Source organism: Triturus cristatus, chromosome 5_1 (genome assembly GCF_964204655.1).
Source record: "Triturus cristatus chromosome 5_1, aTriCri1.1, whole genome shotgun sequence".
NCBI lineage: Eukaryota > Metazoa > Chordata > Amphibia > Caudata > Salamandridae > Triturus > Triturus cristatus.
In genome coordinates, this window is record NC_140587.1 from 186,300,476 (window position 1) to 186,372,564 (window position 72,089).

General features: G+C 41.6%; 1 protein-coding gene across 1 annotated transcript; it reads left to right on the forward strand.

The window, feature by feature from the left end:
- Window positions 1-10,122: 10,122 nt before the first annotated feature.
- Window positions 10,123-43,681, forward strand: LOC146830621 (uncharacterized). The gene is made up of 3 exons (XM_085603765.1): window positions 10,123-10,232; window positions 15,078-21,193; window positions 42,642-43,681. The coding sequence occupies exons 2-3, from the start codon at window positions 15,121-15,123 to the stop codon at window positions 43,679-43,681; spliced, it is 7,113 nt and encodes a 2,370-aa protein (XP_085459891.1). The 5' UTR covers window positions 10,123-10,232; window positions 15,078-15,120.
- Window positions 43,682-72,089: the final 28,408 nt, after the last annotated feature.

The following is a 72,089-nucleotide window of genomic DNA, read 5'->3' on the forward strand; positions in this document are numbered from 1 at the left end:
GGTTGCAGCTCCACACTGGACCCCTTACCGCTCCTTTTTACGCAGACGATATCATGCTGTTTCTTCGTCGTCCTGCGGAGAACTTGCTGCTGCTTTTGAGGGAGGTGGCCCACTTCGGGGGGCATTCGGGACTGGTAATTAACTGGGAGAAGTCGGAGATGTTCCCACTTACTCCGGCCACTGCCCAAGTGGACGTTGAGTTCCCACTGAGGTGCTCTGACCCCCCAAGTATCTGGACATCTTCTTGCATTGTAGCGCCACGGAGGTCATTCGCCTTAACTCTGGGCCGGTGGTGGATCGACTGACTGAACAAGTCAATAGATGGATCAAGCTCCCCCTTTCTATTGCAGGGAGGACTGCCATTATTAAAATGGTGGTTTTGCCATGCTTTTTATACTTGTTTCTCAACATCCCAATAGCCCTGACGCGTAATTTTTTAAACCCTGCGCTCGTTGCTGATTCGGTTGATATGGGCGGGCAAGCAATCGCGGATAAGCTTTGACGCCTTGACATTGCCGTTTGAACGGGGAGGCTTCGATGTTCCCAACTTTTACTTGTACTACCTTGTTGCGCAGATACATTTCATGTATTTCTAGTATCATCCAGATGCCTGAATATTATATCTCCGGCCTGAGCGTTCTCAAATACTCCCTCGCCCTCTGCACACGATTCTGCCGCTAGGCCTTCCACGCCAGCCCATTGAGATCGAAACGCTGGCAATGACGTGCTGGGCCTGGACCAAACTCCGAAAGTACCTGTGCAGCGATGTCCTCTATTCCTCCCACATACCCCTAGTGGACAACCCATGGCTACCTCCCACCACTGAGGCCCTAACTAAGAACACACTAGTAAAGCACAGACTACACGTGGCAGGGGACTTGTTCAGGGACTCATGCATCCGCACGGTTACTGAACTCACGGCCGCTGTGGGAGCGACCTAAATGGACAATTTCATACTGCATAGAGTGAGACGAGCCTTGTTAAGCATTTTACTGGTTACAGATACTGAGCCGGAGGATTTCCCCCCTCTCAGTCTGCTCATTAACTCTTCGGATTGCAGTCACTTGGTCTCTCGATTATACCGTCACTCGCGCACTATGTGCCCTGTTACAGATCCCAAAGCTAGGGCAGCCTGGGCACAGGATTTGGGGAACACACTAACGGATGAGGTTTGGGCATATTGCTGTTCGCAAACGCGGCATGTATCCCCCAACTACAGACACAAACTCCTGCATTACAAATATCTCCATAGAATGTATCTTACCCCTCAGCTGATATCCAGAATGCATCCGGAGGCCTCTGATGCGTGCGCCAAGTGTGCAGCGCCAGATGCCGACTTCTGTCACTTAGCGTGGAACTGCAGACTCATGCAGGCTTACTGGGATGGGGTCTACCATCATCTAACACTTATGACTGGGCAGCTCCTGTCGCCCACACCTCTCCTGGCGCTACTAGGATATGTTAAGCCTCTCAAAAAGGGTATTAGGTGGTTAACTGCCATTGCACTACTGTTGGCTAGACGTCAGGTCTCTCTTCATTGGGGCAGAGCTCGTGGCTGTGTGATCTACTGCAATACAACAAGTGATGACTATGCTGCACTGCTTCCACCAACCAACAGGCCCCTGGACATATGGCAACCACTCAAGGACTACTTGCTGGTGCACCCTTTGGTTGAGAATTCAGAATGATCAAGTTGTCTCTTTGTAACGTTTGGAAGGCCGAGCTATCTGGTCCTCCTCTTTTCTGCTTTCCCTTTTCTTTATTGCCCCCCCCTCCCCTGGCCTGCCTGACTGATAATGCTGGACGATCTCCACGGATCAGATGCTGTGCATCTTTTGGACTCTTGCCTCAGCTACACCGTTATTTGAACGAATGCATCATACATGCACTGTGATTTACTACTGATTATGTATATTGTATTGCTCCGCAGTTGTTGTAGTTTAATTTTTGATATATGCAATGTTTTTGCTTTTGTGGCCAATTGGACTGTATTCGAACACCACACCGTTTAAGATCTGTATGTAACGTTGGCTGTCCTTGTAAGCAATAATAAAAATAAATTGGAAAAAAAAGCACCAGGTGTAGATTTACAGTTCCTAGCATCCAATCTATACTCTGTATAATTCTTTCAGATTTGTCATATTTTACGGGCACTGCTCATAATCAGATTCCAGGCCTTTATTCCCGCTACTGGGCGAAGTTAATATTTTTAACCCAAGCGGAGGGATAAAAGACCTCCTAACACAATAAAGGAATTAATAATATTTAAGCCTGTTTTGGGGAAAGTAAGTGGTGGGAGGAAATTTGTATCTGTTAATTAGCTTGTCACACTGGACCTGGACTGGGAAGTCCAGGCCCACTGGAACAAAGGAGGAGAGCTAGACATCTGGAGCCAACCCAAGAGGGGCTTCCCTTTGAAGTTTTTATGGAAAGGGATCAGGCAGCTGTGTCAGCCTGTTCCGGAGCTGAGAATCATAAGGGAGCTCTTTCTATTGAAAACTTGAAGCCACCATATTCGATAGCCCCAGGGTTGAGACAGGTGCGGAGTGATGATGTGTCACCCTAGGAGTGGCCGAGGGTGCCTGGTTTCTAAAACTTTCCACCTCCACTTAAAAACCCCTCCACAAGGGAGAGATGTATGAAAAAACACCATACCTGGAAGGAGCTATGGCAAAAGATGCCCAGCTGTCAGGAGAAGTTCCCTGATGCCCTACACGGATTGACTTTGGGACTTTGACTGCAGCCTTCCCCCAGGACTAGGATGTGTCTCTACAGGGCCAGTGGCATTGGCCACCCATCATTCCCTCAAAGGAACAATTGGCGTAAAGGACCTGCTGGGGGACCCTGGATGGTTCACCTGGACATTGTGTAGACTGGCCCTCGACTTCACTGCTGACACACAAGTATCCTGCAGGATGACGTGAATGCCATGGCTCCTGAGGAGTGTGGCAAGGAAAGTACTTCCCGGATTTGGAGGATGTCTCCAAGCAGGAGAGCACCGATGACCCCAGCGCCGGGACACCTCTCTGGAGGTAGCTGTGTGCTTTAATAATTTCATTTCATTTATATCAGGGTGTCACTAATGGTATTTCCATTTACCTGATGGATAGTATTTAGGAGTGTGTGTATAATAAAAGTACTTTTCCTTTTTTTTTATAAAAAAAAGGCACTCACTGGACAATGCTTTGTTGTGTGTTGTTGGTGTGTGTCAGTAGACCGGGGTTACGAGACCACAATACCTCCACTCAGTAGGCCTTGGACTGATCTGCTTCACTACCTTGAGAGAGTCAAGGCCTACAATAGGGTGCTCGGTTCCCAGTAAAATGGCAATTGCTGATTTATTGTTTTGTGAAGGACTCACACTTTGCAAAAATAATCAGTTTCTTACGCGGCCTCTCAATATCCACACATCAAAGTAGAGTGTGGAGACTCAGATATAGACCCTGACCTATTGATGAGTCAGGAGGCCCTCCTGCACTGGAAGCCTAATTGGAGGGCAATGATCAAGCTCACAGGTTCTGTGTATCATACTCTGCTGGCCCAATCCAGGGTGAAGATAATAATTTGAGCCCACCTCAGAACTCCAGGCAAGAGATGTGGTGGGTGAAATGTTTACAGGGGTCCTTCCTTTCATTCTAGTATGTCTCCTAATGTATTTCTTAGCTGAATCTGCAGAACACAGAATTATTCACACCACATATTCTAGACAGTGGTGACTAGATGTAGCCACGACATACCGCATTGTTTGAAGAAGCCCTGTGCCACCTCTGCATGAAGACATCACTCGTTGTCCGCCAGATGATCTGCTCAGTACATCTGCTCTGGTAAGACAGCCTGGCAGGTTTTTGATGGGTAGAAAGAAGGCCCTAGTCCAGCCACCTCCATAGGCATAGCGCCTCCTAATCCAGGATCCAGTAGTTTAATCCACCCTGCTTGTTTAAGTACCATATGGTGTTCATGTTGTCTGTGAAGCTCTACATCCCTCTCCCCTTAATAGATGGCAGGAAGCTTCTAGTGCCAAACACATTGTCTGGGATCGATATGGAGCTGGCTGTCTGCCAGAGGAATCAGCTCTCCACCTCTTGCAAATGACTAATGCTCAATCCAACAGTAACGCATGTGTCACTACTTTGGGGGAAGGGAACGTGTCCGTCCACATGTCATGGCAGCAACCATCAGCCACCATTTCAGATAACGTGCCTTTTCATCTCAAATCTGAACTGAGCCGGGGCGGCAGCTATGATGCCTGTCCCATTGGGAGCTGAGGTTCCAATGCATGGCCTGCATGTGCCACCTTGCATTTGGGATGAGGAAAATGCATGAGGCCAGAAGATCAAGAGACCTCAGAGCCATCCTCACTGAACCCAGTACTAATCCTGAAACACCAGGAACATATGCTGAATGTCCCAGACTCGCTAAGGCCATAGAATGGACTTGAATGTCACTGTGTCCTGAATTGTCTCAATAAACAGCAATGTCTGCTCTACGCTTAGGTGGAACTTTGGCTTATTGATGATGAAACCCAATGATATCGCTTCATCCATAGGAAGTCAATGATTGACTGCAGTGAGCCCTCTTTTGGCAGCCAGTCAGCAAGGTATGGGAATATGTGCACTCCTGACCTCTGAACATGCAACCACAACTATCATTTTTGTGATCACCCGATGGGCTGAGGTAAGGTCAAATGTGATCACAGTGAAATTAAAATGTTCCTGTTCAACTTTTAATGGCAGTGAAGGCCTGTGGAACTGCAGACTGGGAATATGGAAATGGGCATCCTGCATGTCCAGGAATGCCATCCAGTTTCCTTGGTCCAGTGCTAACAGGATCTGAGCCAGAGTGAGCATTTAGAACCGACCATTCTCAGAAGGTCATTCAGTGGATGGAGGTCCAAATTAAGCTAGATGAGTCTTACATCCTTCTTCGGAATGAAGAAACAACACAAGTAATATCCTTCCTTATTCAAGTACAGAATCCATTTGATGACAACTTTGGACAAGACAAGGTGAATTTCCTACATCAGAATCGTGGAACACCCCTCCCACCAGGTTGAATGACTGGAGGTCATGAGAATGGCCCTGACCCTGCTGCCAAAAGGATACCAGCAATAGCTTCAATAAATTGGCAATAATGACTTTTACCCTGGTTAAGGAAACTCTTTCAATATATTTGTTTTGTCTCCATATAGGTAACTGCAATTCTAGTGCTTTAGTGCCCTCTGAACCACCACTGTAAATGGAGAGCTTTCTTCTGTTGATGGACCAGGTGCCCTAGCCAACTGGAATGTGGGAGGAGCAACCAGTTCCCTTCCTCATCATTCTGTGTTGAAGATCGTCAGATGCTTCTTGCATTGGGTCTGAGTCAGAACCAAATAAAGTCTGAATTCTCTGCTGATACCAACATTGGGACAGATTTATTGGATGGGAACATGGCTGTAGAGCCACTGGTTGTTCATTTGAGTTTTCATAGGGTGCAGTAGGTCCGGATTGGGCTGACATCAGTTGGGAGGTCAGAGATTGGTTACAGGATCACATGATAAATCAATGCCAGTGAAATTAGAGTCAGCACTGGTACAGAATAAGCAGGCATGGACCTTTGCCCCAGGGTAGAATTCAATGCAATAGATGGCAAGCAACCGGCATAGTGCCTCATAGGTGCAGATGGCATTGGGGGAGACATGTTGTCAGAAGACTGACTGAAGACACATGCATTTCTGTCAGGTTGGAAGGCATGCCAGAGGAAGCTCTAATTGCACCAAAGATCTACAGTATGGCATTTTTGAAGGCCTCTATTTTATGCAGCATCAACGACAATCAGGGGAACTCAGGCCATGAAGGGATCTATTCAAATTCAGGAAACATTGGAGGAGTGCGACCTTTGTGTTGACGCCCTTCTGCCTTCTTACTAGTCCTAATTTAGCTTTCATGTGCTTGTAGCTACTCTTTAACTTGGACTTACTCGAAGAGTTCGACCTGGAAGTGGAGTTTTCAAGTGAGCATCCTTGAGACTCGGAATTGGCCTTCTCCTTCCACCATGATCTGTTTTTGTGTTTGGTGATGTAGAGTTTTGCCTCCTGGTCCTGAATTGCCATTGAGTGTATGAGGGCACACTTGAGGCACAGTTGTTAAGTTGTGCCTGGAGTTCAAGCACCACAAACATACCTTGTGCAGGTTTACGACCAACCTCCGCTTTCTACAGTCTTGTCATGACTTGAATCCTATTATGTTCATTGGGGACATCATTTCCTAGCACACTGTGAAAGGTTGTAGGAGTTGTCCGAAGACCAATAAAGTTGGGAGTGGAACTCTGGATCTATGCTCTAGGTCATGTAAAGAAAAGAAACGATGTTAGACCGTAGGGTTGGCTCCTATATATCTGTAACTTGCAGGGTGAAATTGAGTCATGCCACAACCACACATATCAGTTACTGGCGAACAGGACTATTGCTGTGGAATTCTCCAGATTCAAACTAATGCACAAGGATAGTCTGAAGGGGGAGAATTGGCGGTCAGAAGTAGCCATCAGAAAGCCCTTATACAAGTCTGAAACCAAGTGATTTTGCGAATTGCATGATTTTCATCCGTGGAAGGACTTTGGGCCCTTTATTGCTTGACTAACCATAATTTGCAGTGGAAATTAGTTATTGCATCTGAACTATAACCTATAACCAACTATAAGCTTTATCAAACTTACTAATGCTTACACATCATAAAAATGCATTTTGCACAGCGCATAAAGACAATGCTTACATGAGGCATACACAAAGGCATGTTTGTGATTGTGGTCCCTGGCCTTTCTTCTGACTGTCCACATCCACACCTAATTCCTGACAGTTTCTTGTGAAGTGCCTCTGGGGCTCTGGGAACAGCTGTCAGTATTTTCACAAAATTTTTGCAATTCGATGTAAGATTCTTTAACATTTTAACTAAATAATGGTTTGTTGTTCCTAAATGTTTAACAAGTGAGCATATAGTGTGCCCTCATGTTATCTGTCAATATCATCCAGACAATCTTATTTCAAGTTGTAAAGTAGCTGTTAAGTGCTCTCATTTGGGAACTATTAGACACTTGTTTTACATTAAAGATAAGTGTGCTTATTCATGGTGATCAATGGAGTACTTTGCCTAACCCTACTATTTAGCTTTCAGCACAGCACCACAGTTGTCAATAAGCTTTAGAGATATATTCCCCATCACATTTTAATATGCTATACAATTTTTAAAATATTCTCCTTGTTTCTTGACATCTTTTATGAAACTAGAAAGAAGCCAAATGTCAGGTAGAACAGGTAGATTGTATGGTAGAACTGTGACCAAGGTGGTGAGGGTCGAAATGCATCAGTGGTGTGGTGTTGCGGTTATCATAATGAAATAGTGATTTATGACTCCTGGAGGGCGGCGTTATTGTTCTGGAAGAAATAAATATATGGAGGTTGATCCACCCAACACACCAGCGCCAACTGTTGAGCACGTCGCTTTTGAGATCACATTGATCGAAAATATGTCATAAGAACATATATACACGTGTGTGTTTATGCCATTGCAGTCAAAATAAACGGGGCTGATTTACACATTATTGAGAATATTGTAGTAGTAAACTTGCATTCACACATTTATTACTACAGTGCAAAGCTCACATTTGAGTTTATTACTAGAGTACAGCAACATTAACATGAGAAAACACTGTTTCCTACCTCACAGACTCCACAAAACAATTACTTTACACAGGAAGACAACTCGCATAATAGTCAAGAAGTCTCTTCAATATGATTTCACCTTGCTGCCTAAATGTAACCTCTTTCATCCTAGTTTTGGTTGAATAACTTCTGTTAAAACAAACACACATGAAAATTGTCATAGCATAAATCAAATATGCAGTTGTGTAGATTATAATATGCTATTTATAACCATTATTGCGGCAGAGAAGGGGCAGCACCATCTACTCAAGTCTTCTCCTCTTCTGCATCATGGCTCCTCCACACATTCAGCAACTGTAATAAGTAGAATATGACACTCTGTGCATCTGCATATTATCTATCTATCTATCTATCTATCTATCTATCTATCTATCTATCTATCTATCTATCTATCTATCTATCTATCTATCTATCTATCTATCTATCTATCTATCTATCTATCTATCTATCTATCTATCTATCTAAATATATATATATTTATATCTCAATAGAGAGAGAGGGTATATAAGCAGATGTATATATATATATGGATATATTACCTACTGGCGGTCGCCAGTAGGTAGTTATAGTTAGGACCACGTTTCCATAGGAAAACCTCAACATTCTATTTTGAATAACTTTGGCGCCGGTCGACGAATCCTCGCGAATTTCTCAAAATAGGTGGGGCGCTACGCTCCGCTCCTACCCTGAAAGTCTCGGGGGGATTCGTCAAGCGGGGGCTGAGATAAAAGGGGGGTCCCAAAACGCGTTTTTCCCATGCATTTTTCCATAGGACCTTTAGAACGAGCTACAGCCCGAACGGCTGAACAGAATTACTAGAAATTTGGCAGAGAGGTAGTCCGTAGGTCAAGGAAGTGCCTTTTGTAGGTTTGGTGTAAATCAGTTCAGTTGATTTTGAGAAAATAGCCTTTAAATCAATATATATATCTGAGCCAGCTTACGGTACGCTTACCGTACGCTTACGGTAAGCGTACGGTGGCGTGCGCGAGCGCGATTCTGATTGGCTCTTAGATCTTAGTAAACATTCGAATCGGCCGAAACCAGGAAGCGGCGGCCGCCATTTTGTGTATTTCACTCTGAAAAAAAAGAGTGAAAACAAGGAAAGGGGGCAATGAGGAGAGTTACAGACCCCCTAACAATTGTAAGGGGGTCAAAGAAGGACAGAAAAGTACAAAGAAAACATTTATTGATTTTAAAAAAAATCACGGGGTACGCGTACGGTAAGCTCACGGTAAGCGTACGGTAAAAAAAATAAAAATAAATAAATGAAAATCAGATTTAAGAGTTTAGAAATTAGGGAGCTCTAAAAAGAGCTGTTGTGTTTATGGAGTCATTTTTTTAGTGGTACCTACAAGTAAGTACCGATGCAGAGTCTAAGGTTCAAGAGGAAGACTCTGTTCCCTTCATCATTGAAGTGCACACCATCTCCTCTATAAATGTCTTGCATGTCGTAACGCAAGTTGTTGTGGTAAATGGCACCCATACCATAGTCACGGAGGAAAGCAGAAACAGATTTGTTGACGTGCTTTCTTGCTTTGTCAATCTGTGGACAGAAATGATTGGACCAGTTCCATTTTTGCCTTTGGCATATGTTGGAAAACACAAAGGCAGTTTTAGGGAAAAGTGAAAACAGTTGTGCAAAGGTGTCCTTCATAAGCATTTCCAGACCTACCCCAGTCAAAGTGCCTAGGTCATTGCCACCACAGTGCACTATTATGAGGTCAGGGTGTTGGATTTGCATGAAGGATTTCACCAATGGCATCAATTGGTGCCACTTTAACCCTCTCTGACCAATCCATTTAATGTCTACATTTGGCAAAGCAAGGTCTCTCACCATATCTGTTTTCTCTGCAAACTTTTCACTCCAGAAGACATAGCTGTGCCCTACAATCCACACTGTGAACATCTTCAAAGGAGAACTGGATGCACTCAGGAGGTGTCTTTCAGTAGAATGGCAATATGAAAAGAAAGACAGTTTGGAAATGGAGGCATACATATTTTTTACAAAACAAAAAGAACTGATTGGCTGTTTCATACCATTCTAGAAAAAAAACTAGGCTGTATGTGAAAATTAATAGAAGCATGTTTTGTATTGGTACAAAAAAATGTGTAACCAAAGAACAGTACTATGGATTTGCAGTTAGGTTTGAAAAGTCAAGCACTCTTGCTCTGTGGAATTGAAACATTGTGTGTCGAACTTCTGACCTAACTGCACACAGCAGTGTTCCATGAGCTGTTGCTATGGTAGCAGGCAGAAGTCAAGTTGGGGGAAGGGTACTAGGCAGAAGTCAAGTTGGGGGCAGGGTACTTTTGGAAAAGGGTTGGTTTTCAACCAATAGAAATGTGTCATTACATTTGAAAAAAAGGGGGAAGCACTGAGATTTGAAACTTACATGTATATGTGTGGAAAAATAGAGGGAAAGTTTGCCATTATCTGGTTCTGCTGAGAGGAGAGAGGTGTACAGAACAGAGATCCTGGCTCTGATAATCTGCTGTTTGAGTGACACATTTCTTTCACAACTAACTAATTTTAAAGGTGAGTTTACAGTTTGAGAGGGGATGTATGTGGTAACTTAAGAAATGAATAATAGAAATGGGAATTGTTTTTGTTGTAGTTACACATGGTGGATTCATAATGTGTCAGTCTGTAAAAGAGATTTTCACTTGGCCCGAAAAAAAAAGAGCAGTAAGTGTGCTTTCAAATTGGCAAAGAAATTTCGTTTTGGCACTAATGTGAAAACATGACTCTGTGTGCATAGAAGAATTATAGGCAGAAATGTATTGCGTCTTGCTCTGGTGATTTCACAGTTGCAGTAGATGGAAAAGAGGAGCGAATATTTGGGGGAAGAAGCAGAGGTTTAGCACACACCCATGTGCTTGCCATGTATAGTCATGCACAGTAATTAGAAGCGAGTGGGGTTTTCAGGTTTAAGTCTGTAATGCAAATACATTCAGCATCACTAAGGCTGGTTGCCCCTGCTGGAGTGTAGGCAGTCACAGAGAATACACACGGTGGTGGTCTGAAAAAAAAACAGCTTGGACATGTGCATTTAAATAAATTTAAAAAAAAGGTTTCAGAATGTGTCAGTCTGTAAAAGTGATTTCAAAGTGTAAAAAGAGATTTTCACTTGCCCCCGAAAAAAAAAGAGCAGTAAGTGTGCTTTCAAATTGGCAAAGAAATTTCGTTTTGGGACTAATGTGAAAACATGACTCTGTGTGCATAGAAGAATTATAGGCAGAAATGTATTGCGTCTTGCTCTGGTGATTTCACAGTTGCAGTAGATGGAAAAGAGGAGCGAATTTTTGGGGGAAGAAGCAGAGGTTTAGCACACACCCATGTGCTTGCCATGTATAGTCATGCACAGTAATTAGAAGCGAGTGGGGTTTTCAGGTTTAAGTCTGTAATGCAAATACATTCAGCATCACTAAGGCTGGTTGCCCCTGCTGGAGTGTAGGCAGTCACAGAGAATACACACGGTGGTGGTCTGAAAAAAAAACAGCTTGGACATGTGCATTTAAATAAATTTAAAAAAAAGGTTTCAGAATGTGTCAGTCTGTAAAAGTGATTTCAAAGTGTAAAAAGAGATTTTCACTTGGCCCGAAAAAAAAAGAGCAGTAAGTGTGCTTTCAAATTGGCAAAGAAATTTCGTTTTGGCACTAATGTGAAAACATGACTCTGTGTGCATAGAAGAATTATAGGCAGAAATGTATTGCGTCTTGCTCTGGTGATTTCACAGTTGCAGTAGATGGAAAAGAGGAGCGAATTTTTGGGGGAAGAAGCAGAGGTTTAGCACACACCCATGTGCTTGCCATGTATAGTCATGCACAGTAATTAGAAGCGAGTGGGGTTTTCAGGTTTAAGTCTGTAATGCAAATACATTCAGCATCACTAAGGCTGGTTGCCCCTGCTGGAGTGTAGGCAGTCACAGAGAATGCACACGGTGGTGGTCTGAAAAAAAAACTGCTTGGACATGTGCATTTAAATAAATTTAAAAAAAAAGGTTTCAGAATGTGTCAGTCTGTAAAAGTGATTTCAAATTGAAAAAAGAGATATACACTTGCCCCCGAAAAAAAAAGAGCAGTAAGTGTGCTTTCAAATTGGCAAAGAAATTTCGTTTTGGCACTAATGTGAAAACATGACTCTGTGTGCATAGAAGAATTATAGGCAGAAATGTATTGCGTCTTGCTCTGGTGATTTCACAGTTGCAGTAGATGGAAAAGAGGAGCGAATTTTTGGGGGAAGAAGCAGAGGTTTAGCACACACCAATGTGCTTGCCATGTATAGTCATGCACAGTAATTAGAAGCGAGTGGGGTTTTCAGGTTTAAGTCTGTAATGCAAATACATTCAGCATCACTAAGGCTGGTTGCCCCTGCTGGAGTGTAGGCAGTCACAGAGAATACACACGGTGGTGGTCTGAAAAAAAAACAGCTTGGACATGTGCATTTAAATAAATTTAAAAAAAAGGTTTCAGAATGTGTCAGTTTGTAAAAGTGATTTCAAAGTGTAAAAAGAGATTTTCACTTGGCCCGAAAAAAAAAGAGCAGTAAGTGTGCTTTCAAATTGGCAAAGAAATTTCGTTTTGGCACTAATGTGAAAACATGACTCTGTGTGCATAGAAGAATTATAGGCAGAAATGTATTGCGTCTTGCTCTGGTGATTTCACAGTTGCAGTAGATGGAAAAGAGGAGCGAATTTTTGGGGGAAGAAGCAGAGGTTTAGCACACACCCATGTGCTTGCCATGTATAGTCATGCACAGTAATTAGAAGCGAGTGGGGTTTTCAGGTTTAAGTCTGTAATGCAAAAACATTCAGCATCACTAAGGCTGGTTGCCCCTGCTGGAGTGTAGGCAGTCACAGAGAATACACACGGTGGTGGTCTGAAAAAAAAACAGCTTGGACATGTGCATTTAAATAAATTTTAAAAAAAAGGTTTCAGAATGTGTCAGTCTGTAAAAGTGATTTCAAAGTGTAAAAAGAGATTTTCACTTGGCCCGAAAAAAAAAGAGCAGTAAGTGTGCTTTCAAATTGGCAAAGAAATTTCGTTTTGGCACTAATGTGAAAACATGACTGTGTGTGCATAGAAGAATTATAGGCAGAAATGTATTGCGTCTTGCTCTGGTGATTTCACAGTTGCAGTAGATGGAAAAGAGGAGCGAATTTTTGGGGGAAGAAGCAGAGGTTTAGCACACACCCATGTGCTTGCCATGTATAGTCATGCACAGTAATTAGAAGCGAGTGGGGTTTTCAGGTTTAAGTCTGTAATGCAAATACATTCAGCATCACTAAGGCTGGTTGCCCCTGCTGGAGTGTAGGCAGTCACAGAGAATACACACGGTGGTGGTCTGAAAAAAAAACAGCTTGGACATGTGCATTTAAATAAATTTAAAAAAAAGGTTTCAGAATGTGTCAGTCTGTAAAAGTGATTTCAAAGTGTAAAAAGAGATTTTCACTTGGCCCGAAAAAAAAAGAGCAGTAAGTGTGCTTTCAAATTGGCAAAGAAATTTCGTTTTGGCACTAATGTGAAAACATGACTCTGTGTGCATAGAAGAATTATAGGCAGAAATGTATTGCGTCTTGCTCTGGTGATTTCACAGTTGCAGTAGATGGAAAAGAGGAGCGAATTTTTGGGGGAAGAAGCAGAGGTTTAGCACACACCCATGTGCTTGCCATGTATAGTCATGCACAGTAATTAGAAGCGAGTGGGGTTTTCAGGTTTAAGTCTGTAATGCAAATACATTCAGCATCACTAAGGCTGGTTGCCCCTGCTGGAGTGTAGGCAGTCACAGAGAATACACACGGTGGTGGTCTGAAAAAAAAACAGCTTGGACATGTGCATTTAAATAAATTTAAAAAAAAAGGTTTCAGAATGTGTCAGTCTGTAAAAGTGATTTCAAAGTGTAAAAAGAGATTTTCACTTGGCCCGAAAAAAAAAGAGCAGTAAGTGTGCTTTCAAATTGGCAAAGAAATTTCGTTTTGGCACTAATGTGAAAACATGACTCTGTGTGCATAGAAGAATTATAGGCAGAAATGTATTGCGTCTTGCTCTGGTGATTTCACAGTTGCAGTAGATGGAAAAGAGGAGCGAATTTTTGGGGGAAGAAGCAGAGGTTTAGCACACACCCATGTGCTTGCCATGTATAGTCATGCACAGTAATTAGAAGCGAGTGGGGTTTTCAGGTTTAAGTCTGTAATGCAAATACATTCAGCATCACTAAGGCTGGTTGCCCCTGCTGGAGTGTAGGCAGTCACAGAGAATGCACACGGTGGTGGTCTGAAAAAAAAACTGCTTGGACATGTGCATTTAAATAAATTTAAAAAAAAAGGTTTCAGAATGTGTCAGTCTGTAAAAGTGATTTCAAATTGAAAAAAGAGATATACACTTGCCCCCGAAAAAAAAAGAGCAGTAAGTGTGCTTTCAAATTGGCAAAGAAATTTCGTTTTGGCACTAATGTGAAAACATGACTCTGTGTGCATAGAAGAATTATAGGCAGAAATGTATTGCGTCTTGCTCTGGTGATTTCACAGTTGCAGTAGATGGAAAAGAGGAGCGAATTTTTGGGGGAAGAAGCAGAGGTTTAGCACACACCCATGTGCTTGCCATGTATAGTCATGCACAGTAATTAGAAGCGAGTGGGGTTTTCAGGTTTAAGTCTGTAATGCAAATACATTCAGCATCACTAAGGCTGGTTGCCCCTGCTGGAGTGTAGGCAGTCACAGAGAATACACACGGTGGTGGTCTGAAAAAAAAACAGCTTGGACATGTGCATTTAAATAAATTTAAAAAAAAAGGTTTCAGAATGTGTCAGTCTGTAAAAGTGATTTCAAAGTGTAAAAAGAGATTTTCACTTGGCCCGAAAAAAAAAAGAGCAGTAAGTGTGCTTTCAAATTGGCAAAGAAATTTCGTTTTGGCACTAATGTGAAAACATGACTCTGTGTGCATAGAAGAATTATAGGCAGAAATGTATTGCGTCTTGCTCTGGTGATTTCACAGTTGCAGTAGATGGAAAAGAGGAGCGAATTTTTGGGGGAAGAAGCAGAGGTTTAGCACACACCCATGTGCTTGCCATGTATAGTCATGCACAGTAATTAGAAGCGAGTGGGGTTTTCAGGTTTAAGTCTGTAATGCAAATACATTCAGCATCACTAAGGCTGGTTGCCCCTGCTGGAGTGTAGGCAGTCACAGAGAATACACACGGTGGTGGTCTGAAAAAAAAACAGCTTGGTTTCATAATGTGACAGTTTGTTATACAGATTTTCACTTGCCCAAAAAAAAAGAGGAGTTTGTGTGCATTCAAATTGGCAAAGAAATTTCGTTTTGTGACTATTGTGAAAAGAAATGTAGTAATATATTTAAATACAATAAAGAATTTTTTTTTTAGTTTTTTTGCAGGTATTGCTGAAGAACAGTGAACAAAATTTAAGATGCCTACAAAATCTCGAGTTCAAAAAACGCTAAAAAAAAAACTATATTTGAGGACAACTGGAGGACCAAAGTTAGTAGAAGATGCTGATGTTGGGAAAAAGAAAAAATCTTCTGGTAAGCAAAAAAGACAATTCCTAAACAAAATATTGAAAACAAACAAAAATGTACAAAATGTCTGTTCTCGGAAAAATGTAACAAAACCTACAGAACAGCAAAAAATTGAGGATTTAGTTAATGCAAATATACCTTCTGCAATTGAAAAGTTTAACATAAACAGAAAAACAGCATTTAAAGAGATACGTAGAAAAATGTTTCAGAGAAGAGTTATGTCCAATTTGATAAAGGATATAAAGAAATATAAGCAAAAGGCTAAATATTATAAGAGAAAAAAAGAAATTGAAGCCATTGCAGCAAAGGCATTAGAATTAAAAAGGAAACTATTCATATTAATTTTGAATAGGATGCGTACATTAGATAAAATGGTTAATGTACTGAAATCACAAAGCAAAAGCAAAAGAGTAGTGAACAGAACAAATTTTTGTAAAGTGTTTTTAGGAAAGTGGATGCATAGCTCAAGTAGTGAACCTTTTTTTAATGAAGAGAGCTATTTTCAAAGTAATAGTTTGCTGCATGCAGTTGACACCAGAGGTCGTTCATACGAAGTAAAAAATGGTTGCATAATGGAGAAGGAGATAATGGTTCCAAGAGATGAGGTACAAGTGATGGCAGATGAGGCAATGGGGAGACGTCCTAAAGCCCCAGTGTACACTTGGAATTGTAGTAGTATTTGCACTGTGCGTCAGGAATCTATTGACAGATTTCGAGAGTTTCTAAGAGAATATAGTAAAAAAAGTGTAAAACAAAAGATTAAGGTGCTTCAAAGTCTGGATCCATGCAGAGTGAGAGAGAATACTGGTTTGCAGGGTCATTCTCTTGCTTGTCTATCTAGAAAAGTGTGCAATAGTGTTTTCCATCATTTTAGGATGCTGGCTGTTCATCATACTGAAATGAGAAAGTTTGTGAGACGGTTGTATTTTGCCAAAAGTCCAGCAATAAAGTTAAATGAATTGAATAGGGCTCTGTTCCGAGGAACGGTATCAGATGTAGAGAAGGTTGTTGATGAAATTCAGTTTTGTTACTTTGGTCCTGAACAAAACAGTGCAGAGAAGGACACAGTAAATGAGGCAGAAGTGGAAGAGAATGTAGAACCTTGTGTAAGTAAGACATTTAATGATCACATAACAAAATTTGCAATAGTCTCTAATGAAAGACCAAATGTTACTTGTATTTGTTGCCGCAGAACTCATTATAGAAAACAAACTAGGAATGTTGATCTCTACAGAAAGAGTGAAAATGAAGATAATTATAAGTGGATGGATTTTGCAACATATATATTTCTTGAAAATTGTTTTGAATTGGGTGAAGATCAGCGTATTTGTAAATACTGCTACAACAAGTTAGAGGAAAATAGAATGCCGACCAGAGCTGTACATAATAATTTAGAATTGGATGCTATTCCTGCTGAACTTTCTGAATTAAATACATATGAGTCTATACTCATTCAATGTGTTCATCCGTTCCAGACCATAGTACGTATGGAGCCCAAAACTGGTAAATTACCTCCTTCAGATTTAGTGAGAGGTTTAAAAGGTAGAGTGGTGTATTTGCCCTTGGATTTGAAAAAAAATATGGAAACTATTGATGCGGATACTTTGGAAACTGAACCATTAATTATTCTGGTTAATGGTGTACCTACAAAGAATAAGAAGATTTGGCAGGAGCTGGTAGATGTGCGGAAAGTACAAAGAGCAAATTTGTATTTGAAAAAAAATAACAAATGGTATGAATCAATTTATATAGTAGAAGAAGAAGAAGAAGAAGATTTACAAGGAGATACAGAAACACCAAGTGGACAAATTGAAAAAGTGGACAAGTCAAAGGAAGAAGAAATTTATGAACATTTTAGCATACATCCTCTCCATTCGAAAGAAGTTATGGGAGACAATATTGATCTCTTTCAGATGAAGAAAGCAAAAGGAAATCCCGTGAGTGTATGGGAGGAGAGCTTGGAAGCTCGATGTTTTCCCCAGCTGTTTCCTAAAGGAAAAGGAGGACGATACGATGAACGTCCGGAACAGATTCCAGCTTCTGAGTATCGGACTACAAGACTATATGCTGAAGATCCCAGATTTCGACAAAGTATCCCTTATTTGTTCCATCTTTTATTTGAAAGCGACTTGTCTGCACTGTCTTATGCAGTAAATCACATTTTAAAAAGTGGAGTACATTTACAAAATGTGTCTGCTAAGGATTTTATGGAGAAAGTGCAGCACCGAGATGATCATTTGGAAACACAACTGATCAATCTGATGGCTTGTCAGCGTGGGACAAATGAATATTGGTACCGACGCCATGGTGAACTAAAATGCATGTTACGCAATTTAGGAACACCAACATGGTTCCTTACCCTAAGCTGCGCCGAGTACGCTTGGGATGATTTACTGGATTTTCTACGAGAGGCCAATTCAAACATTGAAAACATCGAATACAAGACAGCAGGAGAACTGTGCTCATTGGATCCGGTTAATGTTTGCAGATATTTCAATCATAGATTTGAGGCTATGATGTCCTTCATCTGCAATAAAAAAAATCCACCCCTTGGAGAAGTAGTGGATTTCTTTTGGAGAAAAGAGTACCAGGCAAGAGGTGCTCCTCATATTCATATGCTGCTGTGGATCAAGGATGCCCCAAAGTTTGGAACAGATACTGATGAAGCAGTGTTATCTTACATTGAAGAATATGCAACATGTGCTATACCTAAAAGCACAGAAGAGTACAAGTTAAAGGAGCAAGTTCTACGTTTCCAAAGTCATCGGTGTGGAAAATACTGTCGACGGAAATACAAGAGCAAAGAAAAATACTACACTAAATGTCGATTTGGATTTCCTAGACCTGTTCTTACAAATGGAAGAGTCAACAGTTTTATGTCAGCTGTGAGACATACTATCACAAGAAAATCACCTAAGAATACCTACAACCTTAAAAGAAAAGAAGAATCAAAAAATATAAATGACTACAACCCAGTCATTTTATCCATGTGGAACGCTAACATGGATATACAGTATGTTGCTGACAATTCCATTGCTGTTGCTCGATATGTAACGTCTTACATTACGAAATCAGAAAAAACAGAATTGAAGGAAATGTGGGAAGAGATTTCTCACGAGAAGACTGTCAGTAAGAAGCTGTACAGTTTCAGTTTGAAGATGTTATCGCATCGAGAAATTGGATCCTACGAATGTTCAGATAGATTATCTTCTGCAAGTCTCTACTCGAAGTCAAGAAGAATAATTTGGGCAAGTTTAGGCCTTGCAGCAATGAGAAATCGGGTACTGAAATCTGTTGGAGAAATTGAATATTTGGCACAGTTCGAACCTGAAAGTACAGATATATTGAAAACAAACATGTTGGACACATATTATCCCAAGAGAAGTCATCATCTGGAGAACATGTGTCTCTATGAAGTGCTGCAGAACTACATTTATTCACGGAAAGCTGCAGAAGACATCAATAATGGAAAATATAAAGTCGTTGGTGAAGAAGGATGTTTGGTGAAGCAAACCAAAGGAAGTTTGATAAATCACCGGAAGCTGAGTTGCGACACTACCGACAAGAAAGAATTTTACTACTTGGCTCTTTTACAGTTGTTTAAACCATGGCGTTCAGAGGATGAACTACTGGGAGAATTCCAGAGCTATGAAGATTCTTTTAATGCTTGCAAAGACAGCATACAATGCAGTACATTCTCAACTTATCTGCAAATGTTAAATGAAGAAATTGAACAGGAAACTACAATTGCAGCAGAAATTGCTAGAGACAGTTCTCAGGACAGCCAAAGTTCAGGAACATACAGTCAAGATCCCCTAGGACAACCAATCGTTGAAAATGAAGCATCAATAGCCATGAATGAAGTGGAAACGGCTATGAATCAAGCTCAAGAAGCATTTATAGACTTAGAAAATTTGGAAAGACAACTGAATCAAGAGCAGCAACAAATTTATGAAGAGATCAAAAACAAAATTGATCACGGATTTCTACATGAAAAAAAAGAGTGCTCATGCACATCATTTCATCCAATCAGGATGTATGTAAGCGGACAAGCTGGCACTGGAAAAAGTTTCCTAATTAAAGTCATCAGAAGCTACCTAAAGCAAAAAACAGATTCTACTTTGTCTTGTGTGGTTACTGCTCCAACTGGGTTAGCAGCATATAACATAAAAGGAATCACCTTACATCGTTTGCTAATGTTACCAGTGGAGCATGAGAACAAAATACAATTCAACAAGCTAACTGGAGAAGCATGCTTGGAAGTTTCAAGAGTATTGAAGAAGATGCAAGTTCTCATTATTGATGAGGTGAGCATGGTATCAAACTTAATGCTTGCCTTTGTGCATTTAAGAATGCAGCAAATTTTGAAGACAGACTATGACGTGTTATTTGGTGGAAAACACGTCATCGTTTTTGGGGATCTTTTGCAACTTACTCCGGTTAAAGGACAACCAGTGTTTAATACTGTGACACATGAAGACACGAAGAAGTCATTGGGAAGCATCGGTAATACAAATATTTGGTCCTTCTTTGAGTACAAGGAACTTACAACTAATATGAGGCAAGCAAACGATGAAGAATATGGAAGTATTCTGAAAGATATCAGGATTGGACTACTCACAGAAGCTGGCAAAAAAGCATTACAGACTCGGCTGCTACATAATTTATTTCCAAAGGAAGAAATAGTTGCAGAGAAGATATACAAGAACATTGCAGAAAACAAAAGTGTCATCTGCTTAATGCCAACTCTACGTGAATGCTCAATATTCAATGAGGAGCTTTTGAAATTGGAAAAGGAAGAGATCATGAAATTGGAAGCAGTGGACAAAATTGAGGATGGAAGAATTACTGTCACAGTAACAGGCAAACTGAAAAATAAATTGGACTCACTAGAGAAGAACATCTCCAAAACAGCAGGATTAGAAAAAAATCTATATGTTTGCATGAACTGTAGAGTGTTTTTAAGGAGAAATTTGGATGTTGAAAAAGGCTTAGTAAATGGAGCGATGGGAAGAGTTGTGGGTTTTATTAATTATCAGAAAAAAGATGGAATTGAATGGTTAAAAATAAAATTTGATCAGATAGAGGAAGTTAAAGACATTTGTCGTTGTTCAGTTCGTTTCATGCTTGTGAAAGACTTATATGTACGTAGGAAGCAGTTTCCGTTTTCTCTAGCATATGCTGTAACTATTCACAAGTCTCAAGGATTGACTGTAGATTGTGCATTTGTGAACATTGGATCTAGTGTGTTCAAAGAAGGTATGGCATATGTTGCTTTGTCACGAGTCAAAACATTATCAGGTTTATTCATGATAGACTTCGATGACTCAAAAGTTAGTGCTGATACAAACTGTGTAAAGGAGTATAATAGATTAAGAAGAAGCTATGCTCCTCATTTAGGTCAGTATCCTGTGTTGGAGAAACGTGTAGTTTCTCGTAAAAGGAGAAATGAGAATATCTGTAATGAAGATGTAGAGAAGAGGAAAAAAAAGAGGAGTGATGTAATTGCAAGCAAAAAGAATAAGGAAAATGAAGAACAGGTTGTAGGATGTCATTTTGAAAATAGCTCTGGTGTCAACTGCTACGCAAATGTAGTGCTGAATGTTGCTTTTTATCTGGAAAGTTTGCAAGAGCAGATAATAATAAATCAGGGAAAAAGATTCTGTTCAGAGCTCAGTCTCCTTTTTCAAAAGCTGAGTAAAGATAAAACTCAAATAGAAAGTGCTACTGATATTAGAAAACTTTTAGATGTATGTTCAGGACGAACACAGTTTTCTCAAAATGAACAGCAAGATGCTCACGAATTTTTGATGTATTTTCTTCAGGTAGTGGAAGAAGAAGGAGTTCCCATTGACATTTTTTTTGGTCTCTCTTATAAATGGGAACATAGTTGTGATAATTGTTATAATATAAGTGGTTCTATTGTTGATAATGAAAGGTTTATTTATTTGACATTGCCAGAGAGTAAAACAGTCACTTTTGCAAACTTAGTTAAAGATGCTAATCATAGCATGAAATGTGGTGAGTGTAATTCTGACATGTTATCAACATTAATTTTAAGGGAATACGGACAGTATGTAATTTTAATGATGCAACGATGTAGAGCTGATGGATCAAAATTGGATACTTTAATAAAGAAGTTTACAGGACAGCAATTATCAATTTCAGGAAAAACTTTTGTAACTGTTGCAATAATTTTCCATGATGGACCTACTGTTACTTCTGGACATTACACAGTTTATCTAAAATGTGAAAAAGGATGGACACTGTGTAATGATTCCCAATTGATTTTCAAACAACGTTTGCCTTTTGATTTAGCAAATTCCTATCTAATCTTCCTGAAACCTAAATTTTAGAGAGACTTGGCAAGATCTGGACAAAATAATTTTACCATTTTACAGGATTACCATTGCAATTTTGTAGAAAAAAGATTTTTAAAATTATCATTTGGCCTAAAGGAAAGATAACCAATTGTAATGTGGACTTTTTAAATTTTTAATGCAATTTTGAAAAACCAATAATTTAGAGATTATCGGTAACTTCTGCACATTTTAAATTTTAGAATGTTATTGGACTGCCACTGGAAATTTTTTCAAAAATAATTTCAAAAATTACTATTTGGCCATGTGGAAAAGTAAGCAATTCTATTGTGGACTAAATAAATTATTCGAAAAATTTTCGTGAACCAAAATGTTACAGAGAATCGGTGAGATCTGGACAGATTAAACTTTAGAATTTTAATGGTTTTCCCTTGGAAATTTATTCCAGGGAAAGAATAAAAAATACTATTTGGCCTAAAGGAAATAAAATCAGATGTATTTTGGAGTTATTTGAGATATATTATTGTGAATGTACTTCTGAAACAAAAATATCAGACGGTATTTTAAAGAAAAAAGTATTGTTTTTAGATGACATTTTTTAAGAATAATATGCATTTCTGTAATGATAAGTTTAAGTGAGAAGAGATTCTGGGCTTTTTTAATACAATCTTTGAGATTGTTATTTTTTTTTGCCCGCTGTAAAATGATGAATGCAATTGCTTTCACAATTTATAGTGAAATGCAATATATTCTGAAAACAGCAAAAATAAGGCAAAAATATTTTTTGGGAAAAAATGTAAATATGTGTACTGTATTATAAAATGTTTTAAAAATATTAATACTTTTTTCTTTTTTTTCAGATCGATATAGAAAATTTTCGTAAACTACAACCATTTTAAAAACTATTTTTTAAAAAAACAAATGAATAAATATTTTTTTCAGTGAGTATGGTAAGTCAATAGTAATAATTGTAGTCTTTCAAGGACCTTGTAATGTGAAAAATGATTTTTAGTGTTTTTTTTAAAAAATAAAAAAAAGGTACGCTTACCGTACGCGTACGGTAAAAAAAAAAAAAAAAGTTTTTTAAAAAAAATGTAAAAAAAAGATGAAAGATAAGGTTGGCTCTTAAAAGAACCGTTGTGTTCATGCAGGGACAGAGGAAAGGAACCATGGGAAAATCATTCAAAGCTACAAATGTGCTGATCTATTTTGTTATTCACTAGGGAAACACTGGTCTCCCTATAACAAATTAGAGCTTTACAAAATGTGCAATGAATATCAACCTTCCGAAATCGAGGGTTCATTTCCAGAGGGCCAGCAAAAGGAGATTCTCCCCCCACAGATGAAGGGCTCACCTGACCTGCAGAAGAAGGAGTAAGCCCTGCAGGTGATGGTCCAGGCTGAGCTGCTGTGGATGTACTGGCTCGTCTTTCTGAAGAGTTACCTCCAAAAAGATGACCATGTGTCCTTCTGTGTACATCCTGGAGGTGTCTCTTCATGGTGTGATTCCCAAAGGAATACTTCCTGTTAGGATTACCTCTAGAAAGTACACGCTGACACAGCTTGCAAGTAACTAAGGGTGCATTCACCTTTTGCTGGCCTTCTGGAAAAGTAAAATAATCCCAAACATAAGAAGGTTTTACTTTCCTCGCTCTCTGCCTCAAGACAGTGCTGCTGGTGCTAGCCTCACTCTCAGAAGAGCTCTGCTGTTCTGCCATCGTATCCCAAAGACAAACCAGCTCCTTCTCCCAAGGGATCACAAGCAGAAATGAGGGGAATGGGTGTGGTGTAGGAGAGTTCTAGAACTGAAAGTAGTTTCAACCAATCAAAAGTTGTGTTTCAAGATCACATGACCTACCGTACGCTTACGGTACGCTTACGGTGCGCTTACGGCAAAAAGTACGCGTGCGCGTAAAAAAGACACGCGCTTGCGCACATGCGCATAACAGTCATTTCCCGGCACTTCCGCGTAACGTGCGCGTGTTGCGTAAGCGCGCACGCGTCCCGCGCGCAGTACGCGCGGCTACGCAAAGTGCGTAACTATACGCAAGCAGCGTAGATAGATTACGGACGTTGCGTAAACCGTACGCTTACCGTGAGCTTACGGTACGCGTACTATAAAAAAAAAAAAAAAAAAATCTGGAAATAAATTTTACATGTTTATTTTAAAAAAATATATATAAAAAAAATATTTAAGGATTTTAAAAATTAAAGCATAGTCTTTATAAAAGATAAGAAAATTAAAATAAAAATATGTTTGAAAAAAATGAAGAATATAAAAAAAAAATAGCATTTAAAAAACCTTGCAAATTCATTGAAAAAACCATGGGTTTCACACACGTTATAGTTAGGAATTAGCATTTAAAAAACCTTGCAAATTCACTGAAAAAACCATGGGTTTCACACACGTTATAGTTAGGAATTAGCATTTAAAAAACCTTAGAAATTCACTGAAAAAACCATAGGTTTCACACACGTTATAGTTAGGAATTAGCATTTAAAAAACCTTAGAAATTCAGTGAAAAAACCATAGGTTTCACACATGTTATAGTTAGCTGGACATTTTACTCGTAAAAAACCAATGAAATTGCCCCGTTATAGTTAGTTCAGCTAACTATAACTCGCGCGCCCGCAATGCACTGCTGATGACGTCACATATTACATCACTCATGACATGGTCAGTGACATCACTCATGACATCACTGATGACATCTCAAATGACATCACTGATGACATCACTGATGACATCATCTAGTGAATGTGTGTTATTCTGAAAATTAAATATGTTTTATATATGTATATCTCATGGTCGATGGAAGAATAAATGGGTATATAAGTGTCTAAATGGATGATTTGTTTTTGAAAAATTGATTGTGTAACTGACTGATTAAGTGTATCATAGTGAATACATGGCTTAGTGAATAATGTTTAAATATGTAAATATCTGTATCAGTCTCTCACTTTGTGTATAAGTGGCTGCATGGGTTGGTGAGTAGCTACATGGGTGCCTATTTAGGTTATTAGTTGTTTTTTTGAGTATCAGTCTGAGTGTCTGCATGGTTCGGTGGGGGGTATTACGTAGTGCATCGGTGCATGAATGAGTGACTCACTGTTTGTATGTGTTGAACACAGCATGTGTGCAGGACTGTATGGGTGGATGAGTGTGTGTATGGGTGTGTTAGTGAGTGAATGACTGTCTCAATAGTGTCTTCAGGAGTAACTACATACGTTTTAAACTAGTATATGTGACTATTGGTGTATATATGTGAGTATATGTGAAAGTGAGAGATTGAAAGAGTTCCTGTATGAATAAGTATGTGTTTCTATAAGTGATTGTTTAAAAGACTAAGTATGTGTAAGTTTCCGTAGAAGTAAGTGTGGTGGTGTGTGTATAACTGTATATGCAAGTAAATGTATGTTTGATTCTTTATTAGCATGAGTGACTATGTGTGTGAGTAACTCTATGGATGAGTGGCATTGTGTAACAGGATGTATAGATGTATGAGTACATATGATGAGTGAGTACATGTATGAGTGACTGTATAGGACTGTTGGTGAATGAGTGGATGTGTATGTGGATCTTAGAATTACTGAAGAGGTTGTTGTAACTGGTATTGGTATGTCCATTGTTTTGAAATTTTTAGTCTCTATTTTTGAATGTGTGTATCAAAGCTTATATTAAGGTGAGAGGAGGTCTGCCACTCTATCACAAGGATGATGTCATCAGTGATGTCATCAGTGATGTCATTTGAGATGTCATCAGTGATGTCATGAGTGATGTCACTGACCATGTCATGAGTGATGTAATATGTGACGTCATCAGCAGTGCATTGCGGGCGCGCGAGTTATAGTTAGCTGAACTAACTATAACGGGGCAATTTCATTGGTTTTTTACGAGTAAAATGTCCAGCTAACTATAACATGTGTGAAACCTATGGTTTTTTCACTGAATTTCTAAGGTTTTTTAAATGCTAATTCCTAACTATAACGTGTGTGAAACCTATGGTTTTTTCAGTGAATATATAATATATATATATATTTTTTATATATATATATTTATATATATATATATATATATATTCACTGAAAAAACCATAGGTTTCACACATGTTATAGTTAGCTGGTCATTTCGCTTGTAAAAAAAACAATGAAATTCCCCTGTTATATTTAGTTCAGCTAACTATAACTCGCGCGCCCGCAATCCACTGCTGATGACGTCACATATTACATCACTCATGACATGGGCAGTGACATCACTCATGACATCACTCATGACATCTCAAATGACAGAGGGGCAGAAGAAGGTGAATGCTCCCAAAGTCACCTGCACTCTTTGTGGTCGTGTCTTATCAAGAGGAGATCCTAAAAAGAAGTACTCTTTTAGTATCTTCACTATGATCAGGCACGTTAGGGATGTATATCCTGTGACTTATGCTCGAGCTACTAGAGAAAACCCTCCTGCAGCTCAGCCGAGCACATCCGCAGCAGCTCAGCCGAGTACATCATCGGTAGCTCAGCCGAGCACTTTATCTGCGGTGGCAGCTTCACCTTCTTCAGCTCGTCTGGACATACACCCTCTGTTTGAGAGGGTGCATATAAGGTGCAATACGTGTCATGCTCTTCTTGCTTTGTCGGAGACCAGCATTCCCCTAATAGAGATCAAGATACAGCAGCACACGTGCGGCACCCTATAATTTTTGCCATTCTTTCTTTCCTCTGTCCCTCAATTAACACAACGGCTCTTTTTAGAGCCACCTAACATCTAAACACTTTTTTTTTTCTCCCCTCGATTTTTTAAATAAAATAAAGTTTTTTTCACCCTTCATGGTCGTTCAGGGACCTCCTGTTAAAAGGTAGGGGGTCAGGAACTCTGTACCTTGCTCCCTTTTCACATTCTCCACTTTTTTTTTATGGAAACACACATTTCTTTTTATTGCATATTTTAACCCTTTCTAAATGATTTCTACCCCCAACATGACTTTTGCCTGCTAGTATAGCATTAGATCATGTAACACTTGTGTGTGCAGAGACGTCAGAAGTTCATCACATAATGTTTCTAATCCAAAGAGCAAGAGTACATTTCACAGATGAAGGGAACAGAGTCTTCTTTTTGATCTTTAGACTCTGCATCGATACTCACTTATATGTAACAAAAAACACTCAATTAACACAGTGGCTCTTTTTAGAGCCAACCAACATCCAAACACTTAAACTTTTTTATAACTTTTTTTTTTAACGATTTTTTTTGTCGCATCTCTATGCTTCCCCTGCGCAGGCGTACAAACTGCAGCCATGCGCCGGCGCAGGCTCCCTTGCACCATGGTACAATGATGCCTGCGTGGTGGGGAGATTGTTCTTGTGCACCTCTAGGGTGGCGTAGCATTCACACGCATCTCCAGAGTTACCATTACTCATAAACCAGGAGATGTGTCTAGTTCTTTGTGTGTTGCGTGGGAACACCCACAACAACACCCATGGAATGCCCCTTCAACACACAGTGCTGAGTGTGAAGTGGCTGTATTTATGTGGAGAGGAAAAGTCACGCAGGGTGGCTTTTCCTCTCCTTGTAAATATGAAGGAGCTCCCTGCGCCACCAGTAGGTTATGAAAAGTGACGTAGTGGTGGCGCAGAGGCCTTGTAATTCTGCTCCAGAGATGTTAAGGAAATTAACGGTAAGACAGACAAAGGGAGAGAGACAGAAACAGAGACAGAGAGCAAGGAACTGAGAAGGAGTAAGGCAGTTAGAATGACTGAGACACATGGAGACAGGGAGAGATACATGGTTGAAAAAGTAGTGATGGAGGCAATAAACCTAGGGGAGTAGTATAGAAGGAGTAAAGGAGTTACGAAAGAGCAGTAAAGGAAGAAGACAGAGAGAAGGGGAATGAGAAAAGCACAATGAGGAGAACTGAAGAAAAGGGAGCATGAAAGTGAAGGGGTGAGAAATACAGATATTTCAAACTTACCTGACCAACAAAATAACTTAATTTTAAATAAATGTTTTTTTTTAATTGCTAGAAAAAAGGATTACATTTCCTACATTTTCTTTCTCGATCTGAAAAAAAAGAAAAAAAGTATTAATATTTAAGAATACATTTTAGAATACAGTACACATATTTTCATATTTAACAAAGTAATGTTGTGCCCTTTTTTTGCTGTTTTCAGAATATATTGAATTTCACTGCAAATTGTGAAATCAATTGCATTCATCACTTAACAACTTAACAGCGGGAAAAAAAAATAACAATCTGAAAGATTATTTAAAAAAAGCCCTGAATCTCTTCTCAGTGAAACATACCTCGATAGAAATGTAACATATATATGAAAAATATTATCTAAGAACAATAACTATTTGCAATAAATAACGTCTGTAAATCTTGTTGCTTAAGCTCATGCACCAAAATAATATCTGTCAAAGAAGTCCACAATAGAAATTTTTACCTTTCCATGAGGCCAAATGGTAATTTTAAAATTCTTTTTTGGTGAAATATCTAATGTTAATCCTATAAAATCAAAATAATGGTTTCTTCCGATACTGCAATCTGTATCTAAAATTTTGGTTTTAGAAAAATTAAGTAGGAATTTGGTAAATCTGCAGGCAAACGTTGCTTGAAAATCAATTTAGAATCATTACACTGTGTCCAGCCTCTTTCACATTTTAGATAAACTGTGTAATGACCAGAAGTTATAGAAGGTCCATCATGGAAAATTATTGCAACTGCAACAAAAGTTTTCCTGATATTGATAATTGATGTCCTGTAAACTTCTTTATTAAAGTGTCCAATTTTGATCCATCAGCTCTACAACGTTGCATCATTAAAATTACATACTGTCCATATTTCTTTAAAAATAACGTTAATAACATGTCTGATTTACATTGAGAACATTCCATGTTGTGATTTGCATCTTTAACTAATTTACTAAAAGTCACTGATTTACTCTCTGGTAATGTTAAATATATGAACCTTTCAGAATCAACATTAGAGCTGCATGTGTTCAAACAGTTTTCACAACTATGTTCCCATTTATATGAGAGACCAAACATATTTTCTATTTCTACCCCTTCATCTTCCAGTACCATAAGCATATACATTAAGAATTCCTGTGCATCTTGCTGGACATTTTGAGTAAACTGTGTACATCCTGAACATACATCTAAAAGATTTCTAACATCAGAAGCACTTTCTATTTTAGTTTTATCATTACTCAGCTTCTCATAAAGAAAACTCAGCAGAGAACAGAATCTTTTTTCATGATTTAGTATTATCTGCGCTTGCAAACTTTCAAGATAAAATACAACATTCAGCACTACATTAGCGTAGCAGTTGACACCAGAGCTATTTTCAAAATGACAACCAACAACCTCTTCAACATTGTCCTTTTTTTTTTTTGCTTGGAATTACATCACTCTCCTTTTGTTTTCTCTTCTGTACATCCTCATTACAGATATTCTCAATTCTCCTTTTCTGACAAACAACACGTTTTTCAAACACAGGATACTGACCTAAATGAGGAGCATAGCTTCTTCTTAATCTATTATATTCATTTACACAGTTTGCATCAGCACTAACTTTTGACTCATCAAAGTCTATCATGAATAAACCAGATATTTTTTTCACGCGTGACAAAGCAACATATGCCATACCTTCTTTAAACACAGTAGATCCAATGTTTACAAAAGCACTATCTACAGTTAATCCTTGTGATTTGTGAATAGTTACAGCATATGCTAGAGAAAACGGAAACTGCTTCCTACGTACATATAAGTCTTTCACAAGCAAGAAACGAACTGAACAACGACTAATGTCTTTAACCTCTTCAATCTGATAAAATTTTATTTTTAAAAATTCAATTCCAACTTTTTTCTGGTAATTAACAAAACCCACAACTTTACCCATAGCTCTATTCACTAAACCTTTTTCTACATCCAAATTACGTCTTAAAATTACTCGACAGTTCATACATACATAAAGATTCTTTTCTAAACCAGCTGTTTTCGAGATGTTTTTTTCTAGAGAATCCAATGTAGTTGTCAATTCTCTTGTCAATATAATAGTTATTCCTTCATGTTGTATTTTATCCACAGCTTCCAGTTTTACAATCTCTTCATTTTCCAATTTCAAAAGTTCTTGATTGAATATAGAGCATTCATGTAGTGTTGGCATTAAGCAGATTACAGTATTTGTTCCAGCAATTTTCTTGTATATTTTCTCTGGAACTATTTGTTCTGTTGGAAACAAATTACATAGCAATCGACTCTGTAAAGCTTTTCTACCATGTTCTGTGAGTAGTCCAATTCTGATATCTTTGAGAATACTTGCATAATCATCATCATTTGCTTGCCGCATATTGGTAATGAGTTCTTTGTACTCAAAGTATGTCCAAATATTCACATTACCTATACTTCCTAATGACTTTTTCGTGTCTTCATGTGTAAGAGTATGAAATACTGGTTATCCTTTAACTGGAGTGAGCTGCAGTAGATCCCCAAAAACTATAACATGTTTTCCTCCAAATAGCACGTCATAGTTTGTCTTTAGAATTTGCTGCATTCTTAAATACACAAAGGCAAGCATTAAGTTTGATACCATGCTTACCTCATCAATAATGAGAAGTTTCATTTTTTTCAATACTCTTGAAACTTCGAAACATGCTTCTCCTGTTAGCTTGTGGTATTGTATTTTGTTCTCATGCTCTACTGGTAACATTAGCGAACGATGGAGGGTAATTCCTTTTATGTTATATGCTGCTAACCCAGTTGGAGCAGTAACAACACAAGACAAAGTTGAATCAGTTTTTTTCTGTAGGTAGCTTCTAATTACTTTAATCAAGAAACTTTTTCCAGTTCCAGCTTGTCCACTCACATACATTCTGATTGGTTCAAATGCTGTGCATGAGCACTCTTTATTTTCATGTAGTAATCCATGATCAATTTGTTTTGTGACTTCCTCATAAATTTGTTGTTGTTCATCATTCAGTTGCTGTTCCAAATTTGGTAAGTTTATTCAATCTTCCTGAGCTTGGTTCATAGCTGATTCCACTTCAGTCATGGCTCTTGCAGCTTCATTTTCTACGATTGGTTGTCCTAGGGGATCTTGACTGAGCGTCCCAGAGCTTTGACTGTCTTGAGAACTGTCTCTAGCTACTTCAGCTGCAATTGTTGCCTCTTGTTCAATTTCTTCATTTAACATTTGTACATAAGTTGTGAAAGTACTGCATTCAATGGTATCTTTGCATGCATTAAAGGAATCTTCATAGCTTTGAAATTGTCCAAGTAATTCATCCTCTGAGCGCCATGGTTTAAACAACTGTAAAAGTGCTAAGTGGTAAAATTCCTTCTTGTCAGAAGTGTCGCAACTCAGCTTCCTGTGATTAATCAAACTTCCTTTTGTTTGTTTTACCAAACATCCTTCCTCACCAATGACTTTATATTTTCCATTGTTGATGTCTTCTGTGGCATTCCGTTTATAAATGCAGTTCTGCAGCACTTCATAGAGACACATGTTCTCAAGATGATGACTTCTCTTTGGGTAATATGTGTCCAACATGTTTGTTCTTAAAATGTCTGTACTTTCAGGTTCGTACTCTGCTAAATATTCAATTTCTCGAATAGATTTCAGTACCCGATTTCACATTCCTGCAAGGCCTAAACTTACCCAAATTATTCTTCTGGATTTGGAGTACAGACTTGCAGATGATAACCTATCTGAGCATTCGTAAGAGCCAATTTCTCGATGCGATAACATCTTTAAACTGAAACTGTATGGCTTTTTAATGACAGTCTTCTCGTGAGAAATCTCTTCCCACATTTCTTTCAATTCCGTTTTCTCAGATTTAGTGATGTAAGATGTGACATACCGAGCAACAGCAATAGAATTGTCAGCTACATACTGAATATCCATGTTAGCATTCAACATGGATAAAATGACTGGGTTGTTGTCATTTATATATTTTGACTCTTCTTTTCTTCTTAGGTTGTAGGTATTCTTAGGTGATTTTCTTTTAATAGTATGTCGCACAGCTGACATAAAACTGTTTACTCTTCCTTTTGAAAGAACAGGTCTTGGAAATCCAAATCAACATTTTGTGTAGAATTTATCTTTACTCTTCGTCGACAGTATTTTCCACACTGATGACTTTGGAAACGTAAAACTTGCTCTTTTAAGTTTTTTTTCTTCTGTGCTTTTAGGTATAGCACATGTTCCATATTCTTCAATGAAAGATAAAACTGCATCATCAAAATCTGTTCCAAATTTTGGGGCATCCTTGATCCACAACAGCATATGAATATGAGGAGCACCTCTTGCTTGGTACTCCTTTCTCCAAAAGAAATCCACAACTTCTCCAAGAGGTGGATTTTTTTTATTGCAGATGAAGGACATCATAGCCTCAAATCTATGATTGAAATATCTGCAAACATTAACCGGATCCAATGAGCACAATTCTCCTGCTGTCTTGTATTGGATGTTTTCAATATTTGAATTTGCCTCTCGAAGAAAATCCAGTAAATCATCCCAAGCGTACTCTGCACAGCTTAGGGTGAGGAACCATGTAGGAGTTCCTAAATTCCGTAACATACATTTCAATTCTCCATGGCGTCGGTACCAATATTCATTAGTCCCACGCTGACAAGCCATTAGATTAATCAATTGAGATTCCAAATGATCATTTCGCTGTTGCACTTTGTTCATAAAATCCTTTGCAGACACATTATGTAGATGTACTCCAGTTTTCAAAATGTGATTTACTGCATAAGATAGTCACTTTCAAATAAAAGGTGGAACAAATAAGGAATACTTTGACGAAATCTTGGATCTTCTGCAAATAATCTTGTAGTCCGATACTCAGAAGCAGGAATCTGTACTGGACGTTCATCATATCGTCCACCTTTTCCTGTAGGAAACAGCTGGGGAAAACAACGAGCTTCCAAGCTCTCCTCCCATACACTCACAGGAGTTCCTTTTGCTTTTTTCATCTGAAAGAGATCAATAGTGTTTCCCTTAACTTCTTTAGAATGAAGAGGATGTATGCTGAAATGTTCATAAATTACTTCTTCTTTTGACTTATCCCATTTTTCAATTTGCCCAGTTGGTATTCCTGTGTCTGCTAGTAAATCTTCTTCATCTTCTTCAATATAAACTGTTTCATACCATTTATTATTTCTTTTCAAATATAAATTTGCTCTTTGTACTTTTCGTACATCCACCAGCTCCTGCCAAATTTTCTTATTCTTCGTAGGTACACCATTAACCAGAATAACTAATGGTTCAGTTTCCAAACTATCTGCATATATTGTTTCAATATTTTTTTTCAAATCTAATGGCAAATAGACAACTCTTCCTTTTAAACCTCTTTGTAAATCTGTAGGAGGTCATTTGCCTGTTTTGGGCTCCATACAAACTATAGTCTGAAACGGATGGACACATTGAATGAGTATAGACTCATGCGTATTTAAATCACTGAGTTCTGCAGGAATATCAACCAATTCTAAATTATTATGTACAGCTCTAGCAGGCATTTTATTTTCTTCTAACTTGTTATAACAGTATTTACAAATACGGTGATCTTCACCCAAATCAAAACAATTTTCCAGAAATAAATATGTAGCAAAATCCATCCACTTAGAATTATTTTCCTTTTCACTTTTTTTATAGAGATCAACATTCCTTGTTTGATTTTTGTAATGGCTTCTCCGGCAACAAATACAAGTAATATTTGGTCTTTCATTAGAGATGATAGTACATTTTGTCATTTGATCTTCAAATGTTTTACTAACAGTGAGTTCTACATTCTCTTCCACATTTTCTTCAATAACTGTGTCATTTCCTGTACTTTCTTGCTCTGGACCAAAGTAACAAAACTCAATATCCTCACAAACCTTCTTCACATCTGTTACAGATCCACGGAACAGAGCACTATTCAACTCATGTAACTTTAGTGCTGGACTTTTAGCAAAATACAATCTTCTCACAAACTTTCTCATTTCAGTATGATGAACAGCCAGCATCCTAAAATGGTGAAAAACACTTTGACAAAATTTCCTAGAAAGACAAGCCAGAGAATGTCCTTGCAAACCAGTATTCTCTCTCACTCTGCATGGATCTAGTCTTTGAAGCACCTTAATCTTCTGTTTAACACTTTTTTTTTACTATATTCTCTTAGAAAGTCATGAAATTTATCAATAGATTCCTGTCGTACAGTACAAATACTACTACAATTCCAAGTGTACACTGGGGCTTTAGGACGTCTCCCCATAACCTCATCAGCTAACACTTCTTCCTCATTTCTTGGAACCATTTTCTCCTTTTCCATTACACAACCATCCTTAACTTCATAAGCTCGACCACTGGTGTCAACTGCATGCAGCAAACTATTACTTTGAAGATAACTCTCTTCATTAAAAAATGGTTCAGTACTTGAACTATGCTTCCATTCTCCTAAGAACACTTTAGAAAAGTTTTTTTTTCTCTTCTATTTTTCTTTTGCTTTTTGACTTCATTACATTCACTAATTTATCTAATGTACGGATCCTGTTCAAAATTAAAATGAATAGTTTTCTTTTCAATTCCAAAGCCTTTGCAACAATTGATTCAATATAGTTTTTTTTCTTATAAAATTTGGCTTACTTCCTATATTTTTTCACATCCTTTAGCAAATTGAACATCACTCTTCTCTCAAACATTTTTCTACAAATGTTTTTTAAAATCTATTTTTCTTTTTAAGTCATTCTTTCTTACTTCTGTTTGTACATTAGCATTTAGTATATTCTGTCGATTGTCTTGTTGTTTTCTACTTGAAACACTATTTCCAGTGGATATATATTTTTTACATTTTTTCTTGGCTTCAGGATATTTAAAAAAAAATCCTTAGTCTGCTTACCAGAAGGCTTTTTCTTTTTTCCAACATGAGGTTCTTCAACTATTTTTTTTTGTCCAGTTGTCTTCAAATATACATGTTGTTGCTGTTCTTTTCTCTTTCTTGATTTTATAGGCATCTTTAATTTATTTCAGTCTTGTTCAGCAATACCTGAAAGAAACTAAAAAAAAAAAAAACCTTTATGTAATTTATATATATAACTATATTTTTTATGAGCTTTTCAAAACATATCATATGAGCTATCCCTTTCCTACGACTGCAAGTCTTACACAATGAAAGCTACACAAATTAAATCTCTGACAACAATTCCTGTGTGCACACAGACTCATGGTATGATTCTAGGCAGAAAACGATTTTTCATTGGCAATTTCAAAGCACATTTACCGCTGTGGTTTTGCAAGTGATAATTACTGTAAGAGCCTGACACATTTTCCTTATAGTTTAGAGAGGCAGAAAACAGCACATGTCCTAACAGCTACTTGAGAGCATGAGCATGTGGAACCTGAGTGAGTGATTAGACTAGAGCAAAGGAAATGAGCCTTGGTGACATTGAATGTGTTAGCGTTACACACTACTATCTAAAATACCACACAGTGCTGAATACTTTGCATGGGAGTGCAGGAGAAGCAACTGTCTGTGTGCTAAGAGCGTGCTTCTGGAGACTGTGTATTGTCAGGTGCAAGAGAGATCTGCATGGACGCTTGCAGAACTGCATGAAGACTGCACAGATGTATGTAAGAGTACATGTGGGGTAAGGGTTAATTGCAGTTTTGAACATGTAGGATCTACCTCACCCATGGCAGGACTGGAAGGAAAATCTACCCTGTTGTTTTCAAATGTGTTAGCATTTGCCTCTCATTTGTGAGATAGTGATTTCTGCTGAATGCAAACCATCACAGTTCAAGAAAACAAGCTGCCCCTTTCCTACGAATGCAAGTCTTACAGAACCAGGCAAACACGAATTAAATCTCTGACAACAAATTCCTGTGTGCACACAGACTCATGGTGTGATTCTAGGCAGAAAACTATCTTTCATTGGCAATTTCAAAGCACATTTACCGCTGTGGTTTTGCAAGTGATAATTACTGTAAGAGCCTGACACATTTTCCTTATAGTTTAGAGAGGCAGAAAAGAGCACATGTCCTAACAGCCACTTGAGAGCATGAGCATGTGGAACCTGAGTGAGTGATTAGACTAGAGCAAAGGAAATGAGCCTTGGTGATGTTGAATGTGTCAGCGTTACACACTACTATCTAAAATACCACACAGCGCTGAATACTTAGCATGGGAGTGCAGGAGAAGCAACTGCCTGTGTGATAAGAGCGTGCTTCTGGAGACTGTGTATTGTCAGGTGCAAGAGAGATCTGCATGGACGCTTGCAGAACTGCATGAAGACTGCACAGATGTATGTAAGAGTACATGTGGGGTAAGGGTTAATTGCAGTTTTGAACATGTAGGATCTAACTCACCCATGGCAGCAGTGGAAGGAAAATCTACCCTGTTGTTTTCAAATGTGTTAGCATTTGCCTCTCATTTGTGAGATAGTGATTTCTGCTGAATGCAAACCATCACAGTTGAAGAAAACAAGCTGCCCCTTTCCTACGAATGCAAGTCTTACAGAACCAGACCAACACAAATTAAATCTCTGACAAAAAATTCCTGTGTGCACACAGACTCATGGTGTGATTCTAGGCAGAAAAGTTTTTTTCATTGGCAATTTCAAAGCACTTTTACCACTGTGGTTTTGCAAGTGATAAATACACTAAGAGCCTGACACATTTTCCTTATAGTTTATAGAGGCAGAAAATAGCACATGTCCTAACAGCTACTTGAGACCATGAGCATGTGGAACCTGGGTGAGTGATTAGACTAGAGCAAAGGAAATGAGCCTTGGTGACATTGAATGTGTTAGCGTTACACACTACTATCTAAAATACCACACAGTGCTGAATACTTTGCATGGGAGTGCAGGAGAAGCAACTGCCTGTGTGCTAAGAGCGTGCTTCTGGAGACTGTGTATAGTCAGGTGCAAGAGAGATCTGCATGGACGCTTGTAGAACTGCATGAAGACTGCACAGATGTATGTAAGAGTACATGTGGGGTAAGGGTTAATTGCAGTTTAGAACATGTAGGATCTACCTCACCCATGGCAGCAGTGGAAGGAAAATCTACCCTGTTGTTTTCAAATGTGTTAGCATTTGCCTCTCATTTGTGAGATAGTGATGTCTGCTGAATGCAAACCATCACAGTTCAAGAAAACAAGCTGCCCCTTTCCTACGAATGCAAGTCTTACAGAACCTGACCAACACAAATTAAATCTCTGACAACAAATTCCTGTGTGCACACAGACTCATGGTGTGATTCTAGGCAGAAAACGATTTTTCATTGGCAATTTCAAAGCACATTTACCGCTGTGGTTTTGCAAGTGATAAATACTGTAAGAGCCTGACACATTTTCCTTATAGTTTATAGAGGCAGAAAATAGCACATGTCCTAACAGCTACTGAAGACCATGAGCATGTGGAACCTGAGTTAGTGATTAGACTAGAGCAAAGGAAATGAGCCTTGGTGACATTGAATGTGTTAGTGTTACACACTACTATCTAAAATACCACACAGTGCTGAATACTTTGCATGGGAGTGCAGGAGAAGCAACTGTCTGTGTGCTAAGAGCGTGCTTCTGGAGACTGTGTATTGTCAGGTGCAAGAGAGATCTGCATGGACGCTTGCAGAACTGCATGAAGACTGCACAGATGTATGTAAGAGTACATGTGGGGTAAGGGTTAATTGCAGTTTTGAACATTTAGGATCTACCTCACCCATGGCAGGAGTGGAAGGAAAATCTACCCTGTTGTTTTCAAATGTGTTAGCATTTGCCTCTCTTTTGTGAGATATTGTTTTGTGCTGAATGCTAGCCATCACACTTCAACAAAACAAGCTGCCCCTTTCCTACGAATGCAAGTCTTACAGAACCTGACCAACACAAATTAAATCTCTGACAACAAATTCCTGTGTGCACACAGACTCATGGTGTGATTCTAGGCAGAAAACGATTTTTCAATGGCAATTTCAAAGCACATTTACCGCTGTGGTTTTGCAAGTGATAATTACTGTAAGAGCCTGACACATTTTCCTTATAGTTTAGAGAGACAGAAAAGAGCACATGTCCTAACAGCTACTTGAGAGCCTGAGTATGTGGAACCTGAGTGAGTGATTAGACTAGAGCAAAGGAAATGAGCCTTGGTGACATTGAATGTGTTAGCGTTACACACTATCTAAAATACCACACAGTGCTGAATACTTTGCATGGGAGTGCAGGAGAAGCAACTGCCTGTGTGCTAAGAGCGTGCTTCTGGAGACTGTGTATTGTCAGGTGCAAGAGAGATCTGCATGGACGCTTGCAGAACTGCATGAAGACTGCACAGATGTATGTAAGAGTACATGTGGGGTAAGGGTTAATTGCAGTTTTGAACATTTAGGATCTACCTCACCCATGGCAGGAGTGGAAGGAAAATCGACCCTGTTGTTTTCAAATGTGTTAGCATTTGCCTCTTTTTTGTGAGATATTGATTTGTGCTGAATGCTAGCCATCACACTTCAACAAAACAAGCTGCCCCTTTCCTACGAATGCAAGTCTTACAGAACCAGACCACCACGAATTAAATCTCTGACAACAATTCCTTTGTGCACACAGACTCATGGTGTGATTCTAGGCAGAAAACAATATTCCTTGCTGATACCAGTACACCTTTACTTATGGTGAAGACATACTCCATAATATCTGACAAGTTCAAGGCAGTTAAATATCTTCCAAAACTTAAAATGTAAAACACAACTTTAAAACAAGAATCTCATTTAAATTATTTTTTATCAATATGCACCACATACATCACCTCTCAAATTCATAACTCACCTTTAAAAGTAGTTAGTTGAGAAAGAAATGTGGCACTCACACAGCAGCTGATCAGAGGCAGAATCTCTGAACTGTACACCTCTCAGCAGAACCAGTAAATGGCAATGTTTCCCTCTCTTTTTTCACACATATACATGTTAACTTCAAATCACAGTGCTTCCCACATTTTTTCAAATGGAAAAACACATTTCGATTGGTTGCAAATTTCAACCCTTTTCCAAAAGTTCCCTACCCCCAACATGACTTCTGCCTGCTACCATAGCAACAGGTCATGGAACACTGGTGTGAGCAGAGAGGTCAGAAGTTCAGCACACAATGTTTCTAATCCAAAGAGCAAGAGTGCTTGACTTTTCAAACCTAACAGCAAATCCAAAGTAATGTTCTGTGGGAACACATTTTTCTGAACCAATACAAAACATGCTTTTTAAAATGTAAACATACAGCCTAGTTTTTAGTGTAGAATGGTGTGAAAGAGCCAATGAGCTCTTTTTATTAAAAAAAAGTATGTAAGCCTCCATTTTACAACTATCTTTCTTTTCATATTGTCATTCTACCGAAAGACACCTTCTGAGTGCATCCAGATCTCCTTGAAAGATGTTCACAGTGTGGATTGTAGGTCATAGCTATGTCTTCTGGAGTGAAAAGTATGCAGAAAAAAGAGGTATTTTCAAAGACCTTGCTTTGCCAAATGTAGACATTAAATGGATGGGTCAGAGAGGGTTAAAGTGGCACCAATTAATGCATTTGGTGAAATCCTTTCTACATCTTCCACAGCCTGACCTTATAATTGTGCACTGTGGTGGAAATGACCTAGGCACTTTAACTGGGGTAGGTCTGGAAATGCTTGTTAAGGACACCTTTGTGCAATTGATGTCACTTTTTCCACAAACTACCTTTGTATATTCTAATATATGCCAAAGGCAAAAGTGGAACTGGTCCAACCAATATTGTCCGCAGATTGACAAAGCAAGAAAGCACGTCAATAAGTCTGTTTCTGCTTTCCTCAGAGACTATGGTATGGGTTCTATATACCACAACAACTTGCGTTACAACATGCAAGGCATTTATAGAGGAGACGGTGTACATTTCACAGATGAAGGCAACAGAGTCTTCCTCTTGAACTTTAGACTCTGCATCGGTACTTACTTGTAGGTACAAAAAAACACTCAATGAACACAACGGCTCTCTTTAGAGCCAACCAACATCTAAACACTTAAACTTGATTTTTTAATCTATTTTTTATGGGTTTTTTTGCCACCGTGCGCGCACCCCGCGATATTTTTGTAATTTTTTTTTTTTTGAGACCTAAGAGGTCTTTCATGGTCCCCATGAGAAGGCCTGGGTGGTCAGGGACTCTCTCATCTGCCCCCTTTTCACGTTCTCCAATTCTGTTTTTAGCTCTCTTCTTCCTCTAAAACTCAAAATGGCGGCTGGGGGTGCGCGCACCGTGCGCGCACCCCGCGATTTTTTGAAAAAAAATAAAAGTTTTTTTTCACCCTTTGGGGTCCTTCAGGGTCCCCTGACAAAGGCTAGGGGGTCAGGAACTCTCTACCCTGCCCCCTTTTCACGTTCTCCACATTCTCCACCTTTCTTTTTCCCTGTCACACACACAACACACAAAATGGCGGCCGACACTTCCTGATTTCGACCGATTCGAATGTTGGCTGTCATGAATCCACCAATCAGAATTACACTCGCGGCTATAGATATGTATGTGCTTTTAAATGCACTTTTCTCAGGAACAACTGAACAGATTGACACCATATATGCAAAAGGCACATGCCTGACCTGAGGACTACCTCTTTGCCAAATTTCAAGTAATTCCGTTCAGCCGTTCGGGCTGTACCTTCGACTAAAGGTCCTATGGGAAAATGCATGGGGAAAACGCGTTTTGGGACCCCCCTTTTTTCTCGGCCCCCGCTTGACGAATCCCCCCGAGACTTTCAGGGTAGGAGCGGAGCGCCCCATTAGTTTTGAAAATTTCGCGAGGATTCGTCAACCGGCGCCAAAGTTATTCAAAATAGAATTTTGAGATTTCCTATGGAAACACGGTCCTAACTATAACTATCTACTGGCGACCGCCAGTAGATAATATAGTAATATTACTGTGGTTGGCAGTGATAAAATCACAGAAGTTATACTAAGATGATAGTGTCCATAGGAAAGGCGTGTTAAGGGGGTGATTGCGATGGCAGTCTGACTTAAGTCCGTCCGCCATCGTTGCGGGGATTGTACCGGCTGCCTATAAGGCGACGGTCCCGCACATGAAATTGCGATGCGCATGTCACCATGGCGGTCGCATCGTGTATCTCTAACATTGCGGCTGGTGCTGCTGGCTGCAGCACCTGCTGCAAAGTTCTAAATGCACTGTTTGCATTTCCCTGCACTACGTGGCAGACACCACCAAAGTTTGGTGTTGATACTTCAAGTGGGCTGTGAAAAAGAGAGGGCCTCAAAATATCAATTTCACATTTTAATTTCTATAGAAAACTTTGCTTTCCAATACAGAAAAAACTGCTGAATGAAATTACACAAAGTTATAAGTTTACTCAGAAAGCATGCTTTCCATTAGTTGGCATAAATATGTTCAGTAGTTTTTGAGAAATAAGTGTTTAAGAAGGTGTTCAGGTTGAGCACGAAGGGTTAATCTTAACCTGGTGTCCTGATATGCTCTGATTGGCTGGCCATCAAATGAACAATATGTTGAGTCAGCCATTACATAACTCAGGGATAGGGTAACTGTGTCCTAAAAATGAATTGAAAAAATATTGAAGGGGGCAGGGTGAACATGTTTTAAAAACCAGGGGTATTTTGGGGGGGGGGGGGCAAAAAATACTCCCTTTTGTCTTAAGTCTGTTTTAAGTCTGTCCTAGGTTTGTCTTAAGTCTGTCTTAAGTCTGTCTTAATTCTTACCTACTACTTTTGTTATTCACAGAAGGCTTTTAGTTGTAGTAAAGTTAGGATTTTGTCTTAAGTTTGACTTAAGACAGACTTAAGACAGACTTAAGACAGATTTAAGACAGTCTTAAGACAAACTTAAGACAAACTTAAGACAGACTTAAGACAGACTTAAGACAGACTTAGTACAGATTTAAGACAGACTTAATACATACATAAGAAAGACTTAAGACAGACTTAAGACAAAATCCTAACTTTACTACTACTAAATGCCTTCTGTGAATACCAAAAATAGTAAGTTTAGGATTTTGTCTTAAGTTCGTTCTGTGAATCAGGCCCTTTATCTCGAGGGTAAGTATTGAGTGCCTTGAGCAGAAGGCGATTAGCCGAAGAGCAAGTGGGATCAAACCACTGAGGTGCCTGCAACATTGGTTTGGCTGGCTTCAATAAGGACAGCCTGATTTCAGCACAAAGGGCTACGGAGCTGTTCAGAACCCCCTCCCTACAATTACCTCCATTAAGCACCCCATCACAATAGACATATTTGCCTCTACTATTTCCCCAGATTATTTAATTAGGTTAAGGTAGTTTCCAAAACAATCAAAGGTTGGCAGTAGACTATTCAGACTGGGTATTCTTCGGGCAGGGTCCTTGGTGGGTGTTGCTAGAGCCATCTTAATTGGATTAAGTCAGCGAAATTGGTGCAGATGACAGCACAGTATGATAGACGGCTTACCAAATTTTGGGAAACAAAGACATATGGCCCCTCGTGTCCCTATGCCTCGCAGTTCTATTAAGGGTGCGAACCTCACACAACATGTTTTCGCACCCACACACAGAGCAAGCCATACTCTCGACCTCATTTTCTCTAACATCCATTCTATTAAAGTGGAGAATCCTCAATGTATGACATAGACAGACCACTATCTAATCTCTTTCTCGTTCGACATAGGCAAAATGCAGTTGTCAGGCAAAAAACAATCAAAGGTGGGTCGGAACTGGAAGAGAGTGAGTGCAGACATGGTGGGTCCACTGATTACGAACGGTGACCAACCATGCTCCGGGGATCCTAACACGGATGCAGTACTGTTTAATGCTAGGATTTCGGCTTCACTTGACGAGGTGGCGCCATTAAAAACTCCTAAAGCTCAGAGAGAGTCCCCTCAGCCCCCTGCTTATCGGAGGATCTCAGAAGGGAAAAAAAAAGTGAATGCAAGAGATTGGAAAGGCAATGGAGGAAAGAGTATACCCCTGAAGCAAAGCAGGAGTATAAGATAGCCCTAAAAAAAGTGCATAAAATGATGGGAGCGGCCAGGAAAGAGTACTTTGTTTGACAGATTGAGGGTGCGGTGCACTCAAGCAGAGATTTTCAGGATCGTCAGATCCTTTACCAACCCTGTTACAGCTGTAGGGAAAATTTTGCCCTCCTTCTTCGAGAAGAAGATTCAGAATGTATACTCTTCTTTCACATCTGAAGTGTCATTATTGGCTCCCCAGGCTCCAATAACCGGCAAGACTGACAGCACCTTTACGGAGTTTGCCCATATTTCCCTGCAAGAATCCTTTGCTGAAATCTTGAGGTGTAAATCGGGATCTCCCTCTGACCCCTGTCCTCCCAAGAGTTTTAGATTACTTGCTCACTGGATTAATCCAGCACTGAATTTCATCTGGAATACGTCATTGTACATGGGCATCTTTCCTGATGTCTGGAAACAGGAGCTCCTTTTTCCTCTCTTGAAAAAACCTAACGCCAACCTCAAGGAGTTAGGGAATTACTGCCCCATTTCTCTGTTACCGACTCCAGCAAAAATGTTGGAAAAAATAATGCAACGCCCACTCACCAAATATGTTGATCTCCATGGTATCCTTCACGACGCTCAGTTAGGCTTCCGGACAGGATATAGCACGGAAACAGCCATAGTGGAGGTGGCAGAGTCTATTAGAATGTCAATGGACACAGGAGCTTCTGCTTTGTTGATCCTGTTTGATCTGTCTGCGGCCTTTGACACTGTTGCTCATTCCATACTGCTAAATAGACTTGAACAGATTGGTATCCAGGGCATAGCCCTTGCTTGGATTCAGTCCTACCTTCATAATCGCACCCAAAGTGTTTTTCTCCCACCACACCAATCATCACCTAAGCCGTTAATATGTGGGGTACCACAGGGCTCGGCCTTAAGTCCCCTGCTCTTTAATATCTACTTGGTACCACTCTTCAATCTGATTGACACCTGGGAGTTGAAGGCTGTTTCGTACGCAGATGATACACAGCTGATATTCTCCTTTAAGGATCAGTCAAAGGACTCATTTGCTAGATTAACGGGCTGCCTGAAAGACATTACCAGCTGGATGAACAACAACAAGCTGAAATTAAATGCTGACAAGACGGAGATAATCTTCTTTGGTCAGCCCTCCCCCGCCTGCAGGACTCTGGTGGCCGGCTGAATTGGGAAATCCGCCCTGTCTGTCTAAGGAAGCTAGAAATCTGGGCGTCAAATGGGACTCAGCTCTATCTTTTGAATCCCACATACACCAAGTCTCATCGATCTGCTTTGGCAAGCTGAAAACTCTAAAAAAAATCCTACACCTCTTGCCAGAGGACAGCAGGAGGACAGTAGTCCATGCGATGGTGACATCTCATCTAGATTATGCTAACAGTCTGTAGCTGGGACTTCCCAGCTATCTGATTCACAGACTTCAGATGATTCAGAATGCAGCAGCAAGACTTATTGGCGGAGTGCCGTTTCATCAGCACATTTCTCCTCACATCAAAGCACATCAAATTCAAGGCCCTGACCCTTGCTTCTCGGCAATGCACAACATTGAACCTAGATACCTCAGAAAGAGACTCCTCCAGTATCAATCGGCCCGCACTCTTAGATCTAATTCCAAGCACCTATGTGCGTTCCTCGGTTTTCCAAGACCAGAAAGGGATATGGCCTTCTCGATCAGGACAGCTATGCTATGGAATGCACTTCCTCTTCGCATACTGGAATCTGAATCCGATTTTCAAAGGCACATGAAGACGTGGCTCTTTGGCTAGGCTAGTCTCTTTCCTTACCTGTTCACCTGATTACCGCTAAGCACCAGGACACCCCTGTTTGAGGTAGCTGTTTGCGCTATAGAAGTAACATTATTATTATTAATATTATTATGGCCTGATTATGAGTTTGGAGGTCGGTGGACCCCCAAATTCACTGTGGCATGCCTGTGGCGGTCTGGCCACCGCTTCACCTGCGGTCCGATTGTTGTATTAGAGTTTTGGTGGTCAGACTGTCATTTGACCACCGCAACTGCCAGGAAACCATGTTCACTGGCGGTGGCACGGAGGTCAGGGGCTCACAATATGCTGGCGCTGCTGCTGTGGCACCGGCATGCATATTACGAGTTGCCTGACTGCCAGCAGTCTCATGGAGGTTCTTACTCCATGAAACTGCTGGCTTTCAGGACACAAAGGGGGCCCTACAGGGCCCTCTTACTCAGTGCATGTTGGTGCATGCATGCACCCCCAGTTCCAGCATGACATGAACTTCACAGTCCATGCTGTGCTGGAACGAGCTGTGGCGGTCCGGTGGCGATGCAACATTAAAGTTCATATTTGGGCCTTTTTACTGCACCGCCATGGGACCGTCACGCTGCCCATCCGCCAGACCACGATTTCACTCGTAATCTGGTTGGCGGGCGGCGTTCGGGTTTGGTGGTCTGGGAGTAGGGCGGTGGCATTCTGCCCTGCTCCCACACCGCCAAACTCGTCGTAATCAGGCCCATAGTCTATTATTGAGGAACTATTGCTCCCCCTAAATGTAGTTGGCCCTTGAATGCCTAACCCTACCCCCCTACTATATCATACTGTCTGTCGCAGTGAGCAGGCCTTCCAGTTCATTCCCTCTTACATCTGATATCGAGATTGCAATTTTCCGACCCATTGGGAATCGCTAAAATCAGATGGATGTTGACCTGGTGGGGTCAACAGAACACCATGTCTGTCATTGCTTTTAAATAAAGCAATACTTTTTTAAAATGCATGCCGTTTTCCTCAATGAAAAACCGAATGCATTTCAAAACCAAAAATGAAAAATGTTGGTTTCGGCAGTCGTGGGTCCAATGACTGGTCTTAAAAAATGTTTTTACAACCATTCACAAAGGGGAAGGGGTCTCTTAGGGGCCCCTTCCAGTTTGTGAATGGTTACTACCTACTTGAAGTAGGCGGTAAAATGTGAATGTTTTGCAACCGCATTTCGGTTGCAAAACATTCACACATACCACTGCGAGTCGCTATTAGAAAGGGACGCCCTTAACACGCCTCTTCCTAATACCGAATCGTTATCCCATTTCTGAAATTCAGTAATAGGTTACTAAATTGCTAAATAGGGATTGATACATAGGAATATGCTTTTTTCCTGTTGTAAACAGCCCAATTCTGCTAATTTTCAGTGCAGATACTCATTCCTGGCTAGAGTGATATAGTGCCTCTGAGGCTGCCCATGTAGGTTGTAGCTTCCCCATGCAAGTGGACAGGCAGAAAGGGTGATCAGACCCATAAGAGAAACTATACCGTTCATCTAAATGGGCCTTCTATCCATAGGAGGCACTATAGGAAGAATTGTGGGCGTGTAGCAGCCATTTACATAGCACTATGACGAAAACCACTCTCAAAAACAGTAAGGGGCTATTGTTAAGTGTCCTAGTTAGGCCTGCAGGAAATATTGCCATTTTATGCATACATGGGTCTTTCCTAAAGTTGCCTTCACTTCTACACAATGACTTATGACCCACATTTGCATCCGTAACAGTCTGGATTAGTTTAGTGGAAACTAGTCTGGCTGATGAGGGGTGATACCTGAAAACCGGTTCCAGGATGCTTGTTTCCAGTCCAGGGAGGACCTGGCCTGGCAGTTCAGGCTGGACTGTTCCCATGGGGAGCAGGGTCAAGGCTGATTTGCATATTGCTGGGTCGATACCAGAATGGCGTAGTGAGCCAAGAAAATGATGACTTTAACCCAGATCTGTGACTGGGGTGAATGTTTGATTTGTTCAGATTCTCTGTCTCTCTTTCAGCTATCTTTTTCATCTTTCTTTCTACAATCATTTCTTTCCTTTTTCTCACAGTTCTCTCTATTTTCTTCTTCCCAGTCACTGTGTCTTTATCATCTTCTTCTCATCGTCTCACTTTATCATCCAGCTACTTTTTCCTCATCTATCTACCTCTTTATCAATGCACTAATTAGTCTTCCCCTCTCAGCTCTCTCTCAAAGCACTCCATTTGTGTTTATGCTCTCACCTGGCACTCCTCTCTTGCAGCTGTTCCTGTCACCTACATAACACCTATCAATCCTCTGTACCTCTCTAAGTTCGTTTTAACTAAGCTGCTGTCTCCTTATCAACTCTCACTCTCTCACCTGTCTCCCTCTCTCTAAGGTCTTGCATCAGTTTATCTTCTCCCCTTTAAATTATCTCCTACTTTTTCTCTGAACAAAGTCTTTGAAACCTGTCTCTCCCCTCCTTCTCTCTCAGCTGTCTCTTTCTGCCTGTGTCTCTCTCATGATTCCTTTTTACTTCTCTCATCTCAGACATCTGTCTCACGGTCTCACTCATCTCTTTCTCACCTCTCTCTATCATCTATCGCTATCATCTACCTTTCACCTTTCTCTTTACCCACTTCTCTTCTGTTTCACTTCTCTCTAGATTTGCTCCCCATACCCCCTCTCAGCTTTCTCTTTATAACTTATTTCTCACATATACATTCCCTCGCCTCTCACTTGTTTCTTCCCCTCTGTCCCTTCATTACCCGCTCTCTCTCACCTTTACACCCTTTATGTTTCTTTTTGAGCTCTCTCACACCATGCATTCTATATCACCTTTAATACATATTTCTCCAACTCTCTGTCTGTCTCTCTCACCTATCTCTTAGATGCCTCTTTTCACTGGTCATCTCTCTCTGCTGAGTCTTTTCTCAGCTGTCTCTTTTTCACCCCTGTCTCACACCTGTCTGCACTCCATTTCTCTATTGTGCCTTCCTAATGTTTTTGCCTGACACATCTTTGTCGTTTCATCGGTCTGTGAGGCATCTCTTTTTTGCCTGTCTTAAACTTCTCTCTTGTCTCTAACACCTGTCTGCCCCTATCTCTCCAGCTTTCTCTCTGCTGTCTCTTTATTTGTCTTTCTTTCAATAGTAATCCCTCTCTCACACACAAAGACACACACTAACCTTTTCCTCTGTGCCTCACCTATCTGTTGTGTCTCCTTCCTCTTTTCTGGTCTCCTTCCTCTTTTCTGGTCTCTGTGTTGCTCCTGTGTCCTCTCATAACTTTTCTTGTTTTCTGTCCTTCTGCATATTTTCCCACTCCCTGACATGCCCTGAGATATCGCAACACCTTTTTACCAGGCTCTCTCAACCAGCTACAATAATTATGTTGCAAGTTTGTTCTTTTCATTTTAAGGGCACCGTGCTGGATTCTTGCTGGAGAGGCGTGCTGCAAAAGCAGCTCCACCCATGTGAACCAGGTCACAAAAGGTAACATTTGGTTTATGTGCAGTTTTATTTCACTCTTAGGACAGAGGTAGCAAGGACAGTGCCAGGGGTCGCAAGGGACAAACCAGGGGCTGCAAATGAAGCTCCAGGCGGCCCCTAAGTGACATTTAAGAGGGCGTGGGATGTTTATTATTTGTGCATCACCAAGTAATGTAGCTTTGTTTGTTCTGTTCCTATTAATATATTAAAATATTTGTTTCCTTCACACTTTAGAGTTACGAAACAAATTGCTTCATTTTTGCTTTACAAACTACTGAATATGTACAGTTTATTTTCTCATTTTGTTATGCGTTTATGAAAAAAGACATCCTCCAGCTTTCCTTTCACACTTCATGTACCCCACCAAGATTGTCACATAATTCACTTTACTTTTCTTTCTTTGGCTGCAAAACGAGAGGAGTTTGTTTAACACCAGTCCCTATGTTAAGAAATAAGCAACAGATTACAGCCAGACATTTGTCCTCTGCCTTTGAAGCGCAGGAAATGTGGTAAGATAAATTCAAAATTGAAAGGATTCTTTATTTTTATTGTTGGACTTTTGTGACCCGCTCGCGACCCGCGGTTCAGTAAACATTGCTCTAGAATATGTTGGATCTCATGCCACATTCCCCAGTAATATGATGAGTTACTAAGTTCTCTCTCACAGTAACTGGTGGCCAATCACCACCTCCCACACCATCCTCACTGGACAACCACCACATCCAGGCACAAGGACATTATAAGGCTCTCATTTCCTGGGAAAAGAAGCAGAGTTTACGCGCCTGGGAGCCCATCCCAAGCACATCCCCTCTGGTAAGTCAGCCGAGTCATATATGTTGAGCAAGCTATACTGGGCAGTTTTACATGGAGTGGGAGATCTTAGAACCAAACTGGGCTAGGATTGTAATTAAAGTACCAAACACATTGGTTGTTATTTCTTACTTCTAGTATGATTTCCCTTGGCTAATATTGCTGTGCACTTTCTGATTCATATATTCTGCAAAAGGTTACTCCTGCATTATTGCACTTGCTTGACGTGTGTGAACCAATTTGAGGAGGCCAAATTGCACTGGGTCTCCATATTCCCAAGCAAGGAATCTGGCGAGCCTGCTTTCCTGCAAATGCTTTTTCTTCCAACGATTATAGTCCACTGGAGGGGTGCAAGATATTTGTCAATGTTCCTTTTCTTTTCAGAGGCATGGTATGCCCATGCCTCTAGGTCTAGGGAAATCTAACTAGGTGTGCCTCCCAAAAGGGGGAGGCTACACAGCCATTCTTTCAAAGTATGTGTTCAACATTACAATTCTGTTTCAAAAGCTGAAGTTTGGTTGCATATTTGGAAAATTCACACATATCTGAGACATCTATTTCAGAGCATACATCTAAAATGTTTAGTGGGAGATGTTTGTCAAATTATTCTCTAGTGGTCTGTCTTTTCAGGCAGGTGGCATGCAACTGAGGTCTCATGGTAGATGTGTGTTATCATGATGAGGCTTGTCTCAGCTTTGGTCTTCAATTCTCCCTGGTGGTTCATGAAAAGTTAGGAGTCAATAAAGGTACAACAGTTTGAAATGCACCACTACCTGTTTTACAATACAACACCATCCTCAATTCTGGTTCACCTTGTCCTATAGTTTTTAAATGCAGAGTGTGTCAGTGTCGTTAGTAGAGCCACAGATGAAATGTTTTCTGTCACTGATTTCGATTTTTGAGTAGTGCTAGTGGTGCTATTAATTGCCTTGCTGGTGCCCACCACAACACCTTCTGCAACCGTGCGCTTTTTGTTTCCGATGATATCCCCATTCCCTTTTCCTCCGTTGGGTGGGGGGGAGCATTTCAAAATGAAGTCCACTATAATAGCAGACTTCTTTTTTCTCCCTCCTCCAGCTATTGTCATGTGTTGGCAAAACGGCCAACATCAGTAATTGATATCAGGAACATTTCTGCTGGCATCAGCAACTGCTGTATGCTGTTGTTCATTATTGAGTCAATGCTATTTATTACAATGCGCATATATTCCTCACCCAGGAACTTCGGGTTTGCTAATGTACATGTGTAATATCTAAAAAACAGTGTAGGCCAGATGTTCTTTCCATTTTGTAGGTTGCAAACACTCCGAATCAGTGTTTGTAGGCACAACAATTGGTTTTTCAATCTACAAATCTCATTTTGGGAGCTGTCACATTTTTAGTGGCTCCTAAAATGGTATTGCCTATTTGGGAGGGTGTGTTGTAGGCATCCCTTCAAAATAGCAAATTGGTATGAAATATATCAACGTTTTGCAACTGAAATACGGTCAGAAAACATTGAAGAGTTGCTAACTATGGAATTGGTGTGGAACCCTTTACCCTTTGTGAAAGGACAAACACATTGTAGGCCAGTAAATAGTCCAGGGGATCAGGGCCAACTCTCAAATGCACATTTAACAACATATGAACTTTAAGGAAAACTTGCTGCAATTTAAAAAAAATGTCTTTATTTAAAGGCTATCATGGACATGGTGATCTGCTGACTGTAGCAGACCGCCATCTCTTTGATGGACACCAGTGATGGTGAGGTGCAGTTTGCAACCTACTTCATGATTATACCTCATTTATAATCAAGAGGCAGATTACGATCCACCCTGATTCAGAATTTTACAAACCAACCTATTAGCACATACGTTGGTTCATAAAATTATTTACTCGTCGCAAATTGTGACCAGTATTTTGTGACCTGTAATTTGTACTCCTGACTCCGTATCCTCCCATTTATGGCAGAAAAGGAATGGATGATCTATTAAGTTGGCTCATTGTGCTAAGGTATCTATCCACATGGCCTTCAACTTTCAACCTAAATTCCACAGTATTAGAGATTAGGATTATTTCTGGGGTTTCCTTAAAATCTTTTAAAAGTTTTTCCTGACTACTGCCAGGTGTTTGTCCCCTAAGTTCACTCCGGAATGTCCTCACATTTAATTCCATGACTACAGGTTTCTCAGCTGACAATTATTGTTCCCATCCTATTTCTTATATTACTAATAACAAATATACTCTTATACAGCATGCTCTATCATTTGCCTGTTTTCTAGGCACTGATGACAGGTGTTGTTTATTAACCAACTCAGTGGTACTCGTTTTATCAACTATGAAAAGATAACAGACTAAGTAGATCTGTCGAGATTTTAACCTGTGACTTTGAGGTTGCACACAGATTTCTAAAACAGATGCATTAAGCACTGAATCTATCATGGTTTGCTTTTATATCCAGACATTTAGAGGGCTGTTTCCAATTCCAGTATATATCTGTCTAACTGCCCAGTAGCAAGATAGATGCAAGATGTGGCCTCAATTTAAAAAACTTCCCCAAACCAAACATGTCAGAAAATAGTTTACAAAGGTGATAAAATATATAATTGGTCTCTTGTTAGGCAATATCAGCTTTGGCGTCCATTTAAATCAACAAATGGGGCACCCTATAATCTCAAGAACAAGGGTAATGTAAATATGAATAAACAATTATCCTGCCAGGAAAAAGTTAGATACATTTCAACAGAAAAAAGGGTACATTTCAAAGAAAAAATCTAAAATCGACATACATGAGGATATTCAATGCTGTATTTGAGGATAATAAATCAATGTTATTGATCATCATATAGTAATCCACAGTAGGTGTTCCAAGTGACGGCACAGGAAAAGTGAATTAGGGTGAGCCAAAACATAAAAAAGTACAAATGATATTTTTACAAAATGTCCATCGGGCCAGTGCCCTCCGGCTAAATTAATGAATCAGTCACAAACCCAATGTATAGAGCATTTAAGTTTGGAAAACTTAGCAATTAAAGATAAGGGTAGCACTGTGAGGAGCCTAGCGCTTGACCAAGATGGCCGCGTGAGCTTTGAGCTCCCGAGACCCTCGTGCCCTCCGTCGTCTATCCTGTACATAATCCTGTTTGTATGCATGGCACCGTGTAGATGACTTGTCAGGGAGGCGATCGATGCCACCCGAGGTCGAATCGCCCACCGGGAACCGGAGTTATGCATGGCGGAAGATTGAGGCCCATCTCCGAGGGATGCCAGGGGCTCGAGTTGGCAGGATGCCCGACCTCTAATTGAACAACAGCGGCCAGGCGAGGTGTGAACTGCCGGACGGAGTCCCCTATCCTTTCACTTTCACTTTCTCGCCCTTTGTCTGCCCAGCCCAGGGAGTGCTCGCGTCTGCTTTATCATCATTGGACGCTCTGCATGCCACACTGGCGACCCATCGTAAGACGGAGCACTCCTGCTCTCTTTCGCTGAGAGAGGGCAGTCCTGTTTGACCTGACTTGCTCGAGCCCACCATGTCGGGCAAAGCAGAGGTGGATCGGCCGAAGCCCAAGGCCACCAGGCGGGGAGCCTACACTCAAGCCAATAACATGGACCGCTATGCCCAGCAGAAGGGGTCACCGGGTGCACCGAGCCAGTCCCCGGATACACAGAAGACTGCTTCGCCCTTGGCCCCGGAGCTCTCACTGCAGGATGTCATGGGTGCACTTGACGGGCTGCAGACTTCGATTGGGAGACAGTTTGATGCCCTGGCGCACAAAGTGGATACCATCTTGGTGGATGTTAATCTGATCCGCGCGGATTTGGGCAAAACAAATGAACGGGTCAAATCCCTGGACATCAAGACCACGGGCCTCGCCGATGATGTCTCGGACCTGCAGACCGAGGTCCGTAAGTTGCGGACCGAGCATGATCTCGCAGCCCGTCGGCTGGAGGACTTCGAGAGCCGGGCCAGGCGCAACAACGTGCGCGTTATCGGGGTCCCGGAGTCCTCGGACGAGATTTCAGTGGACCTGCTCGTGGAGGACTTGGTGCTCAATCATCTGCAGCCTAAGGGTCTAGGGAAGTTCTTCGCAGTTGAGCGGGCCCATAGAGTGCCTGGTGGGCGGCCCAAGGTGGGAGCCACACCGAGGCCGATCGTCGCCCGGCTCTTTCATTTTTGAGACCGGGACGCTATCCTGCAGGCCTCGAGGGTAACGGGCCCGGTCCCCTTCCAGAACGCGTCGGTGAATTTCTATCCTGACTTCACCCAGCAGGTACAGAGGCAGCGGCAGGGCTTCCTGGGGGTGAAGAGGAGGCTTCGGGAGAGGGATCTGAAATACGCCATGCTCTTCCCTGCCAGACTACGTGTGGTGTTTGAAGACCGAACATTCTTCTTTGAGTCGCCTGCCATGGCGGATGAATGGCTGGACGCTCTGCCTCGACGATGCACGGAAGAGGACACTGCCGTAGACGGGGACAGTGGCCGGGATGAACAAGGTTGATGTATTCGGAACCGGACTGACTCGGACTGACTTTAGATAATGACTTGCAGTAAACACGGAGGTTGTGGGAGGACGAGTGGAGCTCTTTCCTCCCTTAGGGTACTTTTTGTAGATTTTGGGTTCGGTAGGGCGACAGGCACACTGCAAGTTGGGGGGGCTTTGTAAGCTGCAGCAGGGGTGCAGGGTGGGGGGGGTTTTCGGGATTTTGGGGTTGTTGTTGGGGGGTTTGTTTCAGCAAGGCATAGTGATTATTTCCAGGACTGTTCCATGGGGGCTCTTCGGGTGTGGGGTGGGCCTCTTTACGTTTGGGGATGGGGGGTAGGGGTTTAAGTCATTGCCGGATGTCGCCCTGCTGCAGGAGACGCATCTTATAGGTAATACGTGCTATGCCCTGAATAGGAAGGGTTATAAATTCATAGCTCATTCGGGATTCTCCTCTGGGTCCAGGGGTGTGGGCATCCTAGTCAGAGCCTCGCTACCATTTGAGGTGGACTCCACCATTGTTGATGATAGGGGGAGGTTTGTGGCAGTGGCGGGGCGGTGGGAAGGAAGAACTTTGGTTTTAGTTTCGGTTTATGTCCCGCCGGCCCTGCAGGCCTCCACTTTCACAGATCTGGGTAGGGCCCTGCTGGATCTCCCGGGGGGTATGCTTGTAGTGGGAGGTGATTTCAACGCTGTTGGCTCCGGCCTGCTGGATAGGTACCCGCCCAGAGACACGGGGGGGGCTCAGAAGTGGCTTCCAGACTATCTAGATACGCTTGGCCTGATAGACTGCTGGAGGCTCCGGCACCCCACACAGAGCCAATACACTTTCCACTCCGGGGCGCATGGTAGCCTTTCTAGGATTGACTACCTACTCACTCTGGCTGCGCATGCCTCATTGGTGTCTGAGGCCAGGCACATGGCGCGTGGTATATCTGACCATTCGCCGGTGTGGGTCAGGCTGGATCTGGGTCGAGAGGGAGGGGGAAGGGTGGCCCCTATCAACCCTTGGTATTTCCGAGACCCCAAGATGCGCAGCGCGCTGGTAAAGACAGTAGATAATTTTTTCAAGGACAATCAGGGATCCGTGGACTCGGCAGTGTCGCTGTGGGAAGCATTTAAGACCGTGCTGCGAGGGGAAGCCCTCTCCCTTGTAGTGGCTGCCAAGCGGCGGAGAGATGGCGAGGTTTTGCAGGTTGAGGAGGAGATCGCGGCTTTGGAGGGAGCGCTGGAGGAGGAGGTTACAGAGGCCTCACTGCATGAGCTGTGCTTGAAGCAATCCGAGTATAAGGACCTGGTGACGAATGCCGCTAAGATCCTCGGTAGGGAACAGCAGGGCCGTCTGTATGATGTTGGTGACAAGGCCGGGAAACTCCTGGCTTGGCTGGACAAAAAAGAACGGGTCAATAGAGTAGTTGACGGGAGAGGGGGGAGAGGTGATTGTGGAACCTGAGAGGATTGTGCAGTGTTTCTCGGACTATTTCCATATGGTTTATGCCTCAGTGTCGGACAGGCCGCCCGAGGACTCGCGTGACCTCCTGCGTGATATTGCATTGCCCTGTCTCTCTGATATAGATAGGGACGATCTAGATGGTGACATAACGGTTGATGAGGTGGCGGGGGCTATCCGTGCGTTGAACTCGGGCAAGGCCTCGGGTCCGAACGGCTTGCCGGTCGACCTGTAAAAGCTATTTCCGGATAGGGTTGCCCCTCACCTGCGCGCCATGTTCGTGGAGGCGCGGGGGAGTGGGGCCCTCCCGTTGGATCAGCGACTGGCGACGATTGTGGTTATACACAAAGAGGGCAAACCCCGAGATAAGTGCGCCTCATATAGGCCTATCTCACTCCTTAACGCAGAGCCGAAAATTCTGGCTAAAATCCTGGCGGCCCGGTTGATTAGGGTACTCGGTGACTTGGTCCATCCGGATCAATCCGGATTTATCCCGCACCGCAACACAGCGTTAAATCTTCGGCGCCTTCATGGTGTAATCGCCAGGGCGGGCACGCTGCGTGAACCAGCCATTGTGGCGTCTCTCGATGCCACGATGGCCTTTGACACGGTGGAATGGGCATATTTGTGGGCCGTGTTGACCAAGTTCGGCTTTGGTCACGGTTTTGTGAGCTGGGTGAGGTTGCTGTATGAGGGCCCTCTCGCGAGTGTGGTGGTAAATGGCCGGGCGTCGACTCCGTTTCAGCTTGGGAGGGGTACTCGGCAAGGTTGTCCCCTGTCGCCATTGTTGTTTGCCCTCGCCCTTGAGCCGCTGGCTGCGTGGATACGCTGGCACCCGGATATACGAGGACCGTATATCGCTCTATGCTGATGACATCCTGTTGTATCTTGCTTCACCCAAGAAATCACTTATAGTGGTCTGTGACGTACTCACATCTTTCGGTAGGAACTCGGGTCTCATTATCAACTGGAGTAAATCGTATTTATATGTTCTTAGTGGCGAGGTTCCACCGATCCCTCGAACTTGTTCGATCCAGGTTGCTCAGCAGGGCTTCGTGTATCTGGGGATCTTTATCTCCATGGATTCTGCCGTGCGATATGAGAGGAACCTGCTCCCCCCCCTAGCGCGCCTGAGGCGGGATGTGGAGGGCTGGCGGAGGCTGCCGCTCTCCCTCGTTGGGCGTGCGGCCCTGTTCAAAATGATGTCTCTTCCCCGGTTCCTTTACGCACTGCAGAATACTTTGGATTGGGTACCGGCCAACTACTTTCGGGAGGTCGAAGGCCTCCAACGAGCGTTGCTGTGGGACGGGCGGCCGCGAATAGCTATTGCAAAGTTGACGCTCCCATGGTACGACGGGGGTATTGCGCTTCCAGACATCCGACGGTACTATTGGGCCACCCAGCTGAGTGCGATTAATCATGGGTTTTATGGCCCGGCCCTCAGCCCTGGGTATGCCATGGACAGGTGGTTGCTGCGTGGTGGTAACTATTACAGGGCGTTGTATTCGCGGTCCCTGGACTCGTCCCTCACGGGGCCCACTGGTGTGGCGGTGCGTGTGTGGAAGATGGCAACTGACTCGCTGGGCTGGAAGGATAGGCTCACCCTCGCTACCCCGCTGTTTGAATCTCAGAGATTGGGTAGGCTTTGGCACACAAAAGGCTTTGACAAATGGGACTTGATCGGCATCTCCAGGGTCGGAGATGTCCTGATTAAGGGGAGGGTGAAGTCCTTTGAAGAGTTGCAGAAGGAGTATGAGCTGGGGCCATCTGAGTTTTTCCGCTATATCCAGGTGCGTCACGCCCTCCGATCAGTCCTCATAGAGGGTGAGAAGGTGCCTGAGTCCTCTCCTTTGGAGGACCGGGTCCTTGATGGTCATATGCCCGAGAGCACGATCTCGCTCATCTATAAGAAACTGATCAACGTCCGAGCGGATATGCTTCTGGGGTTGAGGGACCAGTGGTCTAGGGATGGCCTCGAGTTGGATGACGAGGATTGGCAGTCTGCTGTTTCCTCTCCTAAGGAGGTTGCGATCCCGTCGCGTCTGAGGCTGGTGCAGCTTAAAATACTGCATCGAGTGTACGTGACGGGGCCAAGGCTGGTTCACATGGGATTCTCGGAGGACGGCCTATGCAGGAGGGGATGTGGTATGGTGGGTACTTTCCTGCATATCATTTGGGAATGTGGTGTCATCACGCAATTCTGGCGGAGAGTCCATGCAGTAATGGGGGAGGTGACGGGCATTGCTATGCAGCCGGAAGCGTGGTGTTGTCTCCTGAATGTCTGGGGGCCCACTGATCACAATGCGGCGCAGACCCAATGGGTGACTCTGGGTAACATGGTCGCTAAGAGAGATATAGCGCGATTGTGGGGATCCGTGGGCCCCCCCACATTGACCGCGTGGAAAGAAAATATGGACTGGACTATGCTAAGGGAGAAGACGGTATATTGTGCTAGAGGCCGCCCTCGGAAGTGGCACGCCATCTGGGGCGGTGGAACCAATACAGGGGGGGAATTTGTCTTGCCCCTGATCTGGATCCCCCCGAGGAACAGCTTTCCTCCTAACCTTCTTTCCAGCTCAGTATGGTTAATGGACTTCTTTGGCCTCTGCTGTCCCCCTTCTTCCTCTTTTCACGGTACTGTAAATGGTAGACGATTGGGGTCCTGCCTCCCCTGGGGGGCTATCACCATGGGCATTCAGTGTTCTTGCCTTGCTGGGGGTTGTTGTGTGTTTTGTGTTTATTTAAAAAATGGAATCTTTGCACTCCTCCTTCACTGTACTGTGGACGCGTCACTGTTCCTCTTTACCGAAGCTGCCGAACCTCCGGGTTGTCGGCTGAATAGCTGTGTCCAGACTTTTGAAAATAAAGGTTTTTAAAAAAAAAAAAAAAAAAAAAAAAAGATAAGGGTAGGCCCAAATAGTGTAGACGTCTCGACCCCAATTTAGGGTAAATCACTAGGGGTCTACATAAGGACAATTAGACTGGTAGCAGCCTAGCCAGATATATCTGCATCAAAATATAAGAACATAATGAATATTTTGTCACTCGCTCAGTTAAAGAGCTGTGGGGAAAACACTGCAAGCCATCAAAGCACCCGGTCCAAGGACTTAAGTCATGCTCCATGACCCGCCTTTCTCCCTGATTGCTGGCTCTAGCAGGAATTGTGATGACAGAACTCAAATCTCATACCTTATTACAGTTGAGAGGCTATGTAATTTCTTTCTTTTTTACAGGAGACTTTGGACCTGACAAGTCGCCTTCAATAAGGAAACTGAAGACAGGGTTTCATGCACCGAGTGCAGACTCCGTGTATTATAATGTTGTAATATCTTGATAACGTATTTTATACAGATTACCTATCCTTGCTATTATATGTTTGAGCACTTTGCTTAAACATACTTATTATGACCTAGTTTAATGGTAGTTCACTAAAAAAACTCTAAATGTCAGATTCAAAAAACCTAGCCAAGGGAATGGGGATTCCGCTGGATGCACAAAAAAACAAGACCCCTGTCCAAAGAAAAGAAAATTCTTTTCTTGAGTCCCCTCACTCACCCAGGGTTGCCCCTAGATGACATGCTTCATCACTGGGGCCATCCCAAACAGCTGCTGCTTTGGGCGTGCTGCGACTTGCGGAACTACATAGGAGCACTTTTCTGTGAAGAAATGTGTAGTGCAGTGTTTGTGGAGTGGTGAAAGTGATGTTAAAAATACCTAGCTTGTGAGCTAATATTTTATTCTCGCTCCTAGTTGGTAAGGATAAAAAGGGGTTAAATAGTAGGGAAAAGATATAACTGTTATGTGTATACAGTCCCTAATTTTCGGTCAACATGTTTCGAGGTATCCCCTAAACCTCTTTTTCAGGACCACACGGGGACCAGACTCATGCGTGCTACTCCTTGTGAAAACCTATAATAAAGTGAGGATGCACACCTAATGTGTGAGCACCCAATTCAAAATACATATGGTTTAGTCTTCGACTCGTAGTATCTGTACAGGGAATAAAACAAAATGAAAAGTTAGCACATAATGCCTGCCCACCTCTCACGTGGGGATATAAATTTAAAAACACTCGTGAAAAAGCTGGACACCACATGACATACAACATATAAACACGTAATGTTCTCAAAACTTCTGGAACATACTTATGCTTTGGCAATACTATGCCTCATGGTCTGCCGGGGTAGAGGGGCTTGTAGTCATTCCCTAAAGAGATACAGAGCATTGTAGTTAACTGTGAGCTAAGCAGAGAAAATAAGAGAGCTAGCATCAAAACATATTGCTGTGTCTGCCCATAACGTGGATGGCAGATACTGAAAGAAACAGAATAATAGAAAAAATAGGGCTTTGAAATGACAGGAGGAACCTGTTGAGGAAAAAGAAACTTACTTCGTCAAAGCACACCTCTGTCTAATAACACCTACTGGCACCTAGGCGGACTGCATCTTAGCGCGTCTGTCACTGCATCGCAATTTGCGATGCAGGGCGCGCTACGAAATTCGTTTTATTTATTTAATTGTTTACTTACCTCCAATAATCCATATTCCGGTTTTTAGTACCCCCTGCGCTGCCCCTCCCCCGCCCCACCTTTCCGCCCCACAGAACACCCTACACGGGCCGCGGCTGCCAACTGGCTTGTTTTAGCTCCCAGTCCACGTATTGATACAAAAGAGTACAGGGAGTAATTCTCAGAACAATGTAAAGTTGCAATTCCCAAATCCTAATTTACAGATTACAGATTTGTTTTTCCGACAGCGACTGCGACTAAATATCTTGGAAAAACCTTCAGGATTTCTAAGTTGGGACCATTGGTGCTCTCAAGGCACCAGCAGCAGGGAGCCATTGGGAATGTGGTGGGCACAGAGGGAGCCACAATGCTTTGCAAATTCACAAGCGTACCAAATGGTTATACACACCCAGCTTGTGACCTAACAATGCTAAACATTACGTTGCTACTGTTCAAATCCGGTGAAATGAAGAAACAAAAATCTATTTGGCAAAAACAGGAAGGTTTCTCTCTGCATGAAAACTATAAAAGAGACAAAGAGAAAAATAGATACATGTATGTTTCTGCACTCTTCGATTATTGATAGTCTGCACTCGACAGAAGTAAAATCATGGCAAAAAGTAGGAATCCCGGAAATCTAGAGCTGCATAGAATTCTGGGGCATATTTATGAAGGCTGAGCCCCTGTAACGTCACACAAAGTTATTACGGTATTTATTTTCCAGTGCAAAATCTTTTCTTGAGCTGAAACAGTGCCCTCAAAGTGGCGCAAATTCCTACTTTGCACTACATTACATCAGGGTGGGATCCATGGATGAGGCTTGGGTGATCCAACGCTACGGCCCATGGCTACACAAAGCCAGATCTACAGATATTGTCAGACCCGGCTTGGAGGCAAAGAAAATTACACCTCCTTGAGGCCAGTACAAAACCTGTTCTAGAGTGAAATGCTCTTGTTATGTTATGTTATGTTATAAACATTTATAGCGCACACGGCTACTCTTGAGTGTCCCAGCGCAAAAAAAACTGTTAGAAAGAAACAGAATGGAACTGGAGGAGATTGTTATTAGGCGAACAGCAGAGTTTTTAGTCTTTTCTTAAACATGGAAGGGTCGTTGATGATGCGCAGTTCTAGGTGAGAGAATTCCACGCTTCAGCCGCTTAAAGGATAGCGAGCTCCCTCCAATCCTTGTCCGCTGAAAGCGAGGGATCAGAGCGAAGCACTGTGAGGCAGAACGCAGATGTCTTCATTGAGTATAGAAACTAAACCGCTTCCTTAAATAAAGGGGTCCTCGGCCATAGAGAGTTGAATGGGCCATCGTGAGGGCCTTAAATTTCACTCTTTGGGCCACTGGTAACCAGTGCGAATCCCGCAGATGATGTTTAACGCAGTGTTTTGGATAACCTGGAGTTCCTTAGCTGGTATCCTGGTAGGCCAATATAAAGTGCATTGGCATAGTCAAGGCAGCTGAGAATCAGGGCGCGCACGAGCATCTCCCTAGCGGGCCTGGGTAATAAAGGAAGAAACGTCTTGAGAGACTTCAATGTGCCAAAACATTGACCGGCTAGCTTTTTAACTTGTGTGTAGAACCTGAGGTTTTGCTCAAACCAGACACCCAGGTTCTTCACTGCCTGTCCCGAGGTGGATATTCTGGCGGCCAAAGTTCTTCCCTGAACTGTGGGGGAAAAGATCCGAATAAGAGGATTTCGCTCTTGTCTTCATTGCACTTTAATTGGGTGGCTGCGAGCCATTTGAAGACGGCTGACAGACAGTTTTTAGCTTTCGTTGTGGAAGTATCTGAGTCCTTCCAAGTGAAAAGGAGCTGGGTGTCATCTGCATATGCAATGATTTTTGCTCCCAGCTCCTCTGCCAGATAGACCAAAGGGGTGACATATACATTAAAAAGGAGAGGACTCAGGGTAGAACCCTGAGGAACTCCGGTGGTCACCTTTTGTGGGTTTGATGTGAAAGGAGGTAGCCACACTTGTTGTGATCTGTCGGCCAAAAATGACTTAATCCAGTCCCATGCAGGGCCAATGACAACAATGTTAGCAGGGCGCGCTAATAACAGTGGGTGAGGCACCATGTCGAAGGTGGCAGAGAGGTCCAATAAAATCAGAGCCGCTCTACCGCCCTCGTCCAAGCATTCTCTGATGGCTTCTGGTATTTCCACGAGCTCCGTTTCCGTGCTATAAGTAGCTCTGAACCCTGACTGAGCGGGATGTAATGATCCTGAATTCTCAACAAAATTGGCCAGCTGCCTAAAGACCGCCTTTTCACATACCTTGGCAACCGCTGGAAGGAGGGAGATAGGGCGATAGTTGGCAGGGTTAGCCGGGTCAAGAGAAGGTTTTTTTAGCAGAGGGAGGAGTTAGGCCTGCTTCCATTCGGGCGGAACTGTGCCAGATTTGAGGGATAAGTTAATAAGTGAATTAACTTCTGGATTAATAACTTCAGCTACAGCCGCCAACAGGCGCGCATGGCAAGGGTCGGTGGGCGAGCCAGACTTCAAAGATTTTAGAATAGTCAGCGAGTCTTGGGGAGCAACAGCAGAAAACTCAGACAGAGAGAAGGGTTTATTAGAAACACCATGACTAGAGCTGGCCATGTTTGGCAGAATAGCTGGATCCTTATCAGGGTCAAAACTGGTTTGTATTGTCTGTATTTTATCAATAAAGAAACTAGAAAGTTTCTTGCACCAGATGGCTTATGAAGGTAATGATATCTCCTCTGCCCTCGGGGTCAAAAAACTTTGCACAATGGAGAAAATGTCCTTGGCGTTTTTGCGAGACTCTGCTATGCGTTCAGCATAGTGCTGACTTTTGGGCATGTTAATAGAGGCGTAATAGCCTTTCTGGGCCTTTCTCAGTGCAATCTTCTTGAGGGGGCAGTAGGCCACTCTCCAGATCCGTTCTAATTTTTCACAATATTTTTTAGGCTCTTTAAGCTCCTTTGAAAACCAAGGTTTTGATGGAGAGATTCTAGCTCGCTTTACAGCGCCAGACAGAGATAGATATTCCACTGTCTGTGCAACCAACCTCTCAAATTTTTTCACCGCTCCCTCCAAGCTGGTAGAAGGGGACAGACAGGAATCTGGCAGCATTGAACAGAAGGCTGAGGGATCAATTTTGTGAATGGGCTTCCCCTGGACCTGTTTGCTTAAGGCATAAGGCACTTGAGAGGTCCAAGAGAAATTGATCAGAAAGTGAATGGACCAGGTTACTTGGAGGGGTTCAGAAGTACAAATGGGAAAATTGGAGCAGATCAAATCTAACCTATGCCCTCCCTGATGTGTAGGGGCATTAACCCATTGAGTGAGTTGAGCGATGTTCAAAGAGTCATAAAGCTCCTTGGTGTCCCTCCCCTCTGAACAATCGAAATGAATATTAAAATCTCCAAGAAGAAGAAACGTGGAAAATTGCAATGTTAGAGGAACAACAATGTCGTCAAGAGCTTTTAGGAAATCTCCGGGGGGGGGCAGGAGGTCGATAGATCACCATGCCACCCAGCGTAAAATGCGGCAAGATAATAATGGAGAAGTCAAGTGCTTCGCCTTCTCCAACTGTAAGGACCTCGCCCCACTGGAGAGCCCACTTGTCTCTGAACACGATGGCAACGGCCCCCACCCCCGTCCCCCTCTTCCTCAGCCCTGGAAATCACATATCCCCTCGGAATTGTGAATTCAATGGTAGGGTTAGAGAACTCATTGAAGCAGGTTTCTGTAATAAAAAGTATGTCCAATTGTTCATCTGAGAGCAATCCAAATATTTCCTGGGCGTGTTTCACCACAGAGCGTGCATTGATTAATGCAGCCTGAATGGTGTGCTCTCTGGTAGAGCTAGATATTTAGGGACCCTGAAATTTGGGATTGGTCCCATTAGTACGTAGATGGAAATTACAGGTGTCACAAGTCAGATACAAATTATCATTAATAGCCCATCCACCAGCACACTTACTGCTGCTATGGCGCAAAGTGTGCAACTCCTGTGGCTGTAGGTGAGACCAGGGCCGGGCACCTTCGCAAGCAAACCGGCAGCATGGCTGGCGCTGGACGCCTCCTCGATGCGGACGGGCGCAGAGGGCCATGCCTTAGGTGCACCTTTGGCGCACCAGCGGCGCGTCCGTGCAGCGCGCCTATTTGAGAGCATTCCCCGGTGGTTACTAGAGCGCTGCCTGCCAAAGATGGCGGCCTCTATTGTCAATCTTAAGCCCACCCGAAAGAAGTGTAATGCTCTTTGTCTGCTTAAGCGGCCTGTTTCTGCATGGGCACAGGGGAAGCGAATAGAAAACCATATTGAGAAAATATTGTTTTGTGGCGCTGTCCCACAGCGCAGCAACTTTGCATGAAGTGTTGTGTTGCGCAGCACAATGATTCTGTGCATCCATCGGATGCTTAGATCTACACAAGTTAAAGGTATACATTTCAGCACTAATTGTGAGATAGGCACCTAGAAGCAAAAGGCATGTGTCAATTTCTTAATGGGATTAAACTTTGAGAAAAGTTTGCTCCGAGCTACTTTTGGTAGTAAGCTCCTGTCGCCATATCAGCGGTGACTTTTTTATTTGCCGCAGGCGTTTCAGAAAGACTTATTTCATATGTCATTAAATATTTGAACTCATTTCCCATGGTGATCGCAATCATCATTCATTTAATGGAACATAATGTAATTATAGTTAGAAATGCGAAAATGCCACAGCCGTTTTAAATACAGATGCGGCCCTTTTAATTAGGCTGCTTACCATCCAATTATGTAGTTACTTTAAATATGATTAAAATGCATTTTTAATTGCATTAGAATGTATTTATTAGTGCTGTGTGCCTCTGTCTAATGAATGTAGAGCAGGGGATCAGGGAGGCTCAGGGCGAAGGCTGGGAGTAATTCTCCACATTTCCATGTTTATTTACTTTGAATTAAAATGTATTTTTAATATTCGAAGCTGTTTCAGAGGCCCAGAACTGTGAGACTCAGGCAGAGGGAGCTCTGTCAGAGGAGAATTGCTCTTTTCAGCCTATTGAAATAAAAGGGCATAGTGAAGAATTCAAGGTGTCGTCAGGGTACCCCCACGCCCCCTCAGTATCAAGTGCTCAGGTTCTCTCAGAGCCTGATTGGGTGACTGAGGGGCATATTATCAAGACAGGCGATACAATTATCGCCGCTTTAGCAGCAGAAAACTACCGCTAAAATGGCGATAATGGGCTCGATAATATGGTCTATGGAATTCCAATTGAAGTCCATGTTAGATGTGAAGGACATCTAACCTGAGCTTCAATTGGAATTCCATAGAGCATATTATCGAACCCATTATTGCCGTTTTAGCGGCAGTTTTCTGCCGCTAAAGCGGCGATAATTGTATCGCCTGTCTTGATAATATGCGCCTTAGTCTTATATGGCCAGGAGAATAATAATAACAGTTTTTTGTACAGGGCTTCATTCCGCACTGGTGCCTTTTCTAAGCTCAGTAAATGTGCCTAATTTATTGAACTCAAAAAGATGAAAGGCTGAGTCGGTATGGCTGGGATTTACATTTCTGCTCTGCAGCTCACTGTTTTTCTTAGTGGCGGCCCCTTCTGTAATACTTATAGCACTGGCGCACATGTGGAGCAGGAAAGCGGTACCATGGATCTCCCTGACATCCTTTTGCAGACGGTTGAAATCTGTCTCTGCACCCACTCACTCCATCCACTCTCTGCTTTAAAAGTGAAGGCGGCTGCCATGTGCACTGAGAAATACGGAGTTGCTTGTATGCAACTACTCCATCTTTCACTGTCTGCGCTGCTCCGCAGGCAGGCAAGAGTTCACGGCTGCCCGACAAAATTGCTACCTCAAAAAATACTATCGCCATAATCCCTCACAACTGTGTTAATACGACAAGCGGTGGTACAACAAGCAGATATCCCAGTGATGCCGGAATTACCATATTTGATGGAATTGATGGATCTTACCTTATCACCCAAGTGGACACCAGGCTTTTAGTCACCTGCTGTAGGAAGGTAATATTATATTTGTAAGTGAAAGGAGTATTAGCTGATGGAGATGAGAATCTACCTCAAGTAATAATCGCAGTTCCCGTCAGGGTAAACCATAAAAGTCACTAAATAAATCTGTGCTTAACCCTCTGGTAGCTTGGCAGAAAGAAGTCAGGCTTAACTTGGGGGCAATATGTAAAGTATTTGTGCAGTACTCAAATAGTAATAAAGTGAAAAAAACAACAGTAGAAAAATTCAAAGCACCTTTGTCGGATCGGCTAAGGAGATTGGTCCGGGGTCACGTCAGTTCTCAGAGTAAAAAGTTGGCAAAAAGTTCTTTAAGTCCCAGGTTTCAGGAAACCTCAGGAGGAGTACTGTGGTATACTGTACTAAGAGTTATATGGTAAATTGCAATGATATCTGGAATATGGAATAGATAGAGGTGTAATGCTCCAGATAAGAATGTGAGGATTCGAAATAGAGGGGAGTTAGAGCTGATAAGCATTGGAGCTCTGATGCATGAGGTCTGTTGTATGGGACATATCTATCTTGAATAAAGAACATATGGAGCAACCAACTGGTGTGGAGTTATATCATTTTCACTTTGGCGACGACTGAAAATGTTAATCTGAGTGATCATCATTGGATTTTTGTGGAGTATGCACTCAGCAAAACAAGCAGAGCGTTTGAGTCACCTCAAATCAAGTGTGCCGCTGCTCTTGTCAGAGCTGTGCAGGTGAGTGCAGTGGCGCAGGCACAAAATCATAATTTTAAACATTTGGGACTTTTGGAAATATTGTGGTTTGAGCGTGCCTCTGTGTGCCCCTTACCTAGTTGGGCAACGTGTTTTCTCTAGCCTTGCACAAGTGGCAGTCGTCCGCGCGCACTTGTCAGCCATTATGCAGCATTCCTGTGGAACAGAGCGTCTGGACTTCTGTGCGTTGCCACAGCAGCCTGTTGTGTAGTAATCACGCATCTGCAGAAGAAGTTCTCCAAAATTTGTTCCATAGTCGAAACACCTTAAGGAGCTCGGCACCTCCAACGCTTCTCCTCAGCAGGTCAAGTCAGTAATGCCTGTAGCTGAGGAAAAACTTTTGGAAGAACCGGACTTACAAATTGAAAGATTACACAGCACGCGCAGCAGTGCGAGATAATTTACATATATAAAATGGAATACACAACACATCTTACCCTTCCAGAGAAAATAAAATAAAAAATAAAATAGGGTGTTATCTGGAGGAATCATCACAGACAAAATCCAACATCCATTTAGGTTTCATGCGAATACGTTCATCCACACCTTCACTGCAGGAACCAAGATCACAATTTATAAGTGGTAATAATAATAGTAATAAGCCAATACAGAGAGATTGTTCAGGAAAACATTGAAAACCTGGCTGTTCAGCCTCCCCTGAACCGCATAGCTATCACTATCTCTGCTGCTGCTAGTGCCGGGACACCCCCGCTGGAGATAGCCGTGCGCTTTATAAGTGGTAATAATTATAATTGTCAACCCTAACCATGTGTTTTTTCCCAGTAGAAAGCTCGGAATCATGTTCTACATGACCATTATCAGGATTATCAACAACATGACCATCTGGAATGGGCATGCCCACGTTTCCCTTTGAGCTACTGCTACAGAAAAGCTCATCATCAATATCAAGAGATCCCAAGTTCCTCTTCAAGATGTCTTGTTTTCTATGGTTATCAAACATGTTGATGTTACCTTTCAACACACCAATGCGTTTAAGATTCCACGTCTTGCCATTGTCTAATTGAACTGCATTGCGCGGGACTTTAGTTACTCTCACAGGTTCAGAAAATTGTCTCTCACCTTTGCTTACCTTCCATGGTTTTTTCACCTTGACCCAAGTTCCCACCTTGATATCACAAGTTTTTGTGCCAAACTTGAGGTCGTAGCCTCCTTGTATTTAAGATGCTTTCTCGCAATTCTAGACCTTATAATGTCCACAGGGACACCGGGTTTTGAAGTATTAAATAACCACTCAGGATTGCACGTACTTCTGACTGCTCTTCCTCTCATTACTTCAAATGGTGATAACTCTAAAGCATCATGTGGTGTGGTCCTATACATCATACGGTTTTAAATATCTGCATTTCCCAGTCACTACTATTACTAATAGCTAATTGAATGGTGTTTTTGAGAACTCTATTGAAACGTTCCACCATGCCATTACCACTTGGATTATATAAAGAGGTAGTATGATGTTTTATACCAACTCTTTAAAAAAAAACCTTCGCAATCCTAGAGGTGATTTGAACTCCATTATCACTAATAAGAAGTGCAGGTAATCCTTCACCAACAAAACTAAAAATGTGAAACCTCTTCAGAATTCACTTTATCCACAATTTTAAGAACTGGCCATCTAGAGAAAATATCTATGAGTGAGAAAATGTATTTACGCTGAGTACCAATTGGTCCCATGATATCAATGGCGACCGTGTGCCAAGGTTGTCTTTGAAGAATAGGTTCAGACATCTCAGGATTCAAAGTGGCAAGAGTTTTATCAGAATTGGTGCACCATAAACAATTTTTCACTACTCTTTCAATACTCAAATCCATCCCCGGCCACCAATACCATTGTTTTACTCTTTGTTTTGTGTTGACAATGCCTCCATGATCTTCATGACACATTTTAATACTACATAGTCTGAGAGATGAAGGTGGTATGATTTTCTCACCTTTTAAGACATTACCTTGGTGTACAGACAGTTCATCACGAATCTCCCAAAATGGTTTTAACTCGTTAGATATTCTGTTTGTTTGAGGCCATCCCTTTGTATAAAGTGCAATAAGTTGTTGTAAGACATTATCGGCATTATACAACTGTACCCATTCATCTTTTTTTTACAATACATAGGCCTTGGTCATGAACTAATGCAACCTGAACATTTTCCCACTCATGGTCAGGGCTTTCTTGTAATTCAGTAGGCATGCGTGACAAAGAATCTGCAACCACATTCTTCTTCCCAGGAACGTAAACAATTTTGTAAATGTAATCCTGTAAACTTAAAGACATTCTGGCTATTCTGGCAGAGGCATTAAATAACCCTTCAGTGGTTAATAACCTTACCAACGATTTGTGGTCACTACGTACAGTGCAAAATGTCCCCCCTACAAACGCTCTGAAATGCTCTAATGCCCATATGCATGCAAGGGTTTCTTTTTCTATGACTGAAAACTTTTCTTTAGTAGGTGATAAAGCTTGTGATGCATAAGCAACAATACATTCTTTACCCACGTGATTGATTTGAGAAAGGACTCCACCTAAACCTTTGTTGCTAGCATCTACAGTTATGCAATTATTAAGATCAGAATCATAACTTCTTAAGGCAGGTGCATCAGCAATTGCTTTCCTAATGTCCACAAATTCTACACTCTTCGCTCCAAAGGAATTTGTTTCTGTTCTTGGGTAGTTGTCTAATGTTCTCAATTCTGCTGGAAAACTGATATACAAATTTGGAGTAAAACTCCACTAATCCAATGAAGGATCGCACCTCATCTTTATTCTTACGGTGAGGAGCATTAACAATAAAGTCTACTAATGCAGGTTTGGTTGACACTCCTGCACCACTGATAATGTGTCCCAAATAAGTGATGGATTTTACATCAAATTTGCACTTAGTATGTTCAACAGTCAAACCTTTTTGTTCTAAGATACTTAACACATGCCTCAACACACTAACGTGTTCTTCTTTGTCTTTGCCAAAAATTAAAATATCATCTTGGAAACAGCGCACCTTATCATGTTTCCCAAAAAGCTGATGCATTAATCTGTAAAAATGGCCACGGCAGATGCAAGACCAAAGGGTAATCTCTTGTACTGAAAACAACCTGATGGAGTGATAAACACAGTGAGTGACTTACTATCCTCACCTAAAGGTATTTGATGGTATGCAGCTGATAAGTCGATGGTGGCAAACCAATTAGCATCTTTTATGAGTGTTAACATTTCAAAGATTTTTTGTAAAGGAAATCTATCGACGACTATATTGTTGTTTAAATGGCGTAAATCAATGCAAAGTCTCAATTTTCCATTGCTACGTCGGGCAACGACAATGGGAGAAATCCACTGCGAGGATTCAATTGGTTCAATAAGATCTGCTTTGGTTAACTTCTCTAGTTCCAAATCCACTTCCTTCCTAAGCATTATGGGAATATGTCTCACTTTGTGAACCTTGGGACAAGCATCAGGTTTTAGAATGATGCGCTGTTCAAAATCATTAATTCTACCTATTTCCTTACAGAAAACTTTAGGAAATGTGTTTAAAATTCCGTTACATAATTCCACATTATCATCCAATATCATAACTGGATCTGCACTGTTGGGGTTGAGAATTATGTCCAAATTACCTTGATCCTTCCATCCTAGAACAGCCGGGCCCTTTTTAGCTACGTATAGTTTCCCATAGGATTCTCTTCCTATAAATCTGAACAGCAAAGAACGAAAACCAACCATGTTAATCTTTTTACCTGAAAAACCGTCAGGCTGAATATCAGGTGGAAGCAGATCACGCCCCAACTTAATGGCAAATTTGTTCTTCCATGTCTGTTCATCAACTATAGTGTAAGCTGACCCAGAGTCAGCATACATTAATACATTGATTCCACCTAAGGATATCGAACACAAAGGTTTCTTCTTATTATCAACTTTTTTATCAATAATATTAAGTAGGAATAACTCTCTAGAATCATATCCCTCGGGATAATCATATCCTGTTAAATTGTGAGAAGACAATTTTTTAATTAACTGTTCTTCATCACTAGAACAAGATACATCACAATCCACACATTTCACTTTAGCGTTCTTCCTTCTTTTGTATACTTTCACAAACTGACCCACAATATTGCAGATAGAACATCTTTGTTTTAGAGCAGGACAGAATTTGCTGGAGGCTAAGTGGGAACTGCTATCACAACGATAACATCTGAGATTATTACTTTTTTTATAGAATCTTGTCTTTTGGGACTAGGTTTTCTAGGCTTCTCAACATTCCTATTCTGAATTTTGCTAAGAGTGCCTTCGGACTCGGTTTTACTATCCGATTTGAGAACCTTTGCACTGCGACTAGATAATTCTGCCTTTCTTACAATGGCTAGAATATCCTTCAATTCTGCATCCCCGTTAATCAATAACATTTCTTGAATAGCAGGATCGCTGGTGTGCATGACAACCTGGTCCCTAATAAATTGGTCTTGTATATGATCAAATTTGAAGTCATCTGCTAAACGCTTTATGGTAGAAACATATTAATCTATGGATTCATTAACCTCTTGCTTCCTTTAAAGAATGATTACCTGACAATACCTATGCAGACCTTGGGAGCAAAATGGTTATCAAAATCTTTAAGAATAGCATTGAAAACATTGACATCACCACTTACAACCCCTTTAGCCATTTCTTCATAAGCTTCATAAGCAGGTCCAACAGAATGTAAAAAAATAGTGTTTTTCCTAATAGGAGATATCTTATTTTCCTCATCAATGTTCTTTCTGTCCACCTCATGCATGGACTGCCCCCCACCTGCCAAAAAGCTTGAGGTGGTTGTAAGGAGAAGTTCTGTGCAGCCATAGCGTAAGAAAATATTAAGATATAGTGTCCAGACTTCATCATAAGGGACTAGCTCACTATAATCTTTTATATACTTAGCACAATGACGATATGGAAAAAATAAATATATTTTGAAAGTTACCAATATACCACGACTCTTTGCGTTGTCAATCAATGTGTAATTAGTGTAATTTTAAGTACTGACCTCTCGGTGAGCGTTGAATGCCAATTAACTCCTGTATCGTGAGGAGGAATGCCGCTCCGTGTTAATGGAAAAAAACCCAAAGATGGCTTCACGCAGCATGACCTGACGTGATGACGAGTGAAAGGTCACGCTGTACATGCACGCATTCGTAAGACAGAGAGCGGCTGGAATTCCACTGAATCCTCCAGCCAGCGGAGTGACGGAGGCTCGAATCTTGGTGGCGGATTAAGATTCCTTCACGGCAATGGCTCCAGATTTGAACAATGCTCACAATGGATTCCAGGTAGTCCGGTGAGTTGTCCAGCAGAGTGGAACAGCAAATTAGAATCCAACTCCACTAAGCCACAATAGACGCTCCGTAATGAAACAGCGTATCCTCCGAAGTGTAAAATCTCTCGTGATGAGATGATCTGATGACGAGAATTACGCATATGCAGAAGACATTTTCCAAAATGTATTCCATAGCTGAAACACCTTAAGGAGCTCGGCACCTCCAACACTTCTCCTCAGCAGGTCAAGTCAGTAATGCCTGTAGCTGAAGAAAAACGTTCGGAAGAACCACACTTACAATTTGAAAGATTACACAGCACGCACAGCAGCACAAGATAATTTACATGCCGCAGCACAAGATAATTAACATATATAAAATGGAATATACAACACAGCCGCTTCATGATGCTCCCAACAAGCTGCATGGTGATGTTGAGATGTACGTCATAGACGTACGTTGGTGGCCATCTTATTTTGGGATACATTCATCACACAAGCTCCGTGATGATGCTAATATGCACATGGTAACGTCACATAGGTGGCTATATTATTTTGGGATGTATTCCTTAAAGTGATGACATTTCATGTACACTGTGTGATCGGCTTGTCATGGTACATTGGGAAACTGCATTGCAATTTGCTCGCTGTGGGACATTGAAGCACTGTGAAGCTCTTTTATTTGTTTTATGTTATTGGGCTGTCACCTTGTTCTCGTCATTGTAAAAAGGCTATTCAAGGAATTTTTGGCAGCTCCCTTCATCCAGCGCTTGTTTGACACATGAAAATGTGGAACTGTTAATATTTGAATTCTTATCCTTTAAACTGCTAAGTAATATTTCGTGTAACTTGTCGGTTACTGGTGAGTTGTTCCTCAGACATTTGTGGTTACTCGAATATCTGTTTGGATACTGGAGATTGGGATTTAGGGTGTTTGAGTGTTTGTAAATGTGTGAGGGTTATTTTGAAAATAACTAATAATGTGACATTATTGGTAACAAATGGTAACTTGACACTATTAGTCAACAATATGCAGAATGAGACAGCAACTCAATGTTTCCTCTCATCTCCGGAAGAACCGGTGATATATTGCTGTAGAGGAA

What these genes read in the sequence shown, in the direction of transcription:
- LOC146830621 (XM_085603765.1), top strand. Translation starts at nt 15,121, where the DNA reads ATGCCTACAAAATCTCGAGTTCAAAAAACGCTAAAAAAAAAACTATAT. An exon ending in TTATTTGACATTGCCAGAGA is followed by an intron (nt 21,194 to 42,641) that starts GTAAAACAGTCA and finishes ACCCTGTTACAG; the next exon opens with CTGTAGGGAAAATTTTGCCC.